General features: G+C 41.2%; 4 long non-coding RNA genes across 8 annotated transcripts; 3 read left to right on the top strand and 1 right to left on the bottom strand.

The window, feature by feature from the left end:
- Nucleotides 1-13,107: 13,107 nt before the first annotated feature.
- LOC140698118 (uncharacterized) lies at nt 13,108-39,203 on the bottom strand. 4 transcript variants are annotated; one of them, XR_012075588.1, is made up of 6 exons: nt 39,119-39,203; nt 36,392-36,470; nt 30,035-30,093; nt 28,086-28,154; nt 21,439-21,647; nt 13,108-13,367 (listed from the first exon to the last, which is right to left on the bottom strand). It is a non-coding gene; the product is annotated as an uncharacterized lncRNA (long non-coding RNA). The 4 variants fall into 4 exon arrangements; XR_012075585.1 differs by lacking the exon at nt 13,108-13,367 and adding an exon at nt 15,586-15,817; XR_012075586.1 differs by lacking the exon at nt 13,108-13,367 and adding an exon at nt 15,586-15,817 and having other exon boundaries at nt 39,084-39,173.
- Nucleotides 39,204-39,287: 84 nt separating this feature from the next.
- On the top strand, nt 39,288-65,641 carry LOC116281896 (uncharacterized). 2 transcript variants are annotated; one of them, XR_012075589.1, is made up of 7 exons: nt 39,288-39,383; nt 40,841-40,940; nt 41,787-41,923; nt 54,846-55,005; nt 56,809-57,162; nt 57,866-57,950; nt 65,531-65,641. It is a non-coding gene; the product is annotated as an uncharacterized lncRNA (long non-coding RNA). The 2 variants fall into 2 exon arrangements; XR_012075590.1 differs by lacking the exon at nt 41,787-41,923.
- LOC140698120 (uncharacterized) lies at nt 46,260-49,740 on the top strand. The gene is made up of 2 exons (XR_012075592.1): nt 46,260-46,714; nt 48,170-49,740. It is a non-coding gene; the product is annotated as an uncharacterized lncRNA (long non-coding RNA).
- A 2,954-nt stretch (nt 65,642-68,595) lies between the features above and the next one.
- LOC140698119 (uncharacterized) lies at nt 68,596-69,243 on the top strand. The gene is made up of 2 exons (XR_012075591.1): nt 68,596-68,724; nt 68,933-69,243. It is a non-coding gene; the product is annotated as an uncharacterized lncRNA (long non-coding RNA).
- The last annotated feature ends 2,846 nt before the right edge of the window (nt 69,244-72,089 follow it).

Here is a 72,089-nt window from a genome sequence, read left to right as displayed (position 1 = left end):
CAGGTGAGAAAACTGAGATTCCATGATGTTAAATAACATACACAAGTTCACACATCAAGAAAGTGGCAGGGCCAGGGTTTAAACTCATCCACAGAACGTTCGCTCTCCCCCATGGCAACCATAACTCAATCAACTCTTTATAACAAAGAAAATGTAAACCCTATAACTTTCACAGAGAGCCTGCATTGGGAAGCCTCTGGGACCATCTGTTCCTCCAGAAGGCTTGCAACTGTTCTTTTCATGTTTGTAAGAAGAGTTTGGTAACAAAGCCCATTTAACATCAAACTGGAAGACAGCAGAGTGTTCTTTGGCCTTGTAGCAATGCTGATGTCGCCTGAATTTATAACATGGCGAATGGTTAGGCAGATGGCATTTAATAGGTTCCCAGACATAAACATGAGGCTTAAGTTGTATGTGGTATATGTTCCTGAGCTTCCATAAACTCCGTAGGGGATAAGTCTATCTCTGCCCTCTTCCTTTCCGCCACAACATGAGCGTGTTAACCATTCAGAGACATGGGCAGGACGTACAGAAATGGTCCCACTCATAAGAAGAGTTACAGAGTGACTGGTGTGATAGGCTTTCCAACTCATCCCAAACAGCGCTGGCCTTGGCTGAACTAGGTCATGTTAGTCACTAATGGCAGAAGGCAAGACAACTGGTGTTTGTTAGGAGGACCTTGGTCTTAACAGTGTAAGATCTCTCTCTCACAAGTCATGTCACTCTATTTTTTAATCAATAAAGCTTTTTTTTTAGTATAGTTTTAGATTTATAGAAAAAATGAGCAGATAGTATAGGCTGCTTCCATATTCACACACACACACAGTTTCCCCTATTAGCAACATCTGACATTGATGTGGTATGTTTGGACAATTAATGAACCAATAGCAATTTATTATTATTATTATTATTATTATTATTATTATTACTACTATTACTATTATTACTATTATTACTACTATTATTGTTAACTGAAGTCCATAGTTTATTTTGACTTCCCTAGTTTTTACCTGATGCTCTTTTTCTGTTTCAGCATTCCACCCAGGATCCCATTTGGTTGTCATATCTCCTTAGACTCCTCCTGGCTGTGCCAGTTTTTTTCAGATTTTTCTTCCTTTTCTTGATTTTAACAATTTTGAGGAACACTAGTCAGATATATTGTAGGATGTCCCTTGATTGGAATTTGTCTGATGTTTTTCTCATGATTAGATTGGGGTCCTGGGTTTGGGGGAAGAAGATCACAGAGGTGAAGTGTCATTCTACTCACATCCTATGAAGGATACATACCGTCAACACACGACTGACTGCTCTTAATTTTGACCTTGGTCATCTGGCTCAGGCAGTGCTTGTCAGGTTTTTCTACTATAAAGCTACTCTTTCCCTCTCTTTCTATACTGTCCTCTTTGGAAGGAAGTGTGTAGTCCCCACTTAAGGACTGGGGAGTTATGTCTTCCTCTCCTTGAGGACAAAGTGTCCACATAATTTATTTGGAATCTTTCTGCATAGCAGATTTGGCTCTTCTCCATTTATTAATTTACTCAATATTTATTTATATCAGTATGAACTCATGGGTATTTATTTTTCACTTTGGGTTGTAATACAATACTACTTTCTTTTTTTGCTGAAATTCTTTCATCGGGCACTCTTTCTGTTGGCTCCTGTGCCCCTTTAACACGTATCCATCAATGTGTTGTGTTTTTTCGTTGTTGTCACTCGTTCGGTTTTTTTTTTAGCACTTCCTTACTTTCTGGGTGTACAAGTTGCTCCAGGCTCATCTTGTTTATCCCCTCCACCCCTAGTCCAAGAATCAGCTATTGCTTTAAGAAGCCTTGGTTACTTTAATTGGAAGATGGTATTAGAAACCAAGATCTGGACACTGGCTGGGGTTGTCACTCCTGAGGTATCATTGAAACATCTAAGCTCACAGGGTAAAGAAATACATGTGTATACTAACCCATGTGTATAAACATACCTATAAAATCTCTGTTTATAATAATCTCTATCTGTTTTAAGATAAACATGAGTTCTTACTGGTATCTCTAACTCTGATCCATTACCATATGGATCATTCTAGTCTCCTCCCCTTACTTATGTAAATTCCCACTATGACATCAAGAAACCTACCTCCCACCATCCATTTAATGAATTGTTCCATCCCAATATACTTGTATAGCATTATCAGAACTGTTAACCTGTACCCACATCAGAAACAACTTTATCAGTGAGAGTACAGGGCTCATGTGAAGTTCCTTTTGCTTTTAGTCTTACAGACTTCATTTTTAAAGTTACTTAGGTCAATACCTTTTCCCCCATTCCCTTCAGTGATGTTGTTTCACACATTTGTGATGCAGTAAGATTCTCTTATTATAGTCTGAATTCTTTCCTGGGATCCCCTGGCATTCTAAATCATTACTTTTTAAACTTTCATACATTAAGATTGACCCCTTGCACTATAAAGTTGTATGGGTTTTTACAAATGCATAATGTCATATATCCATCATCACAGTGTCATACAGAATATTTTCACTACCCTAAAAATCCCCTCTGCCTCATCTATTCATTCTTCTTTCCTCCCCTCCAAACTCCTGGCAATCATTGACCTTTTTATTATCTCTGTTATTTTACCTTTTCCAGAATGACATATAATTGGAATCACACAGAATATAGCCTTTTCAGAATGGCTTCTTTCACTAAGCAATAAACATTTAAGTTTTTTCCATGTCTTAATGCTGCTTGATAGCTCATTTCTTTTTATCATTGGAAAATATTCTATTGTATGAGTGTACCACAATTTATTTCAGTCAATTTCTTGCAGTTTTAGGTGAATAATCAAAATAAAGCTGCCTAAACATTCATGTGCACATTTTGATGGGCAAAAGTTTTCAGTTCAATTGGGTAAATACCTAGGAGTGCCACTGCTGTGTCATATGGTAAGATACACTTAGCTTGGTAAGAAACTGCCTAATTGCTTTCTAAAATAACTGTCATTTTGCATTCCAACTAGCAGTGAATGAGAGATTCTATTACTCCACATCCTCACCAGCATTTGATGTTTTCAGTGTTTTGAATTTTAGCCATTCTAATAGTATAGTGGCATCTTGTTGTTTCAATGTGCAGTTCCCTAATGAAAAGTGATGTTGAACATCTTGTCATATGTCTATTAGTCATCTGGGTATCTTTTTAACTGAAGTGTCCATTCAGATCTTTCCTCTGTTTTTAACTGGGCTGTATGTTCATTTTATTGTTGAGTTTTAAGAGTTCTTTGTATATTTTGGATACCACTTCTTCATAAAATACATGTTTTACATAAATTTTCTCCCAATCTGTGGTTTGCCTTTTTATTTTCCTAACAGTCTTTTCTGCAAAGCAGACGGTTTTAACTTTAATAAAGACCAGCTTATTAATCTTTTCTTTGATAAATTGTGCTTTTGGTGCTGTTTCCAAAGCTTATCACCAAATCTAAGGTCATTTGGATTTTCTCCTATGTTATCTTCCAAACATTTTATATTTCCAATTTTTTCATTTAGATCTGTGATCCATTTTGAGTTAATTTTTGTGAAAAGCATAAGGTCTGTGTTTAAATTCACTTTTTGCTTATGGAAGTCAAAATGTTTCCAAGCACTGTGTGTCGGGATGACTGCTCTCTCTCCTCTCTCCTTTAAATTGCCTTTGCTCTTTGTCAGAGCTTAGTTGACTGTATTTGTGTGGGTCTATTTCTGGTCTGTTCCATCTATTTATGTGTCTATTCTTTTTCTAACACCATGTTGCCTTGATTACTGTAGGTTTATGGTAAATCTTGAAGTTGAGTGCTATAAGTCCTTCAGCTTTGTTTTTCATTTTCAGCATTACGTTGGCTATTCTGAGTCTTCGCTTTTGTATATAAACTTTAGAATCTGTCTCTATCCACAAAATAGTGTGCTGGTACTTTGGGATTGTGTTGAATCTATAGATCAAGTTAGGAAGAATTGACATCTTAACAGTATTGAGTTTTCTAACAGGTATTTTTTTTTACTAGCTTTACTAGGGCATAATTGATATAAACTAAGCTCCTCACATTTAAATTGCACATTGTGATAAATTCTGATGTATGTAGCACTCCTGAAGCTATCACCACACTCAATAGAATAAACAAATTCATCACCCTCAAAAGTTTCCTCATGTCTCTTTGTAATCCTTTTTTTCTCACTCCCCAGCCCCAATCACCAATATAATCCTTTTTTTCTCACTCCCCAGCCCCAATCACCAATACGATTTCTATTACTATATATTAGTCTGCATTCCCTATAGTTTGATATAAACGGAATAATGCAACATGGATTCTTTTTGGCCTGATTTACTTATTTCACTCAGTATTATTATGAGATTTGTTAATGTTGTAGTACATGTCTCTAGACTATTTCTATCACAAGTAATATCCAATTGTGTAGACAGACAACAATTTGTGAATTCATTCATCTGATGATGAACATTGGATTGTTTCCAGCTTTCGGCTAGTCCTAACAGCAGCTATGAACATTTGTGGACAAGTATTTGTATAGACACGTGCTTCCATATTTCTTAGGTAAATGCCTGTGAATAGAATGACTGGGTCGTCTGATAAGCATCATTTTACCTTTTTAAAATAACTGCCACCCCACACTCCTTACTACACTCATTTGTTACAACCCAATTCCAAGGAGCATTGTGAGCTGTTAAAAATAGACGTCTTCAAGCTGTTCTTTGACAGAAGGAGGAAGTACTATGACACCAGTTAGAAATACTGGCTTCAGAGGTTTGAGAAAGTTCAGCCCAAGCCAGACACTTCTTCCACCCAAGTCTTCTCTATTCTTAGTCGGAGACATTTGTTATTATTTTATGGACAGAAAGGTTTTCTCTCTCCCATGTGGTTCTGCTCCCTCCCTTCATAATTTTGCCATAGGTTCAAAGTCTCAAAGTTTTTTAGATTCATTCTTTTCTATTTTCAGTGGCATGCCACCTAAAATGTTTCTCTGGAGAATGCCTTTGGGAAACCTTTCAAATCTTGTTCTCTCTTCCTGAAGGCATGAGTTATATTCTCTTTAAGGAAAAAAAAAATGTGTCCTCTTCCTGTTTATTTCTTCTTCTACAGAGTTCTGGGCCCCTTGGTTCTTCTTTTTGAAGCTGATCCCTCTCTCCCTTGCTTCTTGGACTAAGGATTTTGTTGAAGACTTCTTTTCCCTTTAAGTCACTACCACCAGAGTTTACAGATAATGTTTCTGTTTCATTTTTGGTTAGTTCCTAGAATTGTTTTTTAGCCTAGGGAATATTTATTTATCACCACCAACAATTTATCACCATTTAAGACCCCCACACCCTGCTCTCTCCCCCACCTCCATCAACCACTTCTTTACAATGAAATTTTGCATAGATGCCTTGAGCTGTCAAGGCAGAATGCACCTACTCAGCATTTTGTGACGATTGAGGTCTGTTTTAAGATCTGAAGGGGAAAAATGCAAGACAATTTAATGTCTGGGCTCATGGGTTTAAGATTTAAGGGGAGCATCAGAACTCACTTTCATGAAACAACTTATATGCACATAAGAGTAAGACATTGTGCAGTGAAGCTGGGGCTTGGATATATGTTCAGGATTTGGGGTGACCTGGGCCATAAAGAGAAGTTAAAGGGATAGAGGAGTCGAGAAGTTCATTTCAGCCCTAGAGGAAAGATCAACTTAATACTCATCACGTGCCTATTCTAATTAGGGTACCTTGCACCTACAGGTTGCAGTAAAGGGACACACCATCCTGGTTTGTCTGGGACTGAGAGTTTCCTGGGACATGGGATTTTCCATGCAAACACCAGGAAAGTGCTAGGCAAACCTGGATGATTGGTCACCCTATGGGGTGGCCTCTGTCCTCATGGGGCTTTGAGTCTATGCTAGGCCACAGTTAGGCAAGAATCATGAGAGGTGTTGCGGAAGGCTGAACAACAGCCCCTCACATGCCTCCACCTCATTCCTGGAACCTGTGAATGATACCTTGTATGCCAAAAGCAACTTTTCAGATGTTATTCAGTTAAGAGTCTTATCTTGGATTATCCAGGTAGCCCCAGTGCCATCACAAAGGTCCTCACAATAGGGATACAGGGAAGTCAGCATCCGAGGAGGAGATGATGTGACAGTGGATGCTGACAGCAGAGTGTTGCATTTAGAAAATGAAGGACACGTCCATGGCCAGGGAATGCAGGCACCACTAGAAGCTGAAAAAAGGCAAGGGGAGAATTCTCTCCTGGAACCTCCAGAAGGAACCAGCCTGCTGACGCCTTGACTTTAGCCCCATGAGACAGATTTCAGACTTCTGACCTCCAGAACCGTAAGAGGATGAATGTGTGTTGTTCTAAGCCACTGGGTTTGTGGTGATTTGTTACAGCAAAAATAGGAAACTAACACAGGTGTACATCAAGAAAAGGAAGGCCAAGGTGACGGACTCCTATAATAACAGGTCCCCTGTGATAGTTAATTTTATATGTCAACTTGCCCAGCCATGGGGTGCCCAGCTTAAACATTGTTTCTGGGGGCATCTTTTAGTGTGTTTCCCTATGGGATTAGCATTTGAATTGATGGACTCAGTAAAGTAGATGGCCCTCCCCATGTGTGATGTGTGTAGCCACTATTCAATCTGTTAAGGGCCTGAATAGAGCAAAAAGCTGAGGAACAGAGCATCCATTCCCTTCCTGCCTGACTGACTGAGTGGGAACATGGGTCCGTTCCTGCCCTGGGCCTGGGATTGACACCATCATTAGCTCCTCTGGTCCTCAGACTTTAAGATTCAAACTGAATTACATGACCGGCTTCACTGGGTCTCCCAGTCTCTCTCCTAGTCTCTAGTGTGCAGATGGCGATCATGGGACTTCTCAGGCTCCAAGGTCATGTGAGTCAATTCCTCATAATTAATTAATCTTAGATAGATAGATAGATAGATCGATCGATCGATCTCTTACTGATTCTCTTTGTGTGTGTGTATGTATGTATGTATATTCTGCTTCTCTGAAGAACCCAGACTAATATACCCACCTAGCCCAGAAAAGGTCAGAATAAAAGGTATAGTGGTTAAGTACTTATCTCCAGAGGGGGAAAAACTCACACCCTGGAAAACACAATGATAATCTATTTTGGTGTGTGAAGAAGATAAGAGTATTTCCATTTTTTCCCTCTATCTCATTATTTTTATATTATTATTGGGGGCACGTTATATAAAGTAGATATGATAGTCATACTTGCATATAACATATAAATTAATAAACAAATATCGATGGAAGTGACTCTTTCTTCATAACGGGGTGTGCAATAACAAAGTTGGATGGTCACAAATCTCTGAAGTTAGGCTTGGGTCAACTCAGAGCCACTCCTACTTGCCCCCTCCTCTCCCATCCTCCACATGTCCATCTGTGGAATGGGATGATGATAATGATACTAGTACTTTAACTCACGGAGCTGGAGGAGACTTGGAATTGATACCGCATGTGAGAGCTGGGCTGAAGGTGAGGTAAGGGGGTGCCTCCTCTCAGGGTGTGTAATATGGGGTCAGCACCTGACCTTTCCCTCCCTGGGACCTACTTTGTCTCATTCTACTGTATTTGAGCACTTGGCACATACGAAGCACAGAGATCGCTTGGTTCCTGGTGGCTGTCAGACTTGATATTCACTGTCTAAGCCCAGCCCCAAACTGTGAACCCTTAACCAAGACACTCTTCCAGGAAGCCACAGATAGTGAGTTCATCACATTCCTGATCCCGGATGTTCAGAGAGGAGTTGGGTCGGCCTTTGTGGAGTGAAGTCTCAACCCCCATCAAGCCTCGCCCTGGAGGCCGGCTCTCCCCACATCAGGCACACTCTTAAACATCTGTCTGTGGCGTGATTTATTCTATTTTAAAATGAGGTTTTCAAACAACTCACTATCTTAATTTTAGCAGTTCAGCTCCTTTGTATGCTAACAATACCAAACATGCAAATGAGCTACCACTTTGCTTTCTAGCAAAAATGTTTCTGTGCAAACACTTGATTTTATAACGCACTTTGCAGCTTTCTCCTATAATTAGTTGTTAAATCTATATTTGACTTTGTCTAAGTGGTTGCATTGCAAGGCTGTTTTTCTCGCCTCTCACTTTGGCTACTTCATCTTTCGCCTGCCCATGTATCTGTCTGCACAGGGTATGGCTTCCTGGATAGTTTTTAGACTGAAGGCAAAAACCAGAAAATATGACAGAAGTCAGTGTCTGCTTGCACCCAGAGACCCCAAAGGCTGCAGGTTGGGTCAGGTTCACACCACATGTCTCTCATCCTCTTGGATCAGCAGATTAGCCATGGCCTGTTCATCTCATGGTGAGAGCAGAAGTACAAGAGGGCAAGGTTAACCAGGCAGCTCACACCTAGCCTCTGCCTGCATCACGCCTTCCAGCACCCAAAACCAAGGGCCCGGAAGTTTATTCCCCCCACCAGGAGGCCAAAGCAGGCCACGTGGCCAAGCTCAGTAGCAGTGGGTGGGGAAGTATATTCCTTCTGTGGCAGTGAGGGTGGGAAGGGGGTGAATTTCTTTGAATGATAATCTGATCTACCATAGGTATCCCCCTAGGAAGAAACAGACTCACAGACATAGAGAACACTCTTATGGTTACCAGGGGGTAAAGAAGATAGGACAGGATAAATTGGGAATTCAAAAATTGCACCTCTTGGGGAGTGATGGAAATGTTAGCTATCTTGACTGTGATAGTGGTTTCATTGGTGTACACATCTATCAAATTCATCAAATTGTACACTTGAAATATGTGTAGTTTATTGTACAGGAACCGTATCACAATAAAGGTGTTAAAATGCATAAAATAAAATAAAATAAAATAAAATAAAATAAAATAAAATAATAAAAAAAGAACCCTGTTGGAGAATCTTAGAGCTAAAGGGTTGTTCATTCACACAGTAAAGATTTATTGAGATTTATAGCCGGTGTGATAGTGATTTAAGAGTTTAAACAAGAGATGACATGAACTCACCTCTCTTGTGCTTACAGTCTAGACTAAAGAGGTCACTGAGGCCAACCCCAAACTCTCCAATGTCCTACAAACTGTGGGGCCTGAAGCACATTCAATTTTGGAGCCCTCATCTAGTAAAAGGATGCAAAGAGCACAAACTTAGGCATGAAAGTAATGTTGATTTAAAATAAGAAAATAAATCATTACAAAATAGTAATTTTAAAAAGCTGACAATTTTTTTTACAAACGTTTTCAGAAAAATAAGAATATTTTAATTCATTAAGTCCTGGGGCACCTCTATTATACTTTTTTCCTACATTTTTGGCTGTACTCTCTTTGATTGCATCTTGCTATGATGATGGTTTTGTAATATTTTCTATGTTGAGAATAGAAAGATAATTCAGTCTTTCTTTTGGAATTGTTGATCAAAATACTAAAACATGATATTTGGGATGTGTAAAACATGCAACTTCACTGATAGATATACTTACTGAAAGATAAAGGTTTGTACTCTCCAAATTCAATATTTCTCATAAATTATATTTCAAGAGTGCTCATGTAAATTGTGGTAGGTTTATAATTATATTGTCAATAAAATGCTGCTTTATTTAGTATATTCTGACAGGAAAGGGCTTCTATTTTGACTAGGAATTAGTGGGAACAGAAATTTTTGCTTATAATTGTGAACATCTCATGATTGTAGAATTTTTCATAACCTAGCTTCTGGCTCGCTGTTTTTCAAACGTGTTTTCTTCTTTCCTCCTAATTCTGGGACCAGGTACCACAGGACACATTCCTATCTCATTACAGTGTCTGTCTGTCTTTGCACTGCCGTGTCACGATGCAGTGAGTTGGCCCAGGGCAGGAGCTGTATTCCTGATCCCACACTTACACTGGGGCAGCCAGCAATAGCTTACTATCCACAGACACTGTGAACGACACAAATAAATCTCACTTAATACAGGCTAGAAGTATCCCCAACTCAGTGTCCTCTTGAGCAGCTCCTGAAAATGTCATAACCAGCCAACACACGGGATAAGTGTAATGGGAGGAAAATTGGAACAGAAAGAGGTGCAGTCTTACCGAAGTGGAGTCAAAATATCTAAGTCTGCAAATTTTACAGAAATATGTTGTCTCAGTGTATTCAGGCTGCTATAACAAAATACCACATATCGAGTAGCTGGTAAACAGCAAACATTTATTTTTCACAGTTCTGGAGGCTGGGAAGTCCAAGATCAAGTTGCCAGCAGATTTAATGTCTGATGAAGGCCCACTTCCTAGCCATCCTCTAGAGTAACCTCATGTGATAGGAGCTCTCTCATTCCTCCATTTTACAAGAGCACTAATCCCATTCATAACCTAGTCACCTTCCATCGACTAATAGCATCCCTTGGAGGTCAGGATTTCCATGTGTGAATTTGAAGGGGACAGACATTCAATCTGCAGCACATGTGATACGTAGCCTCACGGCTAAGCCTAAGAATTAAGCTTCTTAACTTCACGGGGAGTCCTTGAGGCCTCCCAGCACAGATTTCCATCGTATGATAGCTTCATGCCCAGGGTGGTGTGGCTCCTTGAAGGAACTACCCCTGTGATACACCTTGGGAACTGCAAAAAGGGGACAGAGCCAGGTCTTCTTTCATTTTATGGGTTATATCATAAACTACCTGACATACTGGTCCCGTCCTCTCTCTGTCTCTCTGCCTCTCTCTCTCTACTTCTAACCACTGACCCTGTAATTTATTCTCCCTTTTGGCTTCCACTTGCCCTCCAGATTTGACTGCATAAACCACGGGCGCCCTGAAGAAAGCCTGCCCCAGCTTGCCCCAGCCCCAGGACCCTCCCAGCAGAGCGCTCTCCCGGGGACAGTAGGAAGTTCTTTCTAGATAAGACACTAAATGCTCATATACATATGAGAAAATGCTTCAACTCACTGCTAATCAGGAAAACGCAGATTGGAAACCACAATGAGATACCATCTTGGTCTCATAATATTGGCAAAAATTAAAAAGATCAATAGTTTCAACAGCTGGCACCGTCCCTGGCAGATGGGTATCATGATACAACGTTGCTCCAGAGGCCTTTATGGGACTAGCTGTCAAAATGTATCATGTGCCTCCCTGCTAACTTTTGTATATTTCAAAGAGCCTATTTTACAGAAATACACTCATTTGCTCAAAGATGTATTAGAGGTTTTTTTTTTAATTGCAACATCAAAATAATGAAAAAATTGAGGCAATATAAATGTTCACCAATGAGAAACAGGTTAAATAAATTATACCTCATGCACACTGTGAAATAGTCTGTAATTATTTAAAAAATTTGTTGTTCTGACATAGAAATATCCTGAAGGCATTTTAATATGTGAGAAAATCAAGTCAAAGCACCATGCATGCTGTATGGGCCCATTTTTCAAGGACTGAAAGACTTTGAACAAATCAAATAACCTCTTGGGATCTCAGTCTCTTCATCTGGAGAGAATTCCTCCCACTTCCCAGGTGCTGGCAAATTAAAAGCGACAATGGCTATAAAAGAATCCCATAAACTGTAAAGTTCTATGTAATTAGGCAGATTTAAGCACGCCTAGCAAAGTGCCTGGCACATAGCAGGCATTCAAAAGGTAGTGGTGAAGTGAATGACTGAATCATTGAATGGGAGAATGAAGTTCTGGGTGGACTGGGTTAAACCAAAAGACGGTGCTGGCCTTGGAGTCATCGTTAATGCCAGAATCACGCTGATGACCCTGAAGCAATAGGTGAAGTTCACCTCGATGGAATATTGTCCCGTTATTTACATGATCATCAGGGTGACATATTAAGTGAAGAGAACAGAGTGCCCATGTAGAATGCACCCTCCGACTCCAACGACAAGGAAATGAAATATTTTCAGAGATCAGTCCTGGGAGGCAAACGCAAAATTGAAAACAGTTGGTTTGTTTAGTGTGGTGATATTGTGGGTAAATTTTTTTTTTTAACTTCTAGAACTGTTGTAATGTTTCAGGCAGCATACACTTTAATTACTTACATTGCTTTAGAAAATTAGGAGATTTGAGGAAAACTGAAAGGGAAAGAGAAATTCACTCCCACGAGCCATCACCAAACCATAATCACTGTTAGTAGGTTGTGTCTTTCATTGAAGTCTTGCTACTTTTTATTTTTTTTATTTTGAGGACAGATATTTTTCATATGTGAGTGTTACATGTGCCATTTCCCCACGCACAACAATAAAATGTTGACGAGCTTACGTTTTTGGTGAAAGGCTTGTGTTTTGGAGTCACTCAATTTGGATGCTGTCACTTAGCAGAAGGTTTTAAGGAGGGAAAACCTGGTCAGACTTGTAAACTTAGGTGCATGCTCTACCTGCAGTGTCGGGCGGGGCTCGGGGATGAGGGCAGAGTGGAAATTTATTTGGGGCTTCATCTGTCGTCCTGTTCCTGGCAAGAAACGACCATAGCTTGAGCTAGTTGGTCCTTCAGCCATGAATTTCCCCTTCATCAGTAATCACATACCAGATCTCATTTTATTACTGGTTGCCGCCCAGCTCTTTGCTCCTGATGCATCTAAAAATGCACCTTACTCCGCCTACCTGAGCATCTGCAGGTGTCCAATAAGTTGGATTGAGAAGGTCAGGAGGCAGATTTCTGCTGAGTCTGAGAAATGTATAGCATGAGACCATGGAAGAGAAGGCTGACCTGCAGGCCTGCAGTAAGCACCCTAGGTTTATATTCCAGACCACCAGCCACTATAATTATACATTAGCAGGCCTCCGAAAGGCACAATGTAGATGCTCGCAGCCAGGGTCCCTGCTATAAAGGCCCTGGTCTTGGTTGGTTATTAACTATACTGTACAAAGCCTCATAAACACCTTTTTACACATACAGTGCACCTTTCAATACAACAATCAAATGCTTTTCAACAAATTACAGTCTCCTAGAAAACGGACCCCTTGATTGCTTCCCAGAAAGAGGTGGAAGGAAACTTTAGACAGAACTTGTTGGAAGCCTGATGTTTAGAACCATGTTTGCTCTGGGCTGGAAATACCAGCCCGGACCTTGAGTGGCTCTGGGGAAATCAGTGGCAATTAATCCAAACCTGGCCCAAGAAGAAATCAGACCACAGAAATAATTGAACCAACCCGATCTACTTTACAGATGAGCAGAATGAGCTCCGGAAAGAGCAGCCACTGTCGCAGATGCCTGGGAACTCAGAGGTGGAACTGGGAACAAATTTCAGAACCAGCTGCCGACACCCTCCGTGGGCACATCTTACTGGTTACCTTGGTTGGTGCACAGTCTGCCATCTTGTGAATAGAATGTTGAGTCTTTACTCTCAATACCTTCTTTTCATACTCCTTTCTCTGATGTCCACAATCAGGCCAATTATTTCTGCTCTTAGAAAAAAAGATTTATAGATTTCATAGACCAGTAAAATTCACAGACCCCAAGGTTGCAAACTGTATTTTGCCAAGTAAGAATACTGGAGAAAAACAAGCTGACGTGACAATGACCCAAGAATGTACGCCATTGGCAATGACCAGCTTTTGTACAAGGAAAAAAACATTATCAAAAAGCGAAGGAAATAAAAAAGAGAGAGGGGAAGAGAGAGAGAAGAAAATATGGAAGTTATAATTGGTCATTACCTGGAGTGGGTGGGGGTGTAGTCTGACTGCAAAAAAGCCCAAGGGAACTTTCTGGGAAGATGAAAATATTTTCTATCTTGATTGAGGTGGTGCTTATGTGAGTGTATTATCCATTTGACAAAAATTATTGCTCTTTGTTAGAAGGTGTTCCTTCTGATAGAAAACCAAAAATAAAGCAAAATACAAGGGGCAAAACCCCACACCCTGATCAGGCCTGTCTTTCTTGGACCCAGACTTATCTCTGAGTTGAGAACTGGACCACGGGACATGACAGGGGAAAATGCAAGGGTGGGTCCCTAACGTAGTTTCCCTGCTGTGTCCTCCCCATCCACATTTCACTCAAGAGAATGCTGTGCCAGAGGGTGTTTCTACTCAGCGTCTCTGATGGAAATCAACCAAGGGCAGAGTGGAGAAATACCTCTGTCTTTGAATTTGCCCTGAGGCCTTGGGAAAGCAGTGCAACCACTCTTGGCTTCAGAGTCCTCGTCTGATCATTGAGGAAGTCATCATCCTCTGGGGGTAAATGTGGGGCTCCCTGGACCATATCCTAGAGTTCGGGCGCCCAGACAAGGTTAAGGCAAAGCCATCGAGGCTGGTTCTCTTAGTTCCAGCTTTTGCTCACTTAGAAAACACAAAGCTTAAACGGAGGTGACTGAGTGCAGACCTAGGCATCAGAAAGACTTAGATATGAATTCTTCCTCTGACATTTATGAGCTGTGTGACGTGGGGCAATGAATATCACTCTGATGGGCCTGCATTTCCTCTGTGGTAAAAAGGGGACCATGATAGTGACCTCACAGAAACACTGTGAAGATGGAATAAGGTAAGTGGCCAGCTCAGTGTCTGGCACCAAGTAGATTCTGAATAAATATCTAGATATTGTTATAACTTCTAGACATTTCCCTGGGCTTCTCGGCAGCCAGCAGGGATGGGTGAACTTGCACAGGATGGAATGGGGCTCTTGGAGGCTCCGTTTCCTTGGCTCTAAAACAGGATAAAAATGGGGTGATGGGTGGGGTATGCTTATCCCCATGCCTGGCACACACTAGGTGCTCACAGATCAGAGCCCTGGCTGTAACTGTGTCCCTGGAAAGCTCAGCTCACTTTTGGCCAAATATGGCCGTGGGAGAGTCACGTGTGATAGCCATCTCTTAATTGCATCACCTTTCTGTCTGTCGATACACATTTTCCCAAATTTTTCCCAAGGATTAAAGAGGAATGGCCAGAGCCCTGATGCCAAAATGGGTTGTATGATCAGAATTTTGTTCTCTCAGTCCGTCTATTGGCAGAAACTCTGTCTGCTCATTTGCAGCTGCACCCTCAGTACCAGGAAAAGTGTCGAGTGCATAACAGGTGGTCAATAAATATCTCATGAATAAATGAATGAGCTCATGAGTAAAAGAATGAGTGAAAGTAATATGTCCAAGGCCCCTTGAGTTCTTTACTCAGCCAAGTATGATTATCTCTACATGCCAAGCTAAGAAGGGAAGCAGATATAACCATTGCAGAGAGATTCTCAAGTGCACGGCTGGAGTGAAAAATCCAGGTTACTTTTCCTAGAGCTGGAGTTTCTCTGGTTTGGGTTTGGTGTGGGTTTGTGGCAGACTGAGAGAAATGCGTGCTATGCCTTAGTGTTCTTTAGAGTACTTTACGCATGAGAGTGTCCCAGGATCCTTGTTCCCCAAAGGACCAAAAAAGGGTTACAACCTGGCCAATTGTCACCACCCCTCAACTTAAACCAGAATGTAAAATTAAACTCATGAAGATTTGCAAAAACAGGCTTGCAACATTGCAGAAAACCAAACCAAACCCAAACAATCGACAAAAATCAAAATCAAAACTCGCAAGCATTTCTGGCGTTCCAGAACTCTTTTCTTATTTACGCTTGGGTTTTAAAACTCCACAAGACAACAAGAGTACTCTAATTGGAGCCTGGGAGGAGGTACAGGCTGGCCAGTCGCTAGTAAAACCGAAAGCATTTATTTATTATTTAATTTGTTTGCCCAGGAGACTTCACTCCTGATGTAACATCTGGTTTTCATTGTAGCCCAACTTTTACCTAATTGTACAGCTGGGGAGATTAAGGCACTAGGGGTCACAGGCCGAGCCCAGCCAGGACCCAGCCCCCTATGAGAGCTTTGCTCCTCGCTTCAGGGTAGAGACCACACTCCTTGCCCCTGGTCCTCCGGTGGAGACCTATAAATAAGAAAGGAATTACTCTTTCAAGTCCCCATTCCCCCTCCTTCTGATTCTCATTAATGGTGGGACTGGGCGTTGAAGGCAAAGGAAGGGGACTGGGGAGATGGAAGATGCAGGAGGTAGGGGCAGCCAGCACAGAGGTTCCAGACCACAGGCAAGGGATGGGGGCTGCAGCTTGGACGGAAGTTGCTCTTCCGGGGGGCCCTTTGTCAAAGGCTGGCTCCTCTGACCCAAAGTGACTGGTATAGGGCAAGCAAAGTCCATTTTCCAACTTGGAGAGTAACAAGGAAGAAACAGATTTCAACAGTAACATCAGGAGGCTGGAATGAAAAGGAATGAAAAAAGAATAACTCCTCCCCTGGGGTGGAAGCTGCCACCAAGGTGGGCTTGGGGAATGTTCTTTACTGGCTTTGAAGCCCATCTTTACCACTTCCGATATGACCTTGGGCGAGTTGCTTACCTTTCTGAGCCTCAGTTCCCTGATTGCATGGAATTCTTGGGAAGATTAAATGAGATAATTTATGTGAAGGACCTAGGAGGAATAGCTGATGCTTAATAAACACTTTTAAAATGTAGTTATAATCAGTCCAAAAAAATTACTCAAGACACCACACTTCAGTCTTGACCACTTAAAGAAGTGAGCTCACCTACAAGGTTATATTAAAAAATGTCATCCAGGAAACAAGGGCTGAGGGGCGATTAGAAAGCTCGTTAGAGCCTCACGTTATGTTAGCCATTGGGGAATAGGGGAGGGGTGGTGACACAGGATCAGGAAGCTATGAAGAATGACAATCAAGGAACTCAAAATCTGTCTGGTGAGACGGTAAGTGCTCATGTAGAAGTGTCCAATAATAATTCATGGCTGAGTACCTGCTACCACCAATATGAACACTCCTCAAGTCCGACTGAAAAATCAGTCAGGGCTAGGATTGCTGGGAAACACTTCAGAGAGGAAGTGGGACTGGGGCTGGGTTTTGAAGGATGGGTAGGAGTTAGAGAGGCAGAGTGACCCCAGTGGAGTGTTCTAGAATACAATGTAGATCTTGTGGACTTGGGTGAACTTAGGCCAGAGATGGTGTAGGGGTAGTGAGAAGACTAGCCTGGATGGAAAATAGCAGGCAGATTGGGCACACACAGAGGGCTATATACCAGGAGGTCTTGAAAGTCAAGCAAAGGTGCATGCCTCTCGGGGCAATGGACTGCTAGCTAAGGGCCACTGTGCCAAAGAGGACGATGACTCAAGAGTACTTGAGGAAGCTCACATGCATAGACCACATGCACAGCTAGACTGAAAACCGGGATGCCCTTGGCATCTGATCTACTGGGATTCCTGCCTCACCAAGGCTTGGTCCATCTTTCCCAGCCCGTGAATCTCTGACTCAGGAATTACTCTCCTTGGTGAGCCTGAAATCATGTTCCATTTCTCTGCATTTCCTGCACCCACTACTGGCTTTTGTTGGGGTACACTGCAGTGTATCTATCTTAGCATCATAGCATTGAGGCTAGCTCTGTGTGACCTAGCTTCAACACAGCCCAAGGCTGCTCTGAGGGCCCCAGTTGGTTATATTAGCCAAGACTGTCAGAACAATAAGAATGTAAAGCAAGAAAAATCAGACTGGGAACCAGCTCCCCTAGTCAGCTGGCACGCTGGTGTTTCACTGTGTAGATTATCAATTTGAGGGTGGGAAAACACCAAGACTCCTTAGCCTGGAACAGAGACATTCATGTCAGGCATTCAGAGCAAGTGGAGATGTGAAGACCAGTCCAGGGTCTTCATGTGTTCCAAGGGTTCTCATTCTTCAGACTTTGGGATAACTTTATTTCTTGCCCAGATGCTTTCTGGAGTGGTGGGATAGAAAATACACATACTTTGTAGGGAGCGGACATTAATTAAGATTCTCCTGCTACCACTGGGCAGACCACTGGACTTCTCTGCCTCTCATCTCCCTTGTCTAAAAGATGAAGAGTCTTTGTTTCAAGGGCCAGATAAAGTCACGAGTGTCAGAGCACCTTGAAAAGGATTCCTGTATGGTGAGCACCCACTATATGCTGAGCACCATGCAAGGTGCCGGGGTGAGTGGGGATGGTGTCAAAGCATTAAGACATGGCTGATGGCACATGTGCCAAACCATACTCTGCATAGAACCAAGTGAAGGGATGTCACGTGAACCCACCTGTCCCATTGTCACATAGTGTGTGTGATGTGCAAGATAAACAGAATTCTTCACTGCAAAGCTTCTCAGAACGTAATCTACTAAAATACACTGGAGATATTGAAGGGAGAGAAAGGGTTTTTCATTTCTCTCATGGAAATCACAAAGTAGAGCAAGCTGTAAATGTTCACTTGCTGTCCTGGGCAGTGGGGTGCTTCTGAGTGAGTCACTGACTTTGCCCAGAGCAAGAGCAAAGAAAGCCCTCTCTCCAATCCATTTCACCCCAGTAACATTTTCCTCAAAAAGAGAAAAAAATCCAAGTATCTCAAAAACAAAATTTAGTTCAACTTAATGTTCAAAAGAGGAAATCATATGATACTACTTTTTTTCAAATCATGATTTTGAGGTTTTAATTTGATAAGCAAGAACAATGCTGAAAATGGCACTTCAAGACTTGATGGTATAGCAAAAACCTTATGAGTGCATTTTTCCTGATTTTCATTTCCCTTTGTGTCCTAACTCTGCCTCCAATCTATGCAAACCCACCACTCTCACCAGGAAAAATCAAGAGTTGTTAGCAACATTATCAGACCATCTTGATCCAAGGGCAAGTCAACCATCAGTGGTATCACACTGTTCCAGTAAGTTATGCTGTATAAAAGAGGATTTTTCAGCCAAATCCAGCTTTCAAGTCCTGGGAGCTTGTTCTAAATTGCCATGAATCCACCTGGTTTTTACTTAAATGTCTAACAGAAAAATCACCATCTCAAGATGCCCAAGGTTGAGACTGGGATTTCTCCTTCCTCCCTCCCTTAAACAATGGCCAAGGGATAAGGGAGAGTTCTAATCTTAAATATTTGATGATGTGCAGTTCTGAGAGGGGAAAGGTTGAGCTGTTTTGAACTTTGCTCCCAGAAGGGCAATGGGTATTATTAAACACATCCATTACGGTGGACATATGAGGTGTGAGTTTTATGACCCTGGAAGGGAATGCCTCTGAGACTTCTAGGAGACCTATCTCTGGAAATCTTCCTGGGGTCATCTGGTTTGGCCCCTTCTACTGTCATATCCTTCAGCCCAACTTGAAGGTAGTCTAGAGAATTAAGATAAATGCAGAAGGATATGTGTCTACCACCCTTTACAAACTGAGTCCCATGAAGCAGGACTTCAAAATAGTCAAAAATACCTTCACCAGTCCAGTACTCCTTCCGGAGTCAGCACTGAAGAGGGCTCATAGAAAGCAAGTTGGTGTACAGGTTGGAATCTCTTCCCCATTAGAATGGGGAAGAACCAAGAAACATACCACCTTCTTGTCTATCAGGGTCTTATCCTCACTCTCAGGTGGCACCCAATCCCTGCCCACTTGCTGAAACTCTGCATCTCAGCCTCCTCAACCTGACTTTTCTTCTACTTTCCTTTACAACCAGCCTCTCACCCAATTCTGAATTCAAGGAGCCCCTGTCATCATTATCAGCAGACGCGTTTTCTTTTAATTCTCTTGTGTGTGTTAGATTTGCATCCTCAATCTTGGTTACAAGTCTTATAAGGGCTAAGACTTAATCTCCTTGACCACTTACAGTACTTGACACTGATGGACACAGAGTAGACTCTTACCAAGGATGGGTTAATTCTTGGAGGCTTTCAACCAAGTGTCTGGAGATGGAAGTAATTCTAGTTTAACAGTGTCATTATCTATTTGTTACAAACATTAAAACTCAAGTCAGCAGGAAGAAATTTGCTAATTTCCTGACCATCTTCTCCATTACATATGCTGTTACATTAATACATTACATACCTTCATCTATCAATGTTGTTTAAAAAATTTCCAGAATCACATGTTTATACACACACACATGCACACAGACACACACACACAATCACCCTCTTTTTATTTGTTTCTTTGTGCAGCACTAAAGAACTTAGTTCTCTGTTGCTGACTCTTGGTCGGCTTTAAAAAGCCTGAGAAAGGATAACATGTAGATACTAGTATCTGATTGTAGGAGGTGAAAAAAATCTGTATTCTTGCCTCTGACAATTCACCCTGCATAGGAATAAGTGTCATGCATTGCAGAAAGAGAAAATGCTAAATCCGCCCTTCAGATAATACATCTCTGCTTAGGGAAGTAGAGATTGGGGGGCAAACACATTGAATCACTCCTTGTTTCATTATTTTTGACATTGATTTGTCATTAGGAAAATTTATTAGGCTCCAGATTAAATTGATTTGAAGAATCATTAATTCATGGGATGAAGTCAGAACCGTTTGGCCTGCCCACGCTGAAATGAGGCAGTATTGATAAAACAAAGGGGGAAGTATCAGAGCTATTTAAAGCCCACTTTTTCCTACCTGGAGGAATATTTTGGACATAATTTGGGGAGGATGTTCTAACAGTCAGCCTCAGTCAACTTTTTGCCAGAAGAGGATTTTTCTAATACCAAAATCAGAGAGACAGATTTTCTTTCAGAGAGGTTATTTAGGAAAAAAATTATCAATTCAAAAATAGGAATTAAACACAGCCTCCCTCTTCCCTCCATGAAAGAATCCAACTTACCTGCAACCCGGGCATCTCCTTCCCAAACAATGTTCACCCCGCTCCTCAATTATTTTCAGTCAAGATGGGGGTAATTTACGTAATTTAAAGAAGCTTTTTTTTCTCATATTATTTTTTATTAAAGGTTATTACAAGATATTGAATATAGTTCCCTGTGCTATACTGAAGAAACTTGTTTTTTTAATCTATTTTTATATATAGTAGCTAACATTTGCAAATCTCAAAGAAGCTTTCCTTTTAATTGAAGTATTAAAAAAAAAAGACAGACTCCCTGCCCTCAAATAATACAATGATAAAATATATACATAAATAATTTTTTAAAGCAGGCAAAAAAAGAAGCTTATCCTAATGCAAGGCTACGCTAGATTACTGTTTCTCTGATTTCCTCTTCAATCCCTCAGAAGTGGGCATGGAATATAAGAGGCTGTGGAACATACCAAAAAAAATATGTTGTTTCCCTACCTTTTCTCTTGGTCATGTTTTCCTATATTTTCAAAAGAAAAATCATGATATTCAACTCCCCCCTTACCCCATATTAATCAGGACTGCTGTTTTCAAATGATCAAAAAGACTTAAAGAAAAAAGGGATTTTCTTTGGTTCCTGTGACAGAAAGTCCAGGAGTATAACGGGCTCCTCTTTTCACTTTTTGGCTCAGGCAAATTCTCCCCACATGGAGGTCTCATTACCTCCGGGTTTACATCCTCTTTGTTACCAGAAATACCTGTGGAAAATGGCTTCTCTATTCCAAGAACACCAACAAAAGTCCATGAATGGCGTCTCTTTGCCTTGGAAGGGAACTTCTAATCTCCCATTTGTTCACTCATCCATTCAGTTGTCCTCTTGTCCATCTGCCCATCCCTATCCCACTCTCTATCATGTGCTAAGGTTAAGGGTCCCAGACTCAGGCCTCACCTTCAACCAACCTTCCTTTTGAAGCTACCTCTTTCTTTCTGAAGCTCAGAGAATGCAGCCCGCAAGGGTAGCTGTTGCAAGCAACCATCCCTGCAGCACAGAGAAGGTGGTTAAGGATAACATGGCCATTTTTTGCTTCTCTAGAAATTCTTCAGAAGGGCTTCGTTTTCCAGCCAAATGCAGAAAGGCTGGGAAGACAGGCATTGGCTCTAAAAAAAAAAAAAAAGGTGAAGAGTTTGAAGAATTCTGTTTACAATTAACTTTCCTGCTCACTGAGACGATGACATTTGTGACCCTCTGGAGCACAGAGAGGCAGCTGCGGAGAGTGCAGCCCTGAATGTTGTAGACGGCACAGAAGCTGGATGGAGTGAAGGCAGTGTGTTCCCAAAGAAGAGTTGGGGGTGAAATGTCTCAAGACCATGTAAAAAAGAACTGTAGCTTTGCACAAATATGCACACACATATACACACACACACACGCATTTTGGAATTTAAATACCCTGGTTTACCCCAGGCTTCATGTAACCTCTGCCTTGTATTTGAGTCTCTGTGTCTGTGTTTATCTTGTATATTCATCTGAAAGTTGAGGGATGAGGAGGAGGAGCCAAGAGGCTTAGGCAGAGGACAAACAAAGGAGCGTGCATCCTCTGAGTGACAACAAGATACCTAGTCTATAAATACTGGTCCTCCTCGAAGTCTCGTTGGGTCCATCCAGCTCCGGGAGGTCTACACCAGCCTGGATGCCTTACAACCTGGCTTGGCCCCTCTTCAGTGTTATTTTACTCCACTTGGGGATTTGTTTAGTTTCCAGATGAAAGGGAAGGTCTAGTGCAGAGGACACTCACTGAACTTCTGCAGTCACGTACACATGGGACCTCCAGCTTAGGAAAGATTCCCGGAACTGAAGACACCATCACAAGTGTGTCTGACTCCACAACTTCCACACCACCTTTGCATCGATTATTTCATTAACAAGTATTTGCCCACATTCAAAATCCCCAATGATTCGACATTCCACTAAGTGCGAGGCACTACATTGAGTGAATTGTATATATCTTCTCTTGTTTAATCTATCTAACAACCATGCAAGAATGAATATTATTACCCTCACTCGACCAAGTATCAGAGAGGTGAAACCGCTTGCCCAAGGTTACAAATCTCATCAGTAGCAAAGCCAAGGTTCTGGCCCAATCACTGTACTCTTTCCAAAAATATTAACTCTATGCTTTTGACCTGGGGCCCTAAGCAAACACTTGTTGAATGAACAAATGAATGAATAAACAGTTTCACCATGCCCACATCAGTTCAGTGTTTCCTGTTGTGTTCCTGACTCTGATGCATAGGTAAGGTCAGGGGGCTGAAAATCAGGGGACTCGTGACTCTAGCAGATTGCCCCACTCCCATTCTGTCTCTTAGGAGCAACTGACATGCTGGGTCCCAGGCAGAGATCCTTAGCTGAGCCTAATAGATCTCGGTTGGGTTCATTAATGCCACTGTGGTTCAAAGACCGTCAAGACCCTAGCCACTGCCTCCGATCAGACTGCATGAAAAAAAGGAATGCAACTTCTTCCTGTGTTTTGCCCAAGCACAGTATGTTGTGTGGGTAATTTCTGGTCTGGCCAGTAAAAACCTCCGGGAGCCTTCCTTTAGGTCTTTAATTATGAACTGTAGGGGACACCACAAAATAAATACTTAAAATGTCTAGACAACCAGTCATCAGAGTAGGATAATTAACTTCAAACATTCTAAATTGTTGGAGGAGTCGTTATTCACCTTCTGTAGTTCCTTTCTATATCCTTCCCCGGCCAATATGTTTGTAGCAATGAAGCTGGGGAACCAGTTGAAACCTTCTCCTGATACAAAGCAGCCTCTTTCCCCGGCTCTTAAATGACAAGTCACAAAATGACCAGGGAACGTACAATAAAGGAACACAAACTGAGACCATTAGTTTTTCCAAGGAAGGAAAAATCTCCACTTTTTCATTACATCAAAACACAAAACAGCAGTAAGGCAGATTTGAAGAAGACGAATTACTGTTTTATTTGTTTAGTCGATTTTATGTATTTCTGTCTTAATTTTTTATTACTAAAAAAAAATAATCAAGCCATCCTGATTCTTGATTAATGCTCAGTAAATTTGCCTCCTGACATCTAAAATGTGATCAGGCTGCTGTTGAACTCGGGGTGTTTCTCCCCCTACCCGTTCTCACCTCCCACAGATTTCCTCCAAGGAAGCATTTTTAGCATTGAGTGCACATGAATTTTGTCATGATCCAAAACCAAAACACTCCATGAAAGAGGTATGGATTTCAAAATGTGAACATGCTGCCAGTGTATCTCAGTCTCCAGCCCTCCCTTCAAAGAGGGGCTGTGGGGGTCTCGTTAATCAGGTCTGAAACCTGCACTCAGATTCAGCCTGTCTTTGGGCAATGAGTAGTTCTTCAAACTATGAGCTGTATGAATGCAGAGCTGAGCTGCTCACAGTGTCAACAGCTCCCTTCCACTTTCACGTCATTCTCAAAGCAGACAATCTTTTATAAGACACCAAATAATTAATAAGAATTCTCATTGTTTGAATCCGATGTCATTTTCCTTTAAATGAAAGAAATGCCACGTCAACTGTTATTGAGTGAATATTTTATATTCCATTTATAATGACCATATTTCATTGCTACAGCTCTAATTAAAGGTGATATCCGATTGCATGCATGTACTTTTTGAAAACCATAATTGTCTTGTGTAAGCCACTGAATAGATTTAAGAATCTTCAATAACAAAATTACATTAATAGCATATGCTATTAAATATGATTGATGGCAAAATTGGACCCCTCCTGGTTCTCTACCACACAAAAGCACACACTGCTTTTGAAGATGGCGCCTGGAGTGTCAACAAGAGAGCCAGGGGAAATAGACTGGTCCCACCAAGACCTGCCTTTCCCCTAAAGAAAGGGCAATGTCTTGATAAGAAGAAAAGGCACCTCTAGCATTTGAGCCCCATGCTGAATGGGTTGATGGAAATTTACTTGGCTGGCTCTGTGTAGAAACGCTGCTCTCAGTAAGGGCCAGAGGAGCCCATGACAGAAGGACAGTTGGAGCTGGGCAGGATTTTTGAGAAGATCCCTTGCAGAGCACCATCTCCAATGAGAGCCATCCCTCTAGGAAAAAGTGCAAGCCAGTGGCAAGACTGCATTTAGTTGTACAAATCAGTAATCATGGAATGTTGCTTGTGCATGTGGCACAGCCCCTCTAAAGCCCATAGCCCTCAAGAGCTCCATCAGGGTAGAGACTCTGGTTATAGAACAGGGAAAAAATGAGAGGAGATAAAGAAAACAGATGTCAGATTCCAAGATCAGTGATGTGCACTGGAAACAAAATGATAAGAAATTGCAACAGAGAAGATAGAACAGGAAAATGTTTGCAGCTGACTTTTTTCTCATTTGATCCTTATTACAATCCCCTGAAGGTAGAGATGAAGAAATGCAGGCTCAGGAACAGTAAGGAAACTTTAGACCCCAAATCTTATGCTCTTTCAACTCCAGCACATGCTGCCTCTCACAAGGTTAAAAGCATGAATGCTTCCCTACTATGCCTTGGATTTAATACACTGGTTCCTCTGATCCAATTTCTGGGTTTATAAAAAGAACTCTTTATTGGGAAGGACAACAGTTGCTAAACCATTTCAGTCTAACACTTCAGATTTGGTGATGGGCAAGTGGGATCCTGGCTTAGCAATCATGGAGCGTTGCTCAGAGTCTAGAGGAAGGAGATGGGAAGACAAGACATGATTCCAAAGACAGCACTAAACTTTCTCATTCTGATGACAGCATTTTCATTTTCTCTCGCTCTCCTCCTGTTTGGGTCTTGGTTGGGAGGACAGAGCATAAATGAAACTCCTGAGCCCTGGATCCGCCTACAGGATGGCCACTCTTACTGAAGTGATGAGAATAACGGTCACCAATAATTGGGTAGATCATCCTCAACATGTGCCGGGTGTCACACTAGATATTTTACAAACCTAATCTCATTGGCTTCTGCAGGAGGTAGGTACTATTATTATTATTCTCTTTGGACAGCTGAGAAATCGGGGTTTCAGAAAGTTAAGCAACTTGTCCCAAATCTCCTAGGCTACTGTCAGAAGCAGCATTTAAACTCAGGACCAGCTGATTTTGAAGATTCTGTGCTTAACCACAGAGCTGGATGGTCTAGAGCAAGATAGCTGAAACTTCTGGAAGAATGACCCATTTTTCCCAGCCAGACAGGTGGATGGACTTTGCCTGAAGGGGCAAATTTGTTAACCTGAAACTAGTCTCATAAATGTTTATTGAAGCAAGCTCATTAATTTTCATTATACTGGTTCTGAGATGGCCAGGAAGAAACAGTTCTCACAGAGGGAATAAGGCAGAAAGACTTAGAGAATGACTTAGAAAGTGAGATGACAGTTTTTCAGTTCCCACCCTCCTCATCTTCCTGCTCAGATGGAAGGAACTAGAACCATCTTCTTTCCATCTTCACCAACATGATATTAAAGGCTCTGGCTTAATGCCCATCTGTTAGAGGCATGTGTCTCAGCCCTCCATCACCCAGATAGTGCCAATATAAACTAGAGAAGAGATGAGATTTCTTGGTCAATTAAGCATCCAAACTAGACAGTAAAACCACATCACTGATGGGTACTGATGAGGAGAGTGAGAAAACCCTGACTTACGGTAAAATTTTTTCAACTTTACCAAGATACAATTGACAAATAAAAATTGTATATATTTATGTTGTACAATGTGGTTAAAGGAATACATTATGATGATTTAATGTGTGTGTGTGTGTGTGTTTGTGTGTGTGTGTATAAAACATTGTGAGATGATTACCACTGTCAAGTTAATTAACACATCCATCACTGCATGTAGCTCCCTTTTTTGTTGTGGTGAGAACACTTAAGATTTACTCTCTTAGCAAATTTCAAGTGTACAATACAGTATTATTAACTATAATCACCATGCTGTACATTAGATCCCCAGAATGTGTTCATCCTCTAACAGAAGGCTGGTACCTTTAACCAACATCTCCCCACTTCCCCTACCTCTCCACACCAGCAACCACTGTTCTACTCTCTGATTCTATGCATTTGACTTAGATTTCACATATAAGTGAAATCATACAGTATTTGTCTCTCTTGTGGTATATTTTAAAGGAAGACAATGTGATTTACTCTAAAGAGAATTCTAATAACCAGTGCATATAAAATATATTTTATTTCACTAGCAATAAAATACATGCAAAATTTTAAAAGAATATATCATTTTTATCAAGAAAATTAGCCAAGATTTAAAAGAAATATATATTGCACAGCAATAAAAAGGAACAAATTGCTGATACATGCAGTAACAAAGATGACTCTCAAATGTGTGATGTAAGTGAAAGACACTCAAAAGGCTACATATGGTACGATTTTGTTGATGTGACAATCTGGAAACAGCAAAACCAAAGCGACACAAAACGGGATGGGGTGGGGAGAGGAGCTGGCTACATAGGAATATGGGAGAATGTTCTGTATTCTGACAGTGGTGGTGATTTACCAACTATACACATCAGTTAAAATTTTGGAACCTTGACGTTAAAGGTGGTGATTTTTTCTGCAAGTAAATTATACTTTAACTTTAAAATGGAAAAACTAGCATAATCTCAGTTTTGTAAGAAAAAGAAACTATTCTAGAAAGTCACACACAGACTTTCAACAGTTCTTACAAATGGTGGTAGTGAATCGGTGTTCTTTATTTTCTTTTTTGATCTCCTGAGATTGTATACATTCTCATTAGAGTTAATATGTAATTTTGTTAATAGAGTCTGGAAAAATAAAATTATTTTCATGTTCATTAAAAAGGAAGAGAGATAAGGCCGAGTGTTAGTGAGTGGATAATAAAACTAGCATTCCTGTACACCACTAGGAAAAGTTTATATTAATGATATAGTAATATATCACAAAGGCACTGTAATATGTGTGCCTATTTTGGTATTGATAGTAGGAGAAGTGAGAGTACTTGCACCTGGATATTCACTGAGTTGTTTACAATAGAGAAAATTCTGATGAAGTTTCAATGTCTAATATGATAGGAGGTTGATGAAATGAATTGATGCAGCAGTTCAGTAGTGATTATAATCATAAACATTAGTCATGATTGTAATGTAGGTGATTTGATTTGGAAAGAGGTTCAATAACAAATATGCCCTTTCTTTATTCCCCATTCTCCTTTACTGTCTTCTGTTGCATTAACACTATCTTTGTTCATTTTTAAAAATTTCCTCACTTTGAAATTTATCAATTATGTTTTACTTTTTTAGTGATTTCCCTTAAAGAAAATTTACAGAGATGTAAGAATCTGCGTTGACCATTATTTTCCTCAGCCCTTTGAAGGTATCATTCCATGGTTTCTCTCTTTCTCTCATTTTTAGAAAATCCAAAATAATTTTATTCATTTTTTTCAGATTTTTACTTCCATAAGGTGCTCAGAAAACATGCTAAGGTGACAAAATGTCTTGTTGATCACAACATGCAATGCTGCTTTGGTTTGCTTTGTTTAACAAAATATTTTGTTTTGAAATCATTGTGAGATTGACATGAAGTTTGTATAAGAATAAAGAGCGATCACACGTACCTTTATCCAGGCTCTCATAGTGATAACTTCTTGCAGATTGTAGCACAATTTCACATCCAAGATATTGATCTATATATCAAGATGCAGAACATTTCCATCAGCTCAAGGATCCCTTGTGTTGCCCTTTTTATAGCCACACCTGTGTCTTTCTTCTCTACTTCCTTTATAATCCTTATAACCATTCATCTATTTTCCATTGCTATACTTTTGTCGCTTAAGAATGTTATAGAAATAAAGTCATATAGTAGGTAGTCTTTTGAGATTGTTTTCCCTCAGCATAATTCTCTAGAGATTCATGCAAGTTGCTTTGTGTATTGATAGTTCCTTTTTCATTGCCGAGTAGTATTCCCTGGTACAGAGAGATCACAGTTGATTTAAGCACTCACCTGTAACTTTTAGGTTAATTCATGATGATGCTTTCAAGCATGTGAAGTAACTCTAAATTATCTTTAAAAAGAATTCACAGATACTTTAGGAGAATTGCTTAATGAATTAACAAGAATATGTTCTAGTTAGTCTATTGATTTTGATTGGTCAGGGGATATTTCTGAAGGGTCTTCCATTCCAGCCAACATCTATTCAGTATCTATTAAATACCAAGCCCCACAATAGGAGCCATGGGGGTTATTAAAGAAGGTGGCCACAGAACCTTTCTTCTTATGGAATTCAAATAGGGAGATAAGACTTAGAGTAACAATATGCCATAAAATGGTCTGTCCACATGAGGAAGACATACAACAAATTATGAAAAGGTCAGAAAAAGAACAAGCACTGTCATGTAAATGTTGTCAAAGAATGTTTGTTTACAATGATGGCTGAGTTACCAAATTCTTTCTCTATTAATCAAGGTTAAACCCCACCTTGGAATGATATAGATGCTGAACTAAGGTAAAATAGATAGTTGAAGATCTTCCCTATGTAATTACATAAATTGCAGAATGATTTCCAACTAAACTCAAAGTCTCTAGTTAGCATGTCTTTGGATGCAAGTGAAGCAGTTATCAAATTTGAAGAAATATTCCTTAGGGTGGTGTATTCATTAAATGTGTAACTTTGTCAGAGCACCACCACATTACCGATTTTTTTTTTTTTTTTACAGTCAAGTGGTGAGAAAAGTACCTTTGGAATAGTTACTCATTCACAACGTATGAAGTGAAAATTGCACGTGTTCTCAAATCTTTACACATTTCTCTGACTGATCATTGGTTCCTTAGAATGCTGGAGATTTGTGTGAAGCACGCCTGCAGGCTACATATGTTAAAAGTTAACAGGAAAATGTGTACCAGAAATCAAATGTAAGATTTTCTTCAATCAGTTCAATGGGACTGCTTATCTGGGTAGAATATTAGTAGCTTCTTTATAGCTGAATATGGACCAACCCCCAAGTGTTTGTGTGGAGAAGAATTACCTACAGAGCTGATCCCTTCTATGGTTGTTTGTGAATATAAATGACTATATTTTTATTTTGTCCACACTAATTACAGATAATTTGATTCTTTTTAAATAAAATTGTTATTTTATTATTTTTAAAGTAGAATAGAATAAAAATTAAATCTATAGCAAGCTACATACACTTTTGTACATCTGAAATTAACCCAACATTGTAAATGAACTATACTTCAAATAATAAAATAAAAATAAATAAATTAAATAAATGTTTAAAAAGAAAAATAAAAAATAAATCCAGCTAACATTGGTTGAGAACTAAAAAAAGTATGTAGAGTATATATATAAGAAGTTACATAACGGATGAATGTCCACCTAATATATAGGCAGAAATGTATTTTAAGTAAATTATCTTTGTATCAAAGAGATTTCCAAGCCCAAGCCAATAGCTGCCTGATTTGCAGCAGCTTTCACTACATCAGAAAACAGACAATAGGCAAAGCATCCTTCTGAAGGTCTGTGCAATGGAAGACGAGCTGTCAGCGACTTCTCTAATCAATTACCTTTGTTTGTTCAGCAAACCCAACGTGTACCTTTAGCGCTATCAACGCGGAAGCCAAGACTGAAAGCAAAGGGACAGAAGAGCAAATAAGGAAAATCAAGTCTGAAAACCCACACCAGCCAAAATACAGAGAAATGATTCTTTAAAGAATTGATAATCTGGCAGGAGTGGCAATGGGTATAGTCTTGTCAAAGTGTAATTCATCTGAGCACATCTTTTAAAATTAAACGTGTGCTCACCCTATGTTATAGGAATTCGCTTCTCAATATTCATCCTAGAAAAACACATTTACCCAAAGTGTGTACAAGAAATTCACTGCAAAAAACAAAAAAGTGCCCATCGATACAAGAATGGGATTAGCCATGATACATACACAGTAGTTAAATACAAAAGAAGTGAATCTGCATTTGTCAACATGGGATCTTCTTTAAGACACAAGGCTGAGTGGAAAAATAAAAACTGATTTCAGAATAATATATACAGCTGAACCTCTGTATGTTAAATCAATAGATCATAAAGCAATATGATTTATTTTCCATGAATGCATTATTTCTCCATATGCAAATCATGGAAGAAGATTTGAAAGTTGACATCCCAAAGTGATTGACTGTGATTGATTACCTGCGTGGAGGTAAGAGGAGGCCAGAATTGAAGGGAACATGTTTTAAAGGGACACTGTACCTTTCTTTGTAAGGTTTTGATTATATCTATCATTCATTTTTATACATATATTGCATATGACATAAAGTTAAATAGATAAAAACCAGAAAACAATGTAATTCTGTGTGATTAAAGTTTAAACCCATCCAGTACACAGGTAGGATTTGCTCAAAGTTCTTTGAGTATCCTCTTTCTTGAACTGCTGTTATGATTCTGAACATCGCCAGTTCTTAGAAAGAGAAAACAGTCCTACAATAAAAGTCTCTTTCTACCCCTATTTTTATGCCTGTGGAGGGGCAAAATCAAACTGTTCTGCAGAAATTAGGGTGGCTCCACTGATCTCTGCTTCTTTAGTATACCTTAGCTTTGAACCACCTCTATGTTGTATCATGCAACCCTTCATCACTTGCCTCAAATCTAATGTTTTTTTTAAATACATATTTTTATTGAAGTATATTCAATTTACAATATTGTGTCAATTTCTGGTGTACAGCACAATGCTTCAGTCATATAGGAACATACATATATTTGTTTTCATATTCTTTTTCACCACAAGTTACTACAAGATATTGAATATAGTTCCCTGTGCTAGAAAGTATAAACTTATTGTTTATCAATTTTGTATGTATTAGTTAGTATCTACAAATCTCAAACTCCCAATTTATCTCTTCCCACCCTCTTTCCCCACTGGTAACCATAAGTTTGTGTTCTATGTCTGTGAGTCTGTTTCTGTTTTGTAAATAAGTTTGTTTGCCTTTTTTTTTTTTTTAGATTCTACATATGAGTGATATATGGTATTTTTCTTTCTCTTTCTGGCTTACTTCACTTAGAATGGCATTATTTTATTATTTTTTATGGCTGAGTAGTATTCCATCATATAAATATACCACAACTTCTTTATCCAGTCATCAGTCAATGGACATTTAAGTTGTTTCCATGTCTTGGCTATTGTAAATAGTGCTGCTATGAACATTGGGGTGCATATCTCTTTTTGAATTAAGGTTCCATATGGATATATGACCAGGAGTGGGATTTCTGGATCATATGGTAAGTCTGTTTTTAGTTTTTTGAGGAATCATCATACTGTTTTCCACAATGGCTGCATCAAACTGCATTCCCACCAACAGTGTAGGAGGGTTCCTTTTTCTCCACACCCTCTCCAGCGTTTATCATTTGTGGATTTTTTAATAATGGCCATTCTAACTGGTATGAGGTGATACCTCATTGTAGTTTTGATTTGCATTTCTCTGATAATTAGCAATATTGAGCATTTTTTCTTGTGCCTGTTGTCCATTTGTATATCTTCATTGGAGAATTACTTGTTTAGGTCTTCTGCCCATTTTTGGATTGGGTTGTTTGTTTTTTTCTTATTAAATTGTATGGGCTCTTTATATATTCTGGAAATTAAGCCCTTGTCAGTCTCATCTTTTGCAAATATTTTCTCCCATTCCATAGCTCGTCTTTTTGTTTCTATTATGGTTTTCTTTGCTGTGCAAAAGCTTGTAAGTTTAATTAGGTCCCATTTGTTTATTTGTGCTTTTATTTCTATTGCTTGTGTAGACTGCCCTAGGAGAACATTGCTGACATTTATATCGGACAGTGTTTTGCCTATGTTTTCTTCTAAGAGGTTTATAGTGTTTTGTCTTATGTTTAAGTCTTTAGGCCATTTTGAGTTTATTTCTGTATATGGTATGAGGGAGTGTTCTAACTTCACTGGTTTACATGCAGCTGTCCAGCTTTCCCAATACCATTTGCTGAAGAGACTGTCTTTACTCCATTGTATGTTCTTGGCTCCTTTGTCAAAGATTAATTGACCAAAAATTTGTGATTTTATTTCTGTTCCATTGGTCCATATGTCTTTTTTGTACCTATACCATGCTGTTTTGATTACTGTAGCTCTATAGTATTGTCTGAAGTTTGAGAGGATTATTCCTCCAGCTTCATTCTTTTTTTTCAGTAATGCTTTGGCAATTCTGGGTCTTTTGTGATTCTACATACATTTTAGGATTATTTGTTCTAGTTCTGTGAAAAATGTCCTGGGTAATTTGGTAGGGATTGCATTAAATCTGTAGAAGCATCTGTCAGTGTATTGAGATGGACCAGGCATGATGCACAGGCCAAGCTAGCAAACAGTGTCAAGGAATGTCAGATAAACCAGAGGTCCATGGGCTGGGCTAGGAATTTTACAGTCCCTCCCATGGAAAATCTTGCCTGTGGATTACAGATGCACTGGCAAGAGACCCAAGTAAAATGTGGAATGGTCAGGAGCTACTGGAAAGAGCTCTCTTTCCTTTAGAGTTGCTGAAACTATTGGTGGCCACGTTGCTACTGCAAGGGAAGAGATGTCTGAAAATGGAACCAGACACAACATAAAAATGAGACATGGTAAAAAAAAAAAAAACAGATTCTTAATAGCACTGAACTGCTCTCTGGATCCAACCATACCTTAATGTAGAACACCCACGGACTTTTTAATTATGTAAGCCAATCATTTCCCTGTTAAAGTAAATCCTTTCCCCCTAGATTTGCCCTGTCTAGTACTTCCATCCTACTGAGGCCAGCTCATGGATCTCTGAGGGCTGATGAAAAGGAATAGTAGAGGTGAGGGCCTCTCCTGCTTGCTTTGTTCTGAGTGGGCCTGGGCCAAGTTTTTTATCTCCAGGGATTGGAAGCATGTAAGACTTCTTTAGGGACCAGGTAGTTGTCAGAGTCAGAAGGGCTGTTCAAAGTGGGGCTTTATGAACAAAGCTGGGAAATGCCATTCTCAGAGAATCTAGCAAAACTAAGGCACATGGAGATTCAGCCCAGACAGATCTAGGAAGCCAAAGTACATGACTTTTTGCCTTGGTTTATATTTAATCCAAGAGGAGCTCAGCTCCTGCTTCCACAACCTTGGTTCATCTCCCCTGCTCAGTAAACGTCTTCTCTTACTCTTAGGTAGAACACATGCCAGTTTTAGAAAACATTTTCACTAACCACGTTGCATGTGATCTTCTCAGCTGCTTGTAAAGGAGCCTGGTAGGGAATGAGAATCTTCCTTTTACAAATAAAGAAACTGAGACCCAGTGGTTTTCTTAAGATCCCCGATTAAAACCCTTCCACAGCAACTATCTCTATTTGAACAGCATCTACACACTTGTCCCTGGCCTCTTTGACCTTTTTCCATCTAGCCACTGTCTTTTCCTGCCCTGTCTCATCAGATATCTTTGTCCAGCCTCCCTGGAGAAGCAGCCTTTCCACTCCTCCTGCACTATCCTCAGCTGACTTATTGCCTTGGTGTTTAGCTCTTCTGATCTTTACCTGGCTGGTGCTCCCTCACGTCCCAGATCTCAATTCACATATTGTTTTCTCAAAGAAGCTTCCCCATAACCCTACCCAAAGCAGTTTCCTCCCATCACCCTGTATCATACCACCTTTTTATTTCCTTTATAACTCTTACCATCATCTGAACATATCTCGTTCTTGCTTTTGCTATTTTTAAAATTGATGTATAGTTGATTTACAATATTGTGTTAGTTTCTGGTGTACAGCATAGTGATTCAGTTAAATATATATGTATATATATATGTTCTTTTTCCTATTATTTTTCATTATAAGTTACTACAAGACATTGAACGTAGTTCCCTGTGCTATGCAGTAGGACTTTGTTGCTTGTTTGTTTTATACATAGTAGTTTGTATCTGCTAATCCCAAACTCTTAATGTATCCCTCCTCCAGCCCATTTGTTGATTGGTGTGTTATCATGTTTCTACCAGAAAAAGAGACCCAGATAGTATGTGTGTGTATATATATGTATACACACCCCAGAATAGATATATGTACTGTCATATATGTACTTATAAACAAGGAGATTTATATCAGAGAATTAGCATATGTGATTGAGGGGGCTGGCAAGTCCAAAATCTGTAGGGTGGGCCAGCAGGCTAGAAACTCTCAGCTAACACTGTAGCCCACATTTTCTTCTTCCTCAGGGAAACATCAGTTTTGCTATTACAGCCTTTCAGCTGATTAGATGAGGCCCACCTAGATTGTCAAAAATAATTTCCTTTAATTAAGGTCAACTGATTGTAGTTATTAACAACATCTACCAAATACTTTCACTGCAACACCTAGATTAGTGTTCAATTGAATAACTGCGTACTGTAACTGAGCCAAGTTGACACATGAAACTGGGGGCTCCACCACCACAATTGGGTGCTTATTTATTGTTCTTTCCCCTTGGGAAAGTAGGTTCCATGAGAAAAGAGATCTTGTCTGTCTGATATCCTTAGTACCTTGTTGCATAAGTGAGTGAGTGACAGGCAGCCAGCTTCCTCCAGGAGGTCCAGATAAACTCAGGGCGACCACAAGGGGATTGCTGGAGGGTTCCTGAGCAGCTGCCCACTGATCCCTAACTCAAAAGAAGCTGAGATTTGGTGCCAGGTCTCCAAATAGTTCATGGCAGTCCCGGCCAGCTGTCACGTGGGCCCTCCTCTACCCTTGGTAACTTTTGGCACCTCTGCCCTCCCAGCTTTGGGTGCCTCAGCCTCGCTCAAGAAGTGATCCCAAGCCCAAATCAGAATTCCTCAGAAAGCCTGCCGGGGTGGAGTCCTGAAAGCAGCCTTTGAAGACATCAGGCTGTAGATCCATGTTCTCGCGGGGAGTAAAAGCACCTAGGACCACTCCTTAGATGGACCCCAGAGCAGCCACTCTTTCAAGCTGGGGCCCCTGGTAAACCCTTGGGTAGTGATAGGTCCCTGCTGGCACAGCTCTCTGCCCTTCACAGCGGCAGTGGCACCAGTGAGCCACTTTGGGGACCCTCTCTCCAGTGAGAGGGGAGACTCTGTCCAGCTGGGGCAGGTATGAGTATCTTCATCATCTGTAATACACTTCTACTGTTATTATTACTGATTTAGATGTTATTCATCTTGCCCAGTAGGATGTAAACACCTTGAGAAGAGGCATCTGGACTGTTTTGCTAAACATTCAATCACAGCTGGAGCAGTGCTTGCCTTTAGTAGGCACTCAGTCAACATTTGAAGAGGGATAAGGGAAGGAAAGCAGGAAGGAGGGGAAGGAGGGAGGGAGGGAGGGAGGAAGGAGGGGAAGGAGGGAGGGAGGGAGGGAGGAAGGAATCCATTACTATTCACTCAACTCGTCTTAGGGGCTTCGAGGCCCCTCAAATCTGGGCTCTGTGTAGGTCAGAGGGGTTAGGTATCAGGCTGGCTTTGAGTCCCCAGATCCGGAAATTTTTTTTCTCTATTACGAGTCAAAATGTTTCCTTGGGGCTACAACATGCCCAGGGTCATCAAAAACCAGCTGAGCATTAAGCTAGATCAGTGAGCTTACAGTAAGTCTGGATGTTTTGGTCTTTTCGGTTTTCATCATGGGGGCGGGAAGGGAGGGGTGCACAGTGAAACAGGTGGAAATGGGGTGTCCTGCCTACTGGTCCCAGCTCTGCACCAGTGATTCTGGGACAAACCTCTTTCTCTTTGTGCCTACAATCACATCTTGAAAACTAAGGGGATGGGGAAAAAAAATCAGTGACACTCAAGCTTTATTTTTAAGCAGTGGGATCTTAGAAGGAATCCCAATATAGAAAAGCAGAGTAGTAGAACTTATATGCATATTATATATTCAGATGTGTGACATTTACTTTATAGATAAGAATAATAATATGCCTTGGTATAAGCCAACTATTGAAATGGTAAATGCTCACTTTTCAATCTCAGAATCTTCAGTTAAATCGAAATGGCAAGTTAAGCCTTATTCCCAGGTCTTCAGAGAAGTGCGTTAACCTGGCAACACAATTTAACATGGTTGGGGTCACCAATAAGCTAACATATATTTTATTAACTCACAAGCACCTGGATTTTAAAAATTTCCACAATGTAGTTAATAAATATCCAAAAGAATATTTTCAGATCCCCTGAAACAGCTTCAAGGAAACAATCTGAACATCACCAGACTGGGGGAACCCTGCAGGTCCCTCTGTCCCTAAATGGCTCTGAGTGTATATTTATTGAACACATACTGTGTGCTGGTTCCCAGTGATTATAACCCAAACAGTCCCTTGTATATGGAACATTTTTCAGACCTTTCACTGGAAGTTGTTTTCATATATTATTTCATCCCCTAAAACAAACGTGTGATGCATACACCATGATTTCCTTGTTTTGTAAGTAGGGAAAAAGACTTGGAGAAGTCAAGGGTCTTTTCAAGGACAATAGCTAGTAAGTGGCAATGCTGGGACTCAAACCCATCTCTGTCCAATATAGATTTCTTGCTCTTAACCATTTGGCAACATTTTTGGAGTTTGTTAAAACCCTGGTTGGGAGCGGAACTGGTCCTGACCCCTCCTGGTACAGGAGTAAGATGTGGTGGTAACCCAGCCATCTGAGGACAGTGGTGACTGGACTTTTGCGGGACTCTGCTCCGCTGGTTTGCTCTGATAATGCTTCTTTCATACCAGCTAGGCGGCCAGCCCCACCCGGGCTGCTGGCATAGCTGCCAGGCTTCCTCCGCAGGGAGAAAGAAAGCCTTGCATTAGCGAGGGCTGCAGCTTTGAGCATCCCTGGGACGGGAAGCATCTGTTGCTGCTCCCATTGTTCCGGCTGAGAGCACGCTAATTGTCCTCTCCAAAGTTGGACTGCAGTCCCTTGCCAGAGGGAAATTATGGACCCTCTTTCAGCAGGCGCGCTGTCCTTTCCGCAGCTGTCAGCTGAACGGCCCCAGGAGGAACGGGCTGATTTGGAAGGGAGAGTGGAGGGAGGTCCATCATCCTGCATCCTGATCGACACAGTGAAGGAAAGTTCGCACGGCCCTGTGAGAACGCAGGGCACCTGCCAGACAGACACCACTCAGGAAACACAGGCAGGGTGGCAGCCTCTCTTCCAGACCAGCCTCCTTGACTCCAGGGCCTGCGTGATGGCGGGTGGCACTAGGGGATAATCTGGGGGCTCTGATGGAGGCAGCATGATGGAGTAAAAAGTATTAGAACAGACTCAGCTGGTTTCAAATCCCAGCTTTGTCACCCATTCACTATGACCTTGAGCAAATCACTTATTTACTTTACACGTACAGTGCAAGAAGTAATTATAAAATATCTAGCAGACATTTGGGTATAACTGGTGCTCAGTAAATATGGTTTATTATTATTATTACTACTATTATTATCACTATTATTATACCTCTAAGTATTTAATTACATGTGTGGGGGAGACAGTCCACGTACACAAGGTCTCCTAAGTAAGGAGGTGTGAGGAGTAGATGGAAACAGAATAGTGGTATCATTCATACTCATTCAAAGGTATTTTGTCTTTAAAAATTTTTTTAACTTTTATACAATTTTTAAAAGTTACAGTTATTACAAAATATTGGCTACATTCCCCATGTGTACAACACACCCTTGTAGCTTCCCTTACTCCCAAGTATTGGAAACCAGTCCCAGTGTCCTGAACTACAGGCATCATCTACACTAGCAAGCCAAACTCTATAATAAAACACAACTTTTAAGCAAAACACTTAAAACAAAACAAAAAAACCTTTAAGGCACTTAAGTTCCAGGTATATGCTAGCTGTTAAGCACCTACAAGCCAACAGGATGACCTGGCTCCACCAGACAGTCTCACAGGACGAGTGTTCGGAACTGGAGCAGCAGCCAGTGTGGGAAGAAGCTGTTCTGAGCTTTGGCAAATGATTGGAAGGCTCTGAGCCTCGGGCCACATCACGGCTCCGGCGTCACCGTTTCTGCACAGGACTCAGGTCTCAGCGCCATCCAACAATGCAACAGGAAGGGACGGGTCTCGAGATGAGCTTTGCCCATTCCTAGTCCAGTTCCAACACTTCCTGGTTGTGGGGCTTTGGCAAGTCCCTTCTCCTTTCTTGCCCTCACTTAGCTATGACATAAGGGTAATAGTTACTAATTCACCTACAGCTCTGTGGGTTGCAAGGAGGGGCCTAACGACCACCCTGTGAATGTCTTTGGAATCTAAGTGATCGTTATTATCTGTCATTATCTTTCTTCTCTTAAAAATCCCGATACCTTGGGTATTGTCCAATCCCCAATGTGAGGATTCCTATTTTGAATTTATAAGAATTTGTGAGTTTGGTTCCTACACACACACATACTCACACACACACACACACACACACACACATACACACACACCCTGCCCCTAAAGGGCATATAATGCCTTGGGTTAAATGTACTCATCACAATCTTGCCTTTCCATCTGAGGCTTAGAACAGAGATGCACATGTGTTGCCTCTGTGGGAGTCTTTCTGCTCTGGCCCCTAAATACCCCAAGGTCAGGCTTAAAGGACAAGGACCCCCAGAGGAGGAGCAAATAAAGGCACATTCACCACATCTGCAAGTCAACTGCTGTCTAACCGCATCATTGCCGACATACAGGCAGGCCCTCAGAGTTCCTCTGTGCTGTCTCACCATGGGTCAGAGAAGATGGGGCCTGGAGAGGAGAAGCTGCAGATATTCAACATGCTAGGAATGATATTTGGTGCCAGCAGCAGAGCTGATGGAACACAAGACAGAATGATGTCATCATACGCATCATAGAGCTTAAAGTCCAGAAGGGAAAAGAGATATCATTCACATAATTCCACAAATGCATCACTTCAGACTGTGATGAGGGCTCTGAAGGCAAAATCAAAAGTGCAGTCAAGAGCCCCTGATGGCATCTGGACACAGAGAGGTAAGGCTTCCCTAAGGAGGGGGCCCTTGGTATGAGGTCTGAGGATGGGCTGATGAAGCAGAACTGAGCTCTAAAGTGAAGAGGTTCCCAAGCAGAAGGAAGACAAAGGCCTGGAGATAGCAGGGAGCAAGCAATGGTCCCTGAGAGGAGCTCAAGGAAGGCCCATGTTGTCAGAACCGGAAGCTGGGGAGGGGGAAGCTTAATGACAGAATAGACCATTACTAACAGAAGGACAGCAGCTTAGCTCTGCTCATCTGGAAGACAGAGCCTTTGGCTAGGACCGAGATGCACACTCTATGTGGGATGGACAAGCCCGGGATGGTGGGAAGGAGATGTCAGGGGAGAGTGAAGCAGTGCAGGACGTGGCTCTGGTGCGTGGACTGCTACTTCATAACGTGACTCGGGTGACAGCGCAGGTGCCCCCGGGCTGCAGGGAGGGGCTGCACGCTGGGCTCATCCAGGGGACGAAGACACAAGGGGATTTACCTGCCCAGCTCTTTCTCCTGTTTCCCACTGGCCAGAATTCATTACTTCCAGGTTATATCATCTGGCTCCACAGTGACCATGTACAGGGTCAGATTCCTGTCCCCAGGATGCAGGGTTCTGCGTCAGCCTGAGGAGGGAGGGCCCAGCACACTGAGGTACAGACCAAGAGAGAGCAAAGTGGGAATCTGAGATTGTCCAAGCTGTGTCCTGACTCAGACAGAGAACAGAGTCCAGGGGCACTCACCTTTATTGGACACTGTCACAGAGGCTGCTGGCATTTCTTGTAACCGATTCTCCTTGCTTCTAGACAGCTGAACTACATTTTCCAAATCCCCACCTCCACCCATGGCATCTAGATGGGCACACATGACAGATTGTGGCCAATGGAATATAGGCAGAAATCGTGTATCCATCACCTCCAGGTCTGGCCAGAAAACCCTCTCTTGATTCTCCCACCCACTATTTCTCTCCCACAGCTATGGGATTAGAAGCCAAGTTCTCCCAGGCCATAGAAGATGGCCTGGAAGAATCCTGGGATGGGAAAAGCCTGGGTCCTCAAGTCAGCCCCTTCTAGAAGACAGTCATTCTCTGAAGGGGTTGTTTACTACAGGAAGTGACATCACTATACCCTGACCTAGCTCATGATGTTCCACAGGTGCCGGGCTGGGTTATCCCGTGTAAACCTCATAACAACGCTAAACGAAGAAATTTAATCCCCATTTAGCAAGTGAATAGAATGAGATTCAGAGAGGTTGTCACCTGCCCAAGGTCACACAGCAAAGAGAAGGAGAGCTTGGATATGAACCTAGTCCTGCTTTACTCTTTGCACTGAGTCATTCTGCTTCCTCCTCAGCGGGGAGTGAATGGGAAGAGAGTTTGGGGAAAGGCACATTTCCAGCAGGGGGCCTATCCTAGCTTTGACCGGCCTAGCCCCTGTCCAGCTGCTGGGTTCGTCTTTACTCTTACTCCAGGGAAAACCGGAGTCAAATACCAGGGAGAGAGACTCCAGAGACTCTGAGAAGGAATGATTCAGTCACCCAGAATTTCCTCCTGTGAGCTTCACGGACAGAGGTAGGGAGATCAGGAGGGGGCTTGTGAGTAGCAACAGAGGGGTTAAGTAAAAAAGAAAGCGAGAAAAAAACCCACCATTTAACCAGTCAATGAAATTAGATAAAATTATCTGCTAGTCTTTATGAAAAGATCTAATGCTGCCCTCCACAATAAAGGCTCTAAAAGGCTTGCAAGATACAGTAAAATTAATTTTATATTGGGCTGCCAGGCGTGTGTTTATGTAAGCAGTCCCAGGGCTTCAAGCACTGAGTTGTAAAGGCTGAATGAGAGTCTCAGGAGCGGCTTAGCAAGGAGAAACTCAAGGCCCTTCCCTCCCCCTGGGGCGAAGTCTCAGAAAGCTTTATGGCTGAACACCCCGTTGGGTGCTTTTCCTTCAATAGCCCCTGCTGACAACACCTGGCAGAGGCCCGAGCAAGCACCGAGATGATCTGTCTTTGGGTTTTTGCTCTGCAGCAAGGTGGAAGGAATTGGAAACGATTGTCATTACTTAAAAACTAGGGGAGGATCATTTCTGGATAGAGAGTTACGGCTTAGACTTTCTCTAGCTTCTGAATAAAAAGAGCCAGGCTCCCTGCAAGGAAGATGAAAATGAGCTCAAGCAGGCTTGATTGAAAGAAATCGGGACTTTGCTTGAAATGAGGACTCCCTGTCCAACCAGAGTGGTGTGGACTTGTTACGAGGAAGCCACATCGGCCACGACTGCATTTGCCTGCCTCTCTTGCGTCTGGATGGGATTGTGAAATATCACCAACAGAGTAAGGCCAGAAGTCCTGAGGGACTCTTTTCAAACCAACAAACTTGAGAAACAAGTGTGCCTGCACCATTCCCTCTTTTCCTTTCCAACAGCTTCCCGCAGAAGAGCAGAGTCACCTAGAAATCCCATTAAAGATGACAGAGCCACAATATGGAAGGAGCCTGGGTCCTTGAATCACCACTCGGAGGCAAGCTAACAGCCAGTTAGGAAAATTCATTTTGGATATTATGTGAGTGAGAAATAAACTTCTGTTTTGTTTAAGTTGTTATACTGGGGAAATTTTTAAGAGCACCTAGAATTATTCCAATAGAGTGACGTTCAGCCTTAGGATTGGGACCATTATCTTTTCTTTACATTCATTAATATGCAGCAAATATGTTGCTGCTATCCCTACTATGCCCATTGGAAATATTATTAATTGATTATAGCATTTTTATCAGTCTTTTTTGTGGTCTCAGAAGCCTTCTTAGCATTGCAATCATTGCCAAATTATTGAAGTTGGCACTCAGAATAACATCTGTTTGCTATACTGGCAGGACCATAAGCTTCTTGAGATAAGGATTTAAATATCCATTGCTTATCACATTGCCAACACATGCCAGCAGCTCAAAAATGTTTATTGAATAAATGAATTAATGAATGATAGACATTCTACAAAGATCTTATCCTACTGTATTTTCAACCTTTCTTAGGCCAGAGAGCTACAAAAAAGACAGGGGGGAGGAAGCATAAAGAAAACTATCAGAATAATTCAATTCAGGCATTGCAGCTCCTGAGAGATTTGGAGTCGCTCTCCCAGGATGGTGGGTCTGTACGCCCTGACACTCTCTCACCTCTGTACTTCACGTTGCCTGCAGAGAAAAGACAATCTGAATTGTTCAGATCTGCTTGGAGATCCAGTGTCAGGAGACGTGAGGGCAACACTTTATACTGTTGTTTAAATGGTCTTGACTATTGTAGCTAGACAGGTGGTCCAAAGATCTATGTGAACAGCGGTGGTGATGGCCCCCCTTTCTTCTTCAGCACCATAACTTCATGTGGTCATCGCTTAAGTAAAGAAGGCAGAGAGGAACTTAACCATTCAACAGATGAAGAGAGAACCCTAGAGGAAATATGACTTGACAACATCACAAAATGTTTAAGATAAACTCAGGTCAAGAACCGAGGACTCTTAAAATTTCATCCATTCATTGAGCTAATAGTTACTGAGTACTTATATATCAAGCAACTGTCAGCCCCTGGGTCCTAAGAAACACATCCTCATGTCATTCTCACACAGGGCAGACGCAGAGTTCTTCCTTGGGCTTGGTATTTCATAAAGTACACTCCTTCCTCTTCCACACTCTGTGAGACTGTGAAGTAGCGGGAGGAGTGTCCCATGGCAAGAAAGCATTGAACCCCATTCTTGGAAACACACACAGGAATTTGATTGGAAGTAAAATGTTCCCTTGGTGCCTTCGGTGCCTCAAAGCCTGTGCTTCAGATTTACAACTTGAGAAATGTAGCTTTCAGCTCAGACCTGGAACCACAAACACCACAATCCAGCTTTGCTGGCCATCAGCCATCATGGTATCTGAGAGAATCATGGAACCGGCCTGCTTGGCCATGTCCACAGACACCGGGGCACTCTGATGCAGATGCCAGCTTCCAGCCCAGGATGCTTTCAGCAAAGCAAGAGAGCTCTTCTCAAGGCCTTCAGTGGGGACCAAGGATGACCAGCGGTGGCCCATCCCTTCAACCCCTGCTAGACACGCATGAATGTCAATTCCTTGACTTATCCTTCCAGGGAAGCAGGAATTCTGGAAAGAGCTCAGTGATGTCGTGAGGAGAAAATTTATTGTCAAAGGGGAATAAGGTATAAGAGATTCTGGAGCACACTGCAGTACTTTTTTTTTATTTTAAGTCTTTGGAAAGCGTACTTTTTCAGTCCTGCAAGACCACTCTTCTACCTCCTTTCTCCCTCCTGCCCACCAGGTATTCTCCGCTCCACTCCTCAGAAACTCTCAAACACTCCCATTTTGTTCCTGCTTCGCCAAGGTTGCATGAACAATCTGAAATGCATCTTTCCTTCTTATCCATTTCAGCAAGTCAAGCTCGCTCTTCTAAGTCAGATTCAAGTTTGGCAATGGAATCACTTCTTCCCTCCCAGCTTTCAATGGCCTGGAGAGAAGAAGCCACCATTGATGAACGGCCACACCATTCATCATGGCTCCCACTGTTTGTCATTATTTTATCTGCGTGGATCCCATATTTCCTCTGAGATTATAAGCCTTGTGTGGAAGAGGCAATATATCTTGTACTCTTTAGTGTATAAACTAAGCACTTCATTTAAAAAAAATTAAATGTTCTTGTTGGTTTTCAAGCGATGGACGAGGCCTTCAGTCTCACATAATAGATGCTGTATTCTAAAGAGATAGTCCAAATTTGGGGTCTAAGTGGACTTGCCATCTGCTCTGAACAGTTTTAAGTAGATGAGACTGTCATGGGGGGAAGAATTTGGGGCATGGGTACCACCTTCCAAGGATGCCCTGGACATAGGTCTGGGGATTAAAAATGGGGACATCCTTGAAGAGGAGGTGACCTAAGAGAAAGTGATGGGACTCAGGCCCCTTCTCTCTCAGTAGTTTTTGGAAGTCTCGGAGAAGAGATGACATGGAGGTGAGTTCCCAGTCCAAAGGCCAGGCTTCCCCAAAAGACATGCGGGCTTGTTGGGGAGGGAACACTGGTCATGGCAGAGGGCAGCCCATGTATCTGCTGAAACCACCCACTAGTGAAAGGCCCCGAATCAACTGCCCCAGTTTTCTCACTGCATCCCCACCCCCGAAGCTGGCTGAGAACCAGGCAGACCTCCAACATTAAAACTAGCAAATGGTATCTGAGCTCTGCTGCTTCCCCCAACCTTTTTTCCTCGCCCAAAGAGGATTTTGATGCCAGCACCATATGTCGAAAAGGCCCAAGCACAATCCTATTACCATTGCAGGAGGCATTAAATAATTACATTAATTTACCTAAATATGGAAAAAAAATCTTTACAAATCAGGGACACTTGGCAAAGTTTCCAGCTGCACATTTTTCTCTTGGCACAGTGAACTGTCCTGTTGGGTTCCTATTGCTACTTGGAGTGTTTCCTTTAATTGTGGGGCACATGGCTTCTCTCGTTCTGTTTAATTTTCTCGAAGCTTGTTCCATATTCTGGCTACAAACATGTTATAGGGAAAAAAATGCCCACAAAAGTATGGATTGTGCTGGAGTGTACCCTGAGGGGCGAGTGTATAAAAATAGTAATTTCTCGTATGTGAAACCTTCCAAGGGGCGGTCTTTCACAAGACCGCTTTACAAAAAAGGCTGAAGGAATGAAAAGGGGAAAAAGGGACAGGGAAGGCAGGGAGTAAAATGGGAAAGAGAAAGGGATTGCGCCATGGCACTGGAGGTGGGTCATCTGGGTTCCATGCATACGAGGAACACGAACTGGGCTTTTCTTTGGTGCACTTTCCATGGAAACCCCTCCTCTTTGGTCTATATTTTCACTGCGTCTAAATCTTGCCCCTCTCCCTTTTGCTGTGGATTTCGAGGGCTGATGTGAGGGTGATACGTGCACGGCTCTGCCCTCCTTGAAGCAGCCTGATCTCAAGAGGCCAAAGTGTGGGCTGTCACCCACCCAACCCAACTGGAGGGGCCGAGAAGAGGGAGGTCCTGGTGTCCCTTGCAAGTTCGTCTGAGCCAAGGACTGCCCGGCCTTCCCTTCCTTGGGATTTGATCTTCTAGAAGGTGCTTCTCAAGGGCTCTGTGAAAGACCAGGTTTTTCCCTTTTGTTTCTAGTCCACCGCAAAAGGACACTTTGTTTACTCTGCGTCACAGCGCTTGGATGTTGCAGTAAAGTCAAACTGCTGGAAATATTTCTAAATGCTCCCTCTTAATTTCTAGTCTTGCATCAGTGTGGATGAGTGACCAAGAGTGAGTGAGCACCAGTCCCCGGCACTCGTTCCAGGCCACAGGGAGGCGGGGTGCAGTTAGAACGGCCCCTTCTGAGAGAGGGCGCCCCCTGATATTGGAGGTTGTTGACAACTGTCACATCTTGCTGGGAGCAGAGATATAAAGGGAGCAGCTGGGGCCCCAGAAGATGAGCCCCGCAGGCCCCCAAGTTTACAGAGGGCCCACTTAGCCAGAAGAGAGTGCTGGCTGCTGGCCCTCAGCCACGGTCTCTGAGGCCTTGGGGGAAGCCAGGCCTCAGATATGGCCAGAGTAGCCGGGGAGACCTAAGCACTGTTTTTTTAAGGTAACATGTGTGCCTTTTTAAAGATCATATGTGGTTAAGACTATAGTGAAAAGATGTTAGAGGAAGCAAAGAAGGGTGATTTTTTTCAAGTTTTTCTTCGCCACCCAAACGTGGTGCCAGCCCCACCTCACAAAGGAGTCACTGCTCCGGAGTCAGGGGCTGGCAGGGCCTCTGCCTCTGGACATTAGGGAAGAGATGCAGTTTCCCCAGCTTCACTGCACTCCTGCTCACATCCAGCTTGTTCTGTATGTGGCATCTTTCTCTTCCCTGCTCTTACTTCCAGACGCTAGCCTGATGCTACTTCCTCCACGGTCGGGCAGCATCCACCTCATGGCCTGCAAGCTTGTTAGAAGTGCAGCATCTCAGGCCCCGCCATGCCCCGTGCCAACCCCCTGCATTCTGCACATTAGCAGTGAGCCGCATCCTCAAGTGTTTTCCACCCACATGCTGCTCTCAGAAGCTGGGGCAGTGATGCGGGCAGCTCTCCCTTCTGGCACGTGGGAGATGGTAAACTCAAGCAGGACAACGGAAGAGAGTTGAAGGATAGGAAACCAATACAGTAAAGCGAAAGGCCAGAAAATCAAAACACGACAATCACCCCTGGATCTGAAGAGGAAAAGAGAGGACGTCCCAGCCTCCCAGACGCTGTAGGAGAAAGCCCCTGACAGGAGCTGAGCTGTTTTACGAAGTCTGTGACCTTCCACAGAGGAACGGGGGAACATACATCTTTCCAACCCTGGGGAGGTAAATACCCCAACCTCTCTCTTCTGTCCCCTTCTCTCTGCTCTCAGTGCCTCTGTTGTGGGTTGAATCGTGTCCCCCAAAGATATGTTGAAGTTCTACACCCTAATATCTCAGAATGTGACCTTATTTGGGAATAGGATCATTGCAGATGTAACTAGCTAAGACAAAGCCACACTGGCGTAGGGTGAGCCCTTAATCCAACATGACTGGTGTCCTTATAAAAACAAAGATGTCACAGAGGCAGACAGACAGACACAAGGAGACAAGGGCCATGTGATGATGGAGGCAGAGATTGAAATAACATATCTTTAAGCCAAAGGTTGCTGGCAAATGCCAGGAGATTGAAGAGGCAAAGAAGGATGCTTCCCTGCAGATTTCAGAGGTAACAAACCCCTGATGACACTCTGATTTTGAACTTCCAGACTCCAGAACTGTGAGGAAGTACATGTATCTTGTTTTAAGCCACTCAGTTTGCAGTACTGTGTCACTGTAGCCCTAAGAAAGGGATATAATCCCCAGTTAGAAGGCAGAGGACAAGGGAACCAGGCTGAAGCAGTAAATAGGAAGGGGGAAAAAATAGAGAATGAATTTGGAGAAACAGAGAGAGTGTCCAACAATCAGGGGCTATCAGAATAGACTGATAAAAAGCTATAGGCTAAAAGAAGAAATAAGAAATAAATTTTCCATTTGCAAGAGTTACCAAACCTGGGTGCTGCTGGACCCCTTTCTGGCTGTGTGAAAGAAACCTGTCTGCAGTATGTGGGCATGCAGCTGGCACACCGAGGGGACTGGACATTGAGAATGAGATAGTGGCTGATAAGCCTGATGACTTAATTCAAGCTCTTGATCCAGCAATACCTGACGCCTCTTTCCTTTTAGTTGATCTGCTGACTTCAAAGACCTAAATGCTAGAGAATGGTCATACATTTCACTTACTTTCGCGGCTGTGATAAATGCAGGCATCCCCATCAACTTTTCACTGATCTCAGTCTCTGTCCTGAGGGAAAGGAAGTGACACCTTCCAGGCAGGAATTTATTATGACTCAGTCCACATGAAAAGAAACTTTTTATAGAACCAAATACGTAGTTTCTTATAGATCTTTTCTTTTTATAAAAAATTAGAAACAGCCTAGATGCCCAACAGAAGGGGATTTGTCAAATGAACTTTCTACATCCATTCAATAATATTCTATTCAGGCAAAAATTGTGGCAGGGACGATCGTTTTCCAGATGTCCTCTCCAGGACCCCAGGGTTTTCCCCAGAACCCCTGGAGGACAGAAGAGTGTGAGTGAACTCATCAATTTACGGATGTCATGATCCCAATTTAACCAGAGTATTTTACTTTAATCTTTTTTTACCCGTTTGGCTTCCAGATAGGATTTCCACTAGGTGAAGAGTTTCTGGCAATACCTATTGGGTTGATGGTGTTCATGGTTTGCCTTTTATCTACACAGGTAGCACTGGGGGAGTAAGAGGGCAGAAGAGTCCACATTTGATGAGGAGCAGAAGATCTGAGAATGATGGTGGCAGGCTGATGATCCAGAAGTCATGTAAAACTGAGCCCCATGGATGCAGAGGCCACATGCTGAGAAGAAAGACCCTAGACCGGGAGCAGGGAGAGCTGGGTTCTTGGCCCCGTTGTGTCACCAGCAGGCAATGTGCTTGGATAGGTCCACTCTGGGCTGCAGTTTCCTTGTCTTTAAAGATCAAGGGCTCCACCTGGATGATCCCCTATGTCCTCGTGGGTAGTACTGTGGAAAACCTTATTTGATGTCAAGAAGAAGTTTCCAAAAATACTCACACTCATCCAGTCTGCATATCCATTCTTAACTTCAACATTCCTTATGTATTTTCAGCTCTTTTCCTAGACTTGGACCAGACTTATGGATAGAAATAGGCTGTGACAGATACAATATTTTATTTAATTTCCATATATATATTGATATCTCTACATATCCATATCTGTCTATCTCCATATCATCCTTAGAGAAAGAGCTAGAAAGAGAGAGTGATCTAGAGAAATGATCCTATGTCCATAGATCCATATATCCATATGATCCATAGATACCTATGTCTTTATGTCTCTATCCATCAAGAGAATAGACAGTTTTCATCCATTTTCATAGGATGGTAGACTGGGAGAAGTGGTAAACTGTAGAGTCAAGCCTGTTCATTCCTCATGAAACTGATACTCAAAGAGAAGGTATGACGCAACCAAAGTCATACAGTTAGTTGACATCCAATCCTCAACTAAACCCCAAAATTTTTAAGTCAAAATTAACTGCTCCTAACACTACGGTTGTTAAATTCATCCTAAACCTTAACGTGTACTTGCTGGGATTTCTGAGGTCTTGAAGAGGAAATAACCAACCTCATCCCCCAAAATAAAACCCGCCTCTGAACTTCTGTTCACCTAATGAACTCATCCGATTTACCAGATGTACAAAAGTGAAACAAATCTGACGCACGATCAGCTAATCCTTCATCTTTCTGGCGGCAGCCTCTGAAACAGCGGGAGGACAGTCCCTCAGCCTGCAGTGGTGTTGCGGATCACAACGGAAGCATATTGTTGTCAGATTAATTTTCCAACGCCCGTACCCCAACCACAAGATCCTGAGAGAACGAGTGTCAAATACACTTAATAATTGCATAATTATGACATCTGTTACTCTCCAGCACCTCTTAGTGGAAAATTAACTGAAGAAATAGCAGGTTCAAAGATGTGTTAACACTCTGATAGCAGATTTAATTGAAATATGACGGGGGAGGATAATGGAGATTAAATTAAGCTCTCAGATAATCATCTGACACAAAGATAATTGAGCCAGCCTCTGCCACGTTGATGAACGCTTCGGAGATGCTGTGCGGGGTGGCATTTCGAGTATCTTATCCTTCAGGCAAAATGGAATTCTTCTCCCTCCCCCTCCCCTTCTTCTCTCTCTCTTGTCATTCAACATTTGTATCCTCCAAATCGATAATGTGAACAGCAGCATAATTGGAAATAAAAGATGATCTGAAATCCACAGGAAATTAGGGAGGTGCATGTAGGAAATACAGTCACATCCTAGACACAAGGCGAGTTTTTACGAGCCCTCCATAGGAGGGATGTGCACCTGCCCTGAAGTCTCATGGGGAGTTTTTTTTTTTTTCCAATACCTCTGTCCTCAGGGGAGGGAACTTCCCATGAGATGGGGAGGGAGCCATAAACATCAAGCATGGACAAGACGACAGTGACTTTGCGATTTTTCTCCTCCTACAGGGAACATCTCCATGCTTTGTAGGGCAAGCTCGGGATGTAGTGTGTACTAAAGAACTGGTACCCAGGGCTGGGGGGCATAGAGTAATCCTAGAAGGCAGCTCGCTCATGGTGGTTATTAGTGAATGTCCCGGGTGGGCTGAGGGTGGGGGATGCGGTGAACAGTTGAAGGCAGGGAGTGAGAAGCAGAGTTCTGGTAATTGTCATTGAAAGGGTCAGCCTTCAACAGTCCTAGAGATTAGGTACCTCCCCATGTCACCGCTTTCTTTAACTCAGGTACTAACACTTGCCTTTCGAAGGGCTGTGAGCGGCAAGCCGAGTCTAAGTAATCGGACGACTGCAGAAGGCAGTCTTCACACTTCCTCCGCTCAGCCAGCACCCCCGCTGCTCAGAGTTTCAGATTTGAGATTTTAGACCAGTGGGATTTATCTGCTTTATCAAAACGGAGCTGAGAGAACGTAGACATATCTCCGTTAAGAATCCACTGAAGCATCTGTGTCTGTATTTCCCTCTTACTCTCTCCCCTGCCCTCAGCCCACCCATGAACACACCAAGAATCTCCCGTCCTGGCCACTCCCTAGGCAGCAACATAACTCAGGGGCACCCCCTTGGGGCTGGAGGATGCCGCTGATGCAAGTGCCCCCCCCTCGCCCCCGGAAGTGAATTGCCTTGCAGAAAACCACCCAGGGCAAAGCTGGGGCCCTAAACCTGGCATGAGATGAAATCTTCCTCTTTCCGGTGCAGCCAGGGGAACAAGGTGCCTGCAGGTTTAAAAAAAGGGGGCCAAGGCAGAGCCTCTTACTCCAGTTGTGACCGCATCCTCTGGTTTAGATCCGCACCTTGGCAGTGAGTCCTTCAGTGGATGGTGGAGCCTGACAACCAGAGAATCCCCTCCCAGTCGGGAACATCCACATTCCAAGTAGGCATCACAGAGCTCCAGGACATAAGGCCCAGGATGGCTGAGAGAGAGTCTGGCGCTCAGGGCCTCACAGATGGCAAAGCTCCCCTTTCACTACCCAGCCTCCTCTTTCAGACCTCATGGAGATTTTATTTTACAAAGCTCATTGCTTCTTCTGATTATGAGTCTCAAGTAGGACTTAACGATGCCGCAAGATTACAATAACAGCCTTCAAACCTGAGGAGAACGATGGAGTTCGCCATCCCATCCCTTCCCTCCCAGAGAAGTTCCACAAGTAAATTTTCCCAACTGCTGGATAGCAGCAGTAAATTTCATCTCATCCAGCCCCCAGCTAATCTATGATGGCAATGCTTAGAAGATGAGTTTGTCCCATCTGTCCTATAATTTCTGTCCTAAATTGTTAATTTATTGAAGCATCAAAGCACAAGGCATCTCATGAGAAGGTAACTTAAGGGATCGTTTTAATCATCCTCCCCCAGCCGGGTAATATGGCACCAGGAATGCTTTCCAAAGAGAAGATTCCTGACCCCCCTCTGACCTCTCTTTTTATCTGCAGGATGGGTGTGTGGGGCCCATAAATCAACCGAACCCACCTCTCTCTGTCTAGCCTGCCACCGCTGCTGATGCTGGGTGGCTAGACTCTTCCCAGAGAAAATATTAGAAAGCCTTAATGTGTTCACAATGGTGAGTCGTTCTGTGGCTTCCTCCCCTCTTAAGAATTTCTACAGTTCCTTTGAGAAGTTCATTATTTCTTAGATGGTGTATCATTCTGTCTTCTTGGGAAGATTCCACCATCAATGATATGTTTCGCTGAGTATGTAAATGCCTTTTACATATTTCAAAATAATATCTAATTAAAATGTCAAGGTTATAGCTCATGTGGCTGAAGTGGACAGGGCTCCACCTCCTCTCAAAGTAACATTTAAAATATGTCCTATAATTAGGAGCAATTATAAATTCTGAATAAAAAGAAGCCCACACCATTCTGAAGATGTTTTTCTTTGATGCCTCTTGCTTTAATGTGTGTTGCTCGTTGCACCAGATTGTCTCCACTTCCTCAGCTATGATTCCAGATGGAAAAGGCTCCCAAAACGTCGCAGGGAGAAAAGCAGACCAAACGTGAGAAAAGTAGCAAAGTTTGTTAAAAAGGGTTATTGCGTCCATAACTTCTGGACTCAGTGTTCATTGATTAGAGATTAAACATCATCCTTTGTACTACTCAGACTGGGGTTTTTAATTAGGATGTCATTATTACACAGATATACTGAATGCCCAATTGATTTTTGAAACCTTTTGAAATAATAGCGCTACTTCTGCAAAATGAAAATCATAATAGATTATTGACTTCGTCAGGAGCTTTGATCCAAGGGCAGCTCCCCAACATCAGCATTCTCAATAATTTTAGTTTCATGCAAAGAGACACTCATAATTAGGCTCATATTAGAAGTTTGTGTACATGGACGCTGTGTTATAATGCCGGTGGCATCTTATCGATTACCCTTGAATCATAACAGTAGTGACGTTGCTTGTTGCTGAAATTGTTTATATACCGCATAGCTTTTGTCTTTTGTTTCTGTTTAATTTTAAAAGTGTTGCTATTCATAATGAGCAGCATACCTGAGTCACAAGATTGGGAGTTCACCAACTTTCCTAATTCACATGCCTGTCACAGTTCAGAAATTTTTTTCAGGGTCCTCCTAGTTCAAAAGAAATACCTAACAGTTCCATTTATTAGCCAGATCCAAACAACTTGATAAGTATTTATGTCCTAATCACTTAGTAGGCATACTAAAAAAAACATAAACTGAAAGAAAAAAATACTTGTTTATTTTATTTTCTAATACGCACAATTACTTCTAATGGGATGTCTGTACCTGTTTGGCTCTGCACGACTTCTCAAGTCTTGGACCCTGCCACCTTCATTTCCTGTTTCACGTTGATGTTTATTCGGTTCTTGGTTTTTAACACAGCAAGCACAGAAAATCCAGCTCTCAGAGATAGGATGTCACTGAAAGAAATTCAGCGTGATCTAATGTTGAAATTGTGAATTACCTCAAGCTAGTCGTTTGCAAGGAGTCTGAGAACTGTTACTGCATTTGCCTCAAAAACTTAAACTATCAGGGCCCCTGTGAATTCACGGTGGCACCCTGGGTGCCCTTGCACACAGTTTGGGAACCATGATGGTAGACTTCAGTTTCTTGATGTTATGGGATATGTGTTGTCCATCTTTGTAGTCTCAGTGCCTAGCATGGTAACTAATGTATTCACCAGACATTGTTTGAAGAATGGTGCTTTTTGTTAGCACTTTTCTTGTTTAGATCTTTTGAATTCAAAGTACAACGATTTGATAACAATCATGTATCTAGTCACTACCAACACTTGACATATTTTCTTGCAAATACTCAGAGGATTTAAGTCTAGGAAATGGATGAAAATTCACCTCTGTCTGAGACATTTCACAGATTCTTCTCTGTGAAGAGAACATCTATCTCTGAAGCTCCTAGATTTTTCTCTGCAACTAGGAGAATCCTGAAACTTCACTCCCTAAAGTGTTGGAATATATAAGAAGTGAGTGCTTGGACCAAAGAATTCCTTGAACCACCTGATCTTATCCCAAAGTGGATGGAGGTGTTCATGTTCAGAAAAGGAGGACTTCATCCCTTCCCTTAACCTCCCTCTGAGCATGGTGACCTTGGCCTGTGAATCTCATTGATGCCAAACATACGAGCATCTGGAGAGCCACATCGCACACAATGCAGCAATGGCTGAACAAGAATGCCCAGGGGTGTATTATACAATGGAGTACACTTCAGTCTTACAAAGGCATGCAATTATGACTCAACCCAAATGAACCTTGAGAATATTAAGCTAAGTGAAAGAGGCCGGACACAGAAGATCTTCTATGATATGATTCCATCTACATAAGGGGCCCAGAATAGGCAAATTAATAGAGACAGAAAGGAGAATCATGGTGACCAGGGGCTGAGAGGAGGCGGGAAATGGGGATTTATTGTTTAATAGGTACAGAGTTTCTGTATGGGAAGATTAAAATGTTCTGGAAATGGATAGTGGTAATGGTTGTGCAACTTTGTAAAAATGCCGATTTTCACTGAATTGTACAGTTAAAAAAAGGTGAAAACTGTAAATTTTTTGTTATGTGTATCTTAATACACACACACACACACACACACTCACAAATATCCAGCCTGGGAAATGTGGCTTGCTTAAAAAATAACGCCAATAAACAAAGTTTAGAAATGCAAAAACCCCATGGACACCATGTCTCTTAAGCCATGAAATGCCAAGTAAAAACGGAGGTTGGCAAACTTTTTCTGTAAAGGGCCAAATAGTAAATATTTCAGTCTTTACAGAGCTAATGATCTCTGTTGCAACTACTCAGCTCTGCCCTTGAGTCCTGAAATTCACTACAGACAGTATGGAAACGAACGAGCATGGCTGATTCCCAGCAAACTTCATGGATGGCCCTGATTTTCAATGTCATCAGATTCTCACATATCATGAAACATTGTTCTTCCTTTGATTTTCTTTTTTTTGTCTCAATCATTTTAAAATATAAAAACCGTTCTTCACTTTTGGGTCTTACCAGGCAGAGGGCCAGATTTGTCCCCTAAGCTGAAGTTTACTGACCCCTGAGCTGGAACCTCAAATCAGTGATGAGATAACACATTACTACTAATATGTGAAATCCCTCTGAACATTAGACATAGTGTTCTGTGATGGGTAGGAAAGGTCACCCTTGGAAAATTTGTTTGTGGCTCAGCCAGAGCGAGGCAGTCTGTGACTGAGCCAAACCTGGATCTGGTCCTGATTTCTTCTTCCTGCAACGTTGTCCCACTACCCAAAGTCCAGCCCCAATGCCGCTTTGATCCAGGTAGGAAGAAATCCATTTGATTCACTGCAGGCTATAAAGAATGCCTTTTAACATCTCTTGCAGGATTATTTCCACTGAAACAGAGACCTTCAGATAAAGTGGCACGCATAAGCAAAAATCCAAAACACAAGAAAAGCAAAAATTATGATGCAATTTATGAAAAGGTTTTTTTAAAGGAAAGGAGACAAGGGGACTTCTCACTGCTGCTAAGATAAAGTGACAGGTATGTATATTTTTATTATTATATTTATTATATATATATATATTTTTTTGATCAGTAATGGCAGACTTTCTGAAAGGGAATTTTAGGGAAAATGGGCAACACTACTAAAATAAGATGATTCAGGCAGCTGCCTCATTGCACACAAGCCCAGAGTTGTTGGATGAGCAGAATTTACTCAACAAATTTTACTAAGCACCTACTTTGAACTAAGCACTGGGGATTCAAACTTTTTAAGAAACTCATATTCTGAGGTTTAGCTTTTTCTTTTTTTTCAGAGGTGTGTGAGATTAGGAGGAGGGTTGCAGTGTTTAAATACCAGAGTTTCTAATGATGAAAACTTAGTCCTTACCATGGTTGTTCCTATCCCCTGGACCCTTACTTAAACAGGAGGAATTCCTTCTCATACCAGCTCCAGCTGTTTGGAAATGGAGTCTCTGGTCGGTCGCTTCAACATCACAGGCTGAGCAGGGGACAGGGTGCAGCAGGCAGCCTCCTCTGTATACGTGCCTACTCGGTCGCTTCAACATCACAGGCTGAGCAGGGGAAAGGGTGCAGCAGGCAGCCTCCTCTGTATACGTGCCTACAGGTCGCCCTCCAATGGCTCAGAGCATCCTTTGAAAGGTCAGGGTTGCTAAGGGGAGGAGCGCGGCAAGCTGTCGCCCTGGGCTGCTTTCTTGCATCTTGGCTTCTTCCTCTAATTCTTAACGTCCCTCTCTCTTTGAGTCTTAGATGTCTCCTCCCACGTCTGCTTCAGAAGTCTCTAGATCAGCTCATGGGACCATTTTGTCAAAACAATGAACAATAATTGTTCACCAAGAGCTCTAAATAATTTAAATATTTGGTTACAATGAAGATGGCCACAGCCTGCATGTCTATCTGAGCTCAGGAAAGTTGCCTTCATTAGTTCGAACTTTATTTCCCATAAAATAGGAGGCCATTTAAGTAAAATGATAGTTGGAAAAAATTTTTAAGCAGAACCAGCAAATAAACATGGTCTTTATGAGTTGTAACTTAATCCCCAGCTGATGTCATGTTTCATGTTTCAACAGCCAGAAAATGCCTGACATCTATATATCAGGCAGATTTATGGAGACTTCAGGGTAAGAGTTAAGAGGATTTCTTAAAAAAGGATAGTGTGTTGGTCTGGGGGTAATTTGCAGCCTCTGTTATCCATAGATTGAAATGTGCACATTTGGGCAAATTATAGGAATATGCCTTTTCACTTAATCTCATTTTTATGTTTAAAAAGTCTTCAGATCTGGGAGGACGAGTGCATGAGAGAAGAGAGAGAGAGAGAAGATTCAAAATATGGTTCTCCTTTGCCCTATTTGGTCATTAATGTTGCTCTGGCAGTACTAGAGAGAAAAGGAAAGATTCTGCTCTGCAAACCTCAGAATCATAAAGCACACGCAGGCCCTCTCCGCTCCCATGCGTCGCTTGGTGGCAGAGTGGCTGTGTGGGCTCTAGGGGGTCACCAAGATGGAGCGGGTTTTCTATCAAATGCCTGTTGGATCTATACCACCATAGCAGTTACCTCACAGGAACTAAGCTTTCCAAACATAAACCTCTCCTCGTAGCCTATGAGTTGGTGATCAAATAGCCCAGAAAAATGGTTTTGAAGTAGCCCCAGCGAAAATGACTCACTTCCATTTCGTCATGTATTGTCTGACCTTATCCAAGCTTGCCGATAGGTCTCCTCACTCTGGTGAGTGAGTCAGAATAAGTCGCACTAACTGACACAGCAATCAGCCCCAAGCCTCAGGGCTTAACACAGTCAAGGTCTATTTTCTGCTTATCTTGTAGTCCTACTGGGTGTTTATTAGAGAGTGGACTTCTGTATGGTGAATCCAGTAATCCGTGCCCTTCCATCTTGTGCCTTTGCCACCTGCAAAAACTTGGAGAGCTCTGCTAGATCCTCTACGTTCAGTGGGAAATGAGAAAGAGAGAGAGAGAAGTCAGGAGAACTACGTGGGAGGTTTGATGGATCATTAGGCACTCGTTCACACAGCACCCACCCAACTGCAAAGGATGCTGGGAAATGCAGACAACTGGTCTCCAACCTTCGTTTTGATGCAGAAGCCACAGTACTGCACCGTTGAATGGCTGCTGGGATTTCCTCAGAGACAAAGAGACTTGAAATAAGTAACAAAAACAAAAGTAAGCTCTTTTTACATTTGTATTTCATTGTTGAGAAGGGGCTTAATTTCACTTAGCGCTCACACTAGTCCTATGAGGGAGGAGGATAAGTATTCTTATTCCTACTTTTAAATGGGGCTCTGGGTGGGGCAAGGACTTGCCCATGCCTCGGATCAAATAAGTGACAGACTGAATCAGAACCCAGGTATCCTAGGGTTGAACTGGCAATTTTTACTACTGTACTGAAATTGTAGGGGTAAACGGTCCTTGGGAGTGGGAGGTGAGGATTGAGCTCAAGAGAGCTAGACACTAGATAGAACTGAGATACAATTTCTTGTTCCATCTAAGTGTTGGTAAAGACTTACTCGTGGGATATTTGAAGGATAGAGCATGAAATTATTTCCCAGTTCTCTGCTTTGAGGTGAAATGCCAGCCTAATTCAGAGGTTCAGTCCATATTTGCCCTTGTTTTTTTCCCTTCTCTTTAAGAAATTAAAGCATAACTTTTCATAGTGTCATAGTAACATAAAAAGATGAACAGTGATGCCATCAGCCATTATAGCTGATGGAGAGGTAGCTGTTGTGACCTCCCACCAATGGCTCAGAAATGAATGAAGTTAAACAAGAACAGAACTATTTGAGAGGGTGAAGGTTAGAATCCTTGTATGTATGAATTTTCACAGCTGGTACAATGCTGATAAAATGTTTTCATCCTTCCTGCCAAGGAAAGAGTAGAGCTCAGCCCCCTTTGCTCTGGATACGCAGCTCCAAAGAAATGTCGTGGAGCTTCATAATCATGATTTCAAAGAGGTTTGTGGAAATGTTTCATTAATTCTTATAAAGAAATCTTTTTCTCTTAATTTTTTCATTAACTTCAGACATTTACTTGCAATTACATTTGTTCGGTGAATACAATGACAGAAATTAATAATTCATAGCTTTTGTCAGGGGAAATTGAAAAAAAAAGGACAGTTGTTCAATCAAATGCAACTTTAAATGCACCATCTCTATTTAAATAAGATTTTTTTTAAGATAAATAATGAGGACTGTTATTGTACTTTCTATAAATCTCCTCTTTTCCAAATTATATCTATGCTCTACCCAGTGACATGAAATCTTGGGTTGTTCAGAGCTCATCAGGAAAATAACAGGTTCAGATCTGATGTTCTGAGAGGGGGAAACTTGACTCAAGTTCTGTACGTGTGGTACTGCCTGGATCTTCTGGGGCATTGTGTTTTGAGATGGAGAATCAGAGCATGAGAAAGACGAAAGTGACTGAGAAAAGTGTGCTTTCTCTGACAATTGGGGAAGTTCAAGTTCAGAGAGAGGGTGCCTTTCAAGTTCAGAGTGAGTTAGCAGCAGAAGCGGGCCTCAGTGTGTATCTCCTGACTATTGACCAAGGCTCTCCCGATCTGTGATGGTGTCTTCAAGCCATCTTCCTACCAGGGCCTGCCTACCAAGTGGCTCCTGGGTAAGATGTTCTAGGCAAACCAAATCTTTTATCCCAACTGCCTAACAACTTACCTGAAATTCTGCCATCAACATTTGGTTACTTCGGTTTATGAAGGCTTTTTAAAATCATATTTCCCTTGTTAAAATGTAAGTGCTCATCTCTTGAAATCAGCTTAGGTGGAAAGGAGGAAAGAAGACCAAGGTCTGGCAGAAATAGGCTGATCAGGGTACAGAGACAAGGTCTTCAATGTGGTCTCAAGATAGTGGATGAGATGGATTCTCTAGGTCTCTCTGCCTCCCCCAGCCGGTAAGAACCTGGCTGGCAAATCAATTCTATCCTTAGTTGTTCCAGTCCAAAAAGATGACATTAGAGTCTATCTTAAAAGTAAAGAAAGATCAAACCATGGGACACTTCTCGGAACTCACTAGCCCATCAATAGGAGAGTCTCTGGGAAGGGAGTTTAGCATAATTGTTAAGAATTGAATATCTCTAGGCTTGATTTGTGACTCAAACAGCTAGAAGTTCTGTGCCTTGGAAAAATCCCCACTAAGATCTCTGAGTCATACTTTCTCTATTTGTAAAATGGAGATATATCAGTTAGCTATTGTGCTGTAACAAGCTCCCTCAAAACACAGGTCTAAAGACATAGGCTTAGACTGGCACTTCTGTCTATCATTGGCCAAAACAATAATGTGGCCAAGCCCAAAGTCAAAGGATAAATTCTGCCCCAAATGAGGCTATGGCAGGAGTATGGAGGAAGTGAGGAATGAAGAATTGCACCCTCCCCCAAAATTTATTATAGAGGATAATGAAAGTACTTTCTCTCTGCATTGTTCTGATAATTAGTTAAGAAAACATATATATATATATATATATATATATATATATATATATATAGTGCTATGGGTGGCTACGCCCTCTCAGAGAATGGCACGGTATACCCGGAGGTGAGTATGCTTGGGGTCCTCTCCTGGGTGAAATGGCAATGATGGATTAGCATCTAAGCTTTCCCTTTTTGATTTGGGCATTTGTTACAGAGGGTGTCTTCTGGAGGTGAGGAAATGTGTGGTCTTCTTGGATCCATCAATTTCCTGCTTCCATGTACAGTATCGACCCTCATCTCACACACACAAAAAGAAACAAATGGATTTGATTAGCAAATACTTTCATCTACATCCTAATTGAAGTCTCTGGGACTTCCTTGTTTTGGAAAATCCCATTTTAATGCACAGCACATCAGGTAGTTGAAAGAATTCCCTCTCCCATCAGCCATATGGCCCCTCCCAAACCAGAGTTTATCCACCATTTTCCCATCAATTCCATCAGTCTGATCTAGAGCCATGCATCCAGGCTCTGAGCTGGGAGATTCTCCTGTTTTTGATTCACGTCATGAGTCACTTCAGACTGGAGGCAAAGGTTCCCCCAGTATTGCCCAGTCCAGATGTCCTTCCACAGAGGACCTGTCTACTTCTCACCAAGACCCCCGAGATGCAAAGTCTACTGTCAGAAGTCACTGCAGCTGAACTCAGTTGCAGCTGAGGAGGCAACCATTCGGCCATCTGAAAAGTCTGACCAGTTGGCACATTACTGTCTCCAAATGAGCCGGCAGGAAACGGGGTTTCCTAAAACTTGGTTTTAAAGCACTTACAACAGGAAACCATTTCCCATGCATGTTAGATCTCTCTAATGACTGACTAACGAGAAACAGGCTATCTTAATACTCTGCCCCAAGCCATTACAAATGGCTTTCTTTCCAGACTTCATTAGAATATTTACTGCGATTTGGACAGAAGACTTTTGACACTGCAGTCATAAAATTTACAGGGGACCTTTTTTTTTTTTTTCAGTCTGAGAAGAGACTTGGAAGAAACGGGGAAACCCCTCAGCTGCCCCAGCCACCAATCTCCTTCATTAGTGCTCTCTGAGTCTTGTGACCTATAGTTAAGAAAATAAACATCCCTAGGATAGTCCAATAAATTGCCTTCAGGAAAGGAAAACAAAAAAAAAGCTAGATCTCTCCTTTGTCAACTCCAGCCTCTTTCCTATATATGTGATGAGAAAGAGAAAATTCACTATGTGTGCCAATCTTGGAGCTAAGACTTTTTAAGTTATGTTACTGGATCATGGCAGCCACATTGTGAATGAGCATTTCATGCATCTAATGTTCTCATAAAAGTCCTCAAACTAAGTCCAGCAAAATTAATGTTAAGTCTCCATCTGGAGAAAAATCATGGTGGGATGATGTGCAGTAGTGCTTGCAATATCAATGTAACCCCTGGCTCCAGAGAGATTCCTTATGTGTGATAGGTTCTCAGAAAATATGTTTTACTTCCTGGCATGATAAGTTCTTCAAGGAGGCCTTGATGGTCTAAGACATGTGCTAAGTGCTTACTGGACCCAGATACTTAGTCACAATTCTCTAGAGTTTTGTCCTTAAGAGAAGTCTTTGGACACATGTATCAGTTATCTATTGCTGTGTAACAAGTCACTCTAAAACTGAGAGGCTTGAAAAGAGAATCTATTAATTCCCATGATTCCATGGGCTGCTTGGATGACTCCTCTGCTTGTTTTTGTGGACACATTCATGAGGTTGCACAAAGCTGGAGGATCAGTGTGGGCCTGGGCTCTACTAGGAAACCTACAGTAGCTGGGCCACTCTCTCTGTGTGGTCTTTTATCTTCAAAGAAGTTGAACCTGGCTGTATCACATGGTGGCAGTTGTGGCTACTGAATGGGGACAACAACCAATGGTGAGGAAAAAATAAAGCAGGGTGAGTGAATGGAGAGTGATGTCTGCAGGGAAGTGGGTGGGGAGAGACACTGATCTCAATTGCATGATCAGTGAAGAATTAGGTTGAGAGAGCATTTGAGTAGAGACTGAATAAGAGAAGGGAGAGAAAAGCTATGCAGTATTTTGGGGGACCATCCTAGAGTGAGTGGACAGGAAGGATCAGAACTCCATGGGTGGAAGCATGTGACCCAGGTGTCTCTGATAGTGTCGCTGTGGTCAACGATTGCATTTATAATTAGAGATATTTAAAGTTCTAAATCTGTATTATGTTAACACATCAGAAATCTGCATTCCTTCATCCTATAGTTTATCCCATGTCAGAAACATCTTCACTGAATCTCATTTTATTGCTAGGCCTTTGGTTTTTATCACAAGATGTCTGGAGAACGGACACTCTCCACTTTAATACTCTGTGGAATACCCAGTTCTCTGTGATGCTGTATATATTTAGAGACAAGAAGAAGATGATTGCTTCTAAAAATAGTGAGCTTTCTCTTAATAAGTAATAAAGAGCAATTGACCTATCATGTTTCTCCATTTTTGCCTTGATTCCAAGGAAGCTCGATATTAAATTTAATATTAAATTAAAACAACAAAGTTAGCCTTCAAAGCTTTTGAGTATTTTTAATGCTTCATCTTGTATCTGCTTTTTATTGTATCTTCTAGTCCTTTTGGAACTGATATATAAATAGCACATGTACATGAAATAATGTATGCCAAGAATATAATAAGTATTGATTTACTTAAAAAATAACATCTATCATCAGCTCATTGGATACTTATTCTTTTTATATGGAGGCCAACCATGTGACCCAACTGGATCAGAAAAGGAGAGAGACTGTTGCAGATTGATAGGCTAATGCCTCCCATGAATGAGTGAATCAATGAATCACATCTCCCAGTATTCACATTTTTATGTAGCATCCTTTCATATGAACATTGAGTCTGGTCATGTGACGTGCTCTAGCCAATAGGACCATCAGCAAATATGTTGCAAGCAGAATCTTGATCAGCGATTACAAGTATGGGGGCTTGCCCTTATGAAATGTTGCTTCCACCATGTGAGACAGCCAGGTTCAGCTTCACTGAAGATAAAAGACCACACAGAGAGGGGCCCAACTACCACAGCTTTCCTAGCGGAGCCCAGGCCCACAGATTTGCCAGCTTTGTGCAACCTCATGAGTGTGTCCACAAAAACAAGCAGAAGAACCATCCAAGCAGCCCATGGAATCATGGGAATTAATAGATTCTCTTTTCAAGCCTCTCAGTTTTAGAGTGACTTGTTACACAGCAATAGATAACTGATACATGTGTCCAAAGACTTCTCTTAAGGACAAAATTCTAGAGAATTGTGGCTAAGTATTTGGGTCTAGTAAGCACTTAGCACATGCCTTAGACCATCAAGGCCTCCTTGAAGAACTTATCATGCCAGGAAGTAAAACATATTTTCTGAGAACCTATCACACATAAGGAATCTCTCTGGAGCCAGGGGTTACATTGATAAAAACACATAATCACTATCTCCAAAGAGCATGATAAATTATAAGGCCAAAATAATTTAGATGGTTGGGATTGCAAGATAAACAGATGAATAAAAACTATTTTAAAAAGCCTAGAAACAAATCCTAATAAATATAAGCATGTGATATACCCTAAAAGCAGAAGCCCATATCAAAGGCATATAAAAATAAAATTAAAAGGATTTTTTCGTGCATGGTACTAAAACAATAAGTTAGCTACTAGGGAAAAACTCTAAGACTTCATTTCAAATTGAATATATGGAGAAAAGTAGTAGTATGTTCATATTGAATTTCATAAATATTCAGAATTTTAATACCTGGTTATTGAACTAGGTGTATTTTAATATCATCCATAATAGAAGTAGTTATGCCATATTAATTGGCAAATGCTACAAATCAGGGCTTTTATCTATTTACTTATTTATCTGTCTATTTATTAATTGGTATTTTTTTTTTGAGACCTGATTTACCAGCACACCATTGGCAATGGGAGATATTTATACATTTGACCTCAAATATATTTAAAATTTGTTTTTGAAAAATCTAGAAAAATGAAGATGAATGAACAGTATAGTTCATATATGTCAAAAAATAGGTACATGCATAAAGAAAAACATCACAAGGAAAGTATTCATCCTTTTTTTTCTTTATACCAGTCTGTAGTTTCCAAATTTTCCACAATGAGCAATATCTTGCTTGTCATCATTCCAAAAATTAAAAGAAAATGAAACAATCTTTGAAAATCTAATTTTACAAAAAGAAAATAGAAAAGTTCTCCCTCTTCAAAATAGTAAAAATGGTTAATACTTAAACACCAGGCAGTGGACTAGGGAATTGATGTTTCCGTTGAATCCTCATCACAGTCCCAGTTTGCCAATGGTCATACGTGACTTAGCCAAGGTCATACAGGTAGTAAGCAACAGAATAAACATCTACATTCTTTTCACCATACGGTGCCGGTTGCAGTATTGAACTGGGACACATGTCAATAGTCATCTTAAATTACTGATTCTCATGAAAGTCTATAAAATTTCATAAAATTCATAGATCCCTAGGTCTCTCAAGCTTTCACATAGAGGCTATTTATTTTCACTGTAGTTCAAATGACACAAAGCATGATGCAAACAGTAAATCAGGACATGAAGGTGCCAACTCTAGAGGCACCCAGGCAACTAAAACAAGTGACAGTTGACAGCTTAAGATTGTGAGCCACTTACTGACAAGGACTGTCTGTCAGTCCCTGTTATGTCCTTACTGCTTAGCTCATGGCTGGCCCATGGTAGGCCCTCCGTACAGGATGGCTCTTCTTTCCTTTTAAACAAGAGTTTTAATTTTTCTATAGTCACTGTGTTTTACATTAGGTGCTCAAACCTTATTCATTTTATAGCTGAAAGTTTGTACCCTTTTACCAACCTCTCTCTATTTCCCTCACCCCCCTGCCCCTGGCAACCACTTTCTACTCTTTATTTCTATGAGTCTGATTTTTTTCTTTCCTTTTTTCTTTTCTTTTTAAGATTTACATATGAGAGTTATCATGCAGTATTTGTCTTTCTCTGACTTATTTCATTATGTCCTGAAGGTCCATCCATGTTGTAATAAGTGGCAGGATTTTCTTCTTTCTCGTAGCTGAACAGTATTTCATTGTATATGTATGTATCACATCTTCTTTATCCATTCATCTCTTGATAGATACTTGGGTAATTTCCATATCTTGGTTATTGTGACTAATGTTGCAGTGAACATGGGAGTGTTGCTGTCTCTTTGATATCTTGTTTTCATTTGCTTTAAATACATACCCAGAAGTGGGATTGCTAGGTCATATGCTAGTTCTAGTGTTAATTTTTTGAGGAACCTCCATATTGTTTTCCATAGTGGTTGCACCAATTTATATTCCTAATGAATTTTTTTGAAAAATGAAGAATGGCAAAGAGAAAGAAAGAGATGAAGAAAGGGCAGGAGTAGAATAGGAAGGTAAACAATAGGGCAAAGATAGAAAGGGAAATAGAAGAAAATTACCAAGAAGCAAATGCAATAAATAAAAACCATAATGATAAAGGCCCAGGTCGTGTAGAAGTCATCCGATGCACCTCACTTGCCTCAGAGTGCATCTCAGTTAAGCTACAGCCAGAACAAGAGGTGATGTTCAGAATTAAGACCACAAATCATCAGAAAGATTAAATAATACTTGGTATAATCTTATTCAGAAGGCATGGACAATACAGAGTGCATTTTAGAAATATTTCTTTCATAAGTGATCATGTTTGGTATTTAGAAGGGTTAATATCAACCATGAAGAAGATTCATTTTTCTATACCTGCTCATTCCCAAACCTTGGGAATCATTATCTTTGATTATGAACACTTTTCCATTCAAATGAATCCTGCAATGAAATTGATGACGAAGGGAGCCTTGAAAGGTCTGTTTAGATATTCATATGTGTAGCTGTTACCAGTATCTCACCGTCACCTCAGAAGATCAAACATTCCTTGAAAATTGTTTCTTTGTGTATTTGGTTTTGTTTTTTTTTCCACAAACTGTCTTATCTGTCTTTACGTCCTCTGGAATTTTTATTCATCTTCCTTATTCCTTGATTTTAGAATGATTTCTTTTTTTTTTTTTTTTTTCAGTTCTAAACCAGAATCAAGAAGATGGACAGAAAAAGAAAAAAAAAAAAAAAAAAAGAAAGAAACCAGCAGCAGCAGCTGGGTGGGATATGGTCACGGTTATCAACACCCAATCAAGAGTTAAGTAGACCTGGGTTGTCCTTCTCTGGGGTTATTTGCTGAGATCTGACCACCCTGTTCACCTGCTCTTCCTCAGCATCCCTGTGTAAAAGTGAGCACGATTGTTTCTCTCTCAATGTAGGAGGATATGAGTAGGAAATGATGTAATGCTGGATCCAGTTCTTGTGATAGCACCTGGTGCATCATAAACACTCAAAAAATGAAAACTATAATTATTGAACTAAGTACAAAATAATCTTTCAAACTTGTATTGGGATTATATTAAAAATTTTTTTTTTGATTCTTGTACTTTGAGTTAGAAATAAAATCCAGGCTCCAAACTTCTGGTTAAAATGCTAGCTTCTAAACTCATTTTAAATTCTAGGTCATCTCTGGGGTACTTCTTATAACTTTAACAAGATTTTGTAGGGTACATGCAGTTAAGGTGATGTTTAAATTGTGAGCTTTATTTTTGGCTGAAAATAATATGTTAGCATTATTACACAGTTGTTTAACAGCTGAATCCTACAACAGAGCATTCTCCCTCTCCTGGGTAGAGGACTTCAAATATTAATTGAATTTGCTATGGGTAATTTTGGTCCAAAGTTTAGTGAGCATTGGCTGGATAACTCCAATTCCTGTTTGTCATTTTCTTCAAAAAGATTGGATCCCTCCTACTCTTGTGCTTTTGATATCAGACTCAATAAACACACCGAGCAAACAAACAAACCCAACAAATCCAGTAAATCCCTTGAATTCAGAGCCATGTTTAAAAAATCCAAAATCCATGCCTTCTGACCCAATGATTGATGACACACCTCTCTTGCTGCCCTTTAATGAGCCAGCCACACAGGAACCCCAGAAAGGGAGGGCTGCAGGGAAGCCCAAATCTTGGACGTCAAGCCATGGCAGAATGGAAGCTCTCATCCCCAAACCCTGTATTTGTAGGTGGACATTGGCTTTTTAGAGAAAAGGTCATCATAAAATTTGTTGCACGCTTTCCCACAACTTCCAGCCTTGCTGTCACATGCCAGCTAGCTCTGTGGGCTCCTTTTAAAGGCCAAGGAAGCTTACAGTATCCTACTTGTATTTTCTCTCTTATTGGCCTTCCTTTTAAATGGACTTCTGGGGAGGAAAAGATGCATTAATCACAGAGACCCCAGTTCTTCTCATAGGATACATGTCTTTATCTACCAGTATAACTTTAACTGGGTCCCATTTATTTCTACTGGGCACACTCTCCAGTCTTATTTTGACCTCCTGTTTGACACAAGGGGCAAACAAGACATCCTCTAGGGAATTCCAGCCAACTTTGGGTTTCTATGGACTTCTGTCCTTTCTAGAGTTATTTTACAGCAAATTCACAGGTCTCCAAATCATACATTTCCCTCCCCGAGAATTTTACCAAGATTTACAACACAAGGCAGCCCTGCTGATGAGAGAAATGAACCAACTACCTTTATTTATTTATTTTTTTTCTTTCCATGATGAAAAAGTCACAGTGCCTCATTTGTTCTCAAGCTTGGCTTTGAGAAGTAACGTGCTCTCTTTGCTAACAAAAAGGAAATTTCAGGGGATTCCTTTTCTCAAGTTATTTACCCTTACAGGAACCCTTATTCTGGCTAAGCTCATGCTCTCTATTCAAAAACCATCCTTCTGGCTTCCTTCAAGTCCCTTCTTCCCTGAAAATCTTGACAGGATTACCTAGGCTGCACATCTCAGAGCATTAAACATGTATTTTATTCATTTTGGTAATTGATAACATATTGCATTGTACTTATTTCTAATTAATTTTCAGCATATAGATGTCCCCCATATAGAGGGTGAATCTTAAATTCTTTCTGTTCTTCATGTGGTAAACTCTTACTCTCTAATCAATCCATAGATACCCAACGAATGCTGGTTAAATTGGATTTCTGTGATGAATGTTTTTATAAATTCTAGATATTTCCGTAGAAGCATTAAAGATAAAGGGAGGTTGAAAGAAAAATCAGACACTTCTAGAGCAATTAATGCAAGTGAAACAATCACATGAATTCTTGATTTAAAGACACCGAATCATTAGGATTAGGGGTTCAGGACTAGCAGATACACACTATTATATATAAAACAGATAAACAACAAGGACTTACTATATAGCACAGTGAACTATATTCAATATCTTGTAATAACCTATAATGAAAAAGAATATATACATGTATAATTGAATCACTATGCTCTACATCAGAAATTAACACAGCATTGTAAATCAACTATACTTCAATTTAAAAAAAAAAAAGGAAGAAAATGTCTCATCTGGTAGAAATCTCCAACCAATCTTGAATTCTTACTAACCCTTCCTAAGAAGTTATTGAAAGAAGCGTTTTCCAATATGTTAAGGTAAGTGGGGTCACCTTAAAAATTTTAAGCAAGCCAAAGAGAAAAGAAAAGGGAGAGAGAAAGAAAACACATAAATGACTCTTCATGTTCAATTATAGTATATGTCACACCTATGTATTTGAAACATACACACGGACGCCATAGGAACCCAGTTTTCTGTTACTTGCTCCAAGTTAAATTCCAAGTAATTGGTCAGTGGGATTAAAAGCACTGGGATACAGTGCACGTTTAATGGCCTCACACCTGCCTTCCCGTAAAGCTGCAGCCTATTCCTGTTCTATAACCTTTAAAGCTCGCCACCAGCAATTTACTGATGCAGCCAATTAGACGACAAAGGAGGCAAGATTTCAGAAGCCCTTTCAGCGGGATCAGCCGTTCCGGGCCTAAAACACAAGGAGCTGTTGCCCTGCTGAGATTCTTGCTGAGAACATTCACGGCTGTCTTCCAGGTTGGAGCTCGGCTGAATTCCTTTCACATTCTGAAATTACTAGTTTCAGGATACATTGTCACCAAGAAACGTGTTGCCAGACCATCAGCCATCTCGTCTTTTTGCCCTGATTCTAATTTCTATCTGGTTACTTCTACAGAGCAAGTGTCATCCCATCAAGACTTCCGTTGGCAAGTCCCCACCGGTAAAATAGACCCTTTGGCGATGTCGAGAGCTGGAAAGAAGCGTGGTAGTTAGGGTGACTTTGCCCCAAATGATCATCGGCAAACGGGTAGGATTAACAACCACACACTCATGACATTTACTTTCTCACATTTTTATTTTCAATAACATCTTGATCCTTCTGGCCTTTTTGCTTTACTGCTGTGTTCTGATCTGTTCATTAAAACCTTAACCTATGAAATGTTTAAGTCCCAAAGGATATCTACCAGGTAGGAAACATGAAACATAAAATTATTAATTTTCTAATTTTCTTGTAGAGCTGAGCAGCAGAGTTCCTGAATCTTAGGGAATGCCCTTGGCTGACATAGAAAGGACTCCCATTCTTTTTCGAGTTGGGAGAGGAGCTGCCCATGGAAAAGACAGGTTCTGCTGCTAGAATCAGTGAGCAAACGGAGGAGTTTCATGTGCAGGTCCTTTGGTACGAAGTACTTTTCTGACATGAGAGATTTTTCTGGCAAAAATGCCTGCTCAGCGTTCATTTCCTTTGGCGTGTTTCCTAACAACTGTCTACCTTTCACTGATTGCTCTTAAATAAGAGTACTAAAAAATAAAGAAATAAAAATCTTGACATTTTGATCAAGATTCTGCTTAAATCTTAAAACAAATGACCCTTGATGATTTTCAAGTAGATGTTTTCATGGTTTCTGTTTTGTTTTAAATGAAATTTGATAACAAATACAGGTAAGAGAGACATGATATCAGAGCTTCTAATTAAATTTCACTTTCTCAGTCCGTGGGAAGACCAAAATTAAAGCTCATAGAATTTTGCATCATATCAAATTGACTGGTTTCAGTTAATGAGAAATATCTATGTAATATTTATGCCAGAAGTTATCCAAGCTTTCAAGACACCTTTAAAATGTGCTAATTTGGAATTTGATGTATTAATGTGCTCATTTGACAGCTTTCTTTAAAAAAAAAAAGAAATTAAGTAATTAGGTTTGCTGTTATATTTAAATATACTTTCCAGTATGTCCTTATGGGGTGCCTTCTTTAAATATATCTCTAAAAATGCAACAAAAGTAAAAATACATTGTAGATGAAGAAAAATAGAGTAGTACCCCCAATCCCCTTTCTATGACATTTTCTTTTTTTTTTTTTTTTTTTTTTTTTTTTTTTTGACATTTTCTTATGTTGTATAGAAAACCTACATCCCTTCAAAATTTAGCTCTCAAAACTCCATTCAACTAAAAGAAAAAGATCCAAAAAAAATGTTTATATATAAAAGAGATCAGCAGAAAGAGATTTACACTAGTTAATTATCTTTGTGCTGGTTGTTTTTGTTTGCTTGTGAAGAAATGAAAACTCTGTATTGGTTGCAGTTAAGCTGACTTCAGGATTATATGCCCCAGAAGAATGAATTTTGAAGATTAACATTAAAAAAAAATCTTTTACACTTCTTTCAAAACTGCCTGGGAAAAGAAAATAAATGCAGGTGATGTGCTGATCCAATTTCACCTCACCATTGAGAACTATCGAAAATTATACTATACAGAAAACGGTTTTCCATAAGAAGAATTTTGAACAAATTTGAGCATCTAATTGCATATGAAAACAAGAGGCCGTGTGGTGCTAGATCTGAATCCCTCCTAATCAGGGTTTGTTTGATGCCCTTTGAGGGGGAAACAAGTATTTTTGTACAAGTATAAATGAGTTATGTGAATTGCCAACATCAGGGTGCACTTCTGACTCCAGGTGGATAATCATTCTACCCTGACATTACCTCACTTCCCCTGCAGAATATGGAAACCACAAGAAGCAGGGGCTTTGAGGATAAAAGGTCTGGATTCCAACATTAGCTTGCAACTGACTAGCTGGGTCTCCTTGGGGAATACACTTCAATGAACCTCAGTTTTTCCACCTGTAAAATGGAGGTGGTTTGAAGGACTGGTTCAGACAATTCATGGAAAACATTAAGCAACATCCTGGCATGTGGTATAAACTCAATAAATGCTATTAATTATTATAGCAGGAATACCATGAACCTTTGTAGAACTGAATCATGTAGGCTGACAGGAGAGAAGCTAGAGGTTGCAAAATGCCTGGCAGTGCCTCTAGTGAAGCAGCAAGATGCTTTGCCTTCAGAGATTTTTCAACTGAAAAGTTATAGGTGGGGTTTTGACTCAAGGCAGGTGTAAAGAGAACTGAGCAGAGTGAGGGGAAATGTTGAGAGAAGCAGCGACCTGCAGACACATAAAAATGGGGTTAGAGGCTGGGAGGAGTAGCAAAGTAGACATTCTTGGAATTAGGAAGTTTGAAGTTCATTTACCACTTCTGCCCATTATGAATTGTACGGGTTCAGCTGACTGCCAGAGCGATCCTCCGCCCTCTCTTCGTGCCCTTGGATGTCTTGTGGTAAAGATGGTGCGTCCTCTATCAGCCTGGGCCCCTGAGTGACCGCGTGGGGCAGCCTCCTCCTGATACTCCTCCCACACCTATGTCGACTGGACCTTTTGTGAGTGGAAAATTAATGTACATTATGTTAAACCACTGAAATGGAGAGATTATCATAACTGGATAGGCCTCCAAGGGGCACCCAAACCTTTTCTCTCTTTTTTTTTTTTGCCCCCAAAATTAAGTATGTGATCCAGCCTTTACCCAGTAGGAATATTTTACGTTTTAACTCTATTTCTCCTTAAAATGTAAACAAGGCAAATTGTTCTTGGCACTTAATTAATTCTGTTTATAGAGGTAACTTCATCTTCAAGGAAATTCTAAGTAAATTTACATCAAAGCAACTGTATTAGGGGTACATAAATTTTAGGACATTAAAGGGCCACCCGCAGGGAGAAATGGGGCAATGTAATGAATCTACATTCATCCAAACATCTCTCTCCCAACTAAAAACTCAGCACAGGTTGTAGCCAAAAAAACCCAAACCAAAACAAAACAAAACAAAACCAAATAAACAAAAACCCTGGAAAACAAAATTATGCATCAGTGTTTTACTTACACAGTATTATCAAATACATTTTAGGATGCTGTTTGAAAATGAAAGTAATTTTATTGTTTTTTCTCATTATAAAAGGAATGCATCTTTTAAAAATATTTAGAGAATACACAAAGTTAAAAAAAAAAGCCAAGATTATCTATAATCTCACTACCCAGAGGCAACTCCACTAGTACTAGACTATATGAGATACTTATTTCCACCAACCCTCACTGACCCTGGATGGCCTCATCGTTCACTGTACTCTGCCAAAGTGGTAGGAGGTATATATCGCACCCTTGTGTTAGTTTTTATTCCCTTGATTACCTGTGAGTATTGGTTATGTGTATTTCCTTTCCTACATTTTTCTGTACTTTTTTTCTTTTGACATGTTCATCTCTTATTGGTTTTTTAAAAGTTCTAAACCGAATTGAATTTGAATTTTCTAAATAGAAAATAAATTTGAATATCTCTCTATATTTATT

The sequence above is a fragment of the Vicugna pacos genome, chromosome 9, assembly GCF_048564905.1.
Source record: "Vicugna pacos chromosome 9, VicPac4, whole genome shotgun sequence".
In the NCBI taxonomy this organism is placed as follows: domain Eukaryota; kingdom Metazoa; phylum Chordata; class Mammalia; order Artiodactyla; family Camelidae; genus Vicugna; species Vicugna pacos.
Note: the sequence above shows the minus strand (reverse complement) of the source record. Positions and strands in the feature narration are given on the sequence as shown.